At 35.9% G+C, this 72,089-nt stretch overlaps 1 protein-coding gene across 1 annotated transcript; it reads right to left on the reverse strand.

Moving 5' to 3' along the window:
- Positions 1–17,470: 17,470 nt before the first annotated feature.
- On the reverse strand, positions 17,471–59,660 carry LOC138324149 (ras-related protein Rab-26-like). Its single transcript, XM_069269235.1, has 3 exons — positions 59,294–59,660; positions 34,560–34,670; positions 17,471–17,764 (listed from the first exon to the last, which is right to left on the reverse strand). The coding sequence occupies exons 1-3, from the start codon at positions 59,396–59,398 to the stop codon at positions 17,669–17,671; spliced, it is 312 nt and encodes a 103-aa protein (XP_069125336.1). The 5' UTR covers positions 59,399–59,660; the 3' UTR covers positions 17,471–17,668.
- Positions 59,661–72,089: the final 12,429 nt, after the last annotated feature.

Raw genomic sequence — 72,089 nt, forward strand, 5'->3', positions numbered from 1 at the left:
GACGTGGTTTTACCTCCGAAGTCGGGAACTACATGAAAATGCATCTATTTTTGTAGTAAAAACGTAGCAAAACAAGTCATGTGCTTATACCTTATTCATACCATTGGCCGAAATATAGATTTGTATTATGGGTAACTAGCTTATAGTGATCACGTGATGGTGTGTTTATTTCCAAATATAGTGATAATTTGCTTGCCATCCCGATGTTGCCTGACAGCCCCGGCCGCCAGCGGGCTATGTCTGGTGTCCGGCTGAGGACCAGGTCAAAATGGCTAAAAACCATGGCGGGAGTACATCCTAAGCCTAATCGGAATGGGTTGTGAACATTAATGATCAACTGTACTCGCTAATGAAATTCTGCTCACATCGTTTTTTTCCTTAATCAAATTCATTGCATCAGGAGACGTTAAGTGTTGTGATTGTAATATTCTCTTTCTGTTTTCTCAGAATAAATGAGTTCCTGAATCGGCCTCCATCCACTAACGAGTTTACGTGACTGGAAAGACACCAAAGGTTTCTGTAATACAATCCTTATTGACTCTAGTTACATTGGCGATGTCTATATCAATTCACAAATGATGACATTGGCAGATTCCGGAAGTCAATGCGTGGAAGTTATTGGAATTGTTTGCAAGATTAACACAAGACTAGTCTTAGCATATTCTCAATAATGGCTCAGGATTTGGGAAAGGGAATATATTTTGAACATCTTAATCAATAACTTATTTCCAATATTACCACAACAAGTATATGAAGAAAGATATTACGATCAAAAAGATTTTCATATTCATCTGAAACGTAACACATTGAAAAAATCATCAATTATTTCCATTTATTGATTTCAATATTCGTAAAAAAGTTTGGATATTTTGTTCAGTGTCTCTCTCACCCCAAGGCAGGTTACATCTCGATTACACTCGCTGTCAACATTTTCTCTAATTAGAAAACGGCACTACATGACACCAGTTCAAAGGCAACACGAACCTAGCATTAATGATAATATTACCATAGAAATAAAGAATACATGGTTAGTATCTTACAATACAAGGTTTATTTTGGTGTGAGACTTAGGAAAGTCGAGATGACGAGGCTTTGCCGAGTCATCTCGGCTTTCCGTGTCGAGCACCAAAACAAAACTTGTATTGTAAGATACTAACCGTGTATTCTGTTTATCCTCCAACTATTATGACATTCAAAACGCTGAAATTTGCCATTTATTTACTTGGTTTCGCCCGAAGCGAGACGCATCTTTGATGCAGAGGTAAAGATTCATTTACTAAACCGAATGAGTGCACACGTACTCCTTTTTACTGTCGTGGGAAATATATTGTATAAGCGCATTCGTAAACAGTACCAGTAATTCTATTTAGTGTGTAATATTACTGAAACAATATGAAAATACTAAAAAAACCACAATTACCCATCAAAGAATAACTTTATAATACATACCTTTGCCATGCGAAATTTTCAATATCGTAAAAATGACGTCATCCTGGTGGATGAATACGAATACGAAAACCCTTTATTGACCGTATAACACACAATGTTACATAGGTAAAACGAATAAAGGAAACACAATTGTAACATGATAAATAACATAATAATAAGATATTATATAATTTAGTAAAATATAAAATGGGGTAATGGGGAATCGCAAGTTGTATGCAGAATTCACAAAATTTACAACATTTGACGTCACTTTTTAGTGGGAATGAATGACGTTGCATTCATCAAAAGGTTAAAGTTCATGGTCAAGTTAGAAAATATTTCGTCATAACAAATTCAAGTGATCGTATTGACAGATAAAGCATACCGTATTGACGGATGAATCACAAGTTTATCCGGTGTAACGTTGAAAATGGACCCCCGTTGAAAACTGACCTCGGGTCCTTTTTCAACGTTGAAAAATGACCCCGGAAGCCGTTGAAAACTGAACTTTCAGCGCACTTTTTACACCGACCCGATGAAAATAGACCCTGTTGAAAAGTGACCCCATAAGAACTCGTTTTTACACAACATCAAACAACACAACATCACACAACATAACATCACACAACACAACAACGCATCACACTAAACACAACATCACACAACACACAACCACATATCATAAGAAAATATTACACAACAACACGACACAACATCATAACAAAACAGCACACAACACACAACACAACCACACCACAATACACAACCACGCAACAACAATACAACAACATCCAACAACAACACAGCAACACTCAACAACACAGCACAGCATCACACAACACAACATCACACAACACAACATCACACAACACAACATCACACAACATAACACAAATCCACATCACACAAACACGCAACAACAACACAACACCACCCAACAACAACACATCTCACAACACAACATAACATAACAACAAAACATCACACAACAACACCTAACACAACACACAACTACGCAACAACAATACAACACCACCCAAAAACAACACAATATCACACAACAACACAACACAAGACACACATCTCACAACACAACATCACACGACATAACACAACGCAAAATCACACAACAAAACATCACACAACAACACACAACACAACCACACCACAACACACAACACAACAACAATTCAACACTACCCAACAACACAACAATACACAGCATCCGACAACAACACAACATCACACAACATAACGCAACAACTCATCACAAAAACATCACGTAACAACACATTACACAAACACTGAACAACAACACAACACACAACAACACAACACAAAACAGAGCCACACAGCACACAACAACACACCAATGAAACACAACACAATAACATGACACAACCACACATAACAACACAACACAACACACAACAACACCACACAACATAACAACACAACATCACACAACAACAAAACAACACACAACAACACCACACAACAAACAACACAAAAACACAAAACAACACAACACAACAACACAACACAACCATACGCAGAACACAACATAACTGATCCATACGCATATATATAATACATGCATTCTTGTATTACAGGGAATAAATATAAATTAACAATTACTGAATATCTGGCAAACGTAAAATCGTCGAACATATAATCATAAAAATCCCATAATTATAGTTTTGTAACACTATCCACTGGTACTCAGAAGTGAACACCACATAGTACAAACTTTGCATGCAGTTGATAACAACAATTCCTTTTTATTTACTAAGTTACCTCAGTGGTATATAGCACTTCCTTAGTTTGAGAACAATTAAATTAACATTATCTACACGGACGAACAAAATGACTACAGAAAAAAATGAAAGTTTTGTAGTGCCATATTCTCCATAATAAACATACAAGCACCTAAAATATTTAAATGAGGTATTTGTTACGATGATAACAATACCAAATTTCAATTCAAATCGAGGTGATTACGTAATTTAAATATCAGCACAGAAGGGTCGCTTATATTAGGAATGGTGATAACAGAATTCGAGAATTATGTTTGTGCAACAGTTATATATGTGAATGTACTTGGGTCATATTTCAACAGACCATCCGTTGATAGTTTGCCAAGGTCATCTTTAACGGTCAGTTTTCAACAGACCTACCGTTGAGAATTGACCCTACATACTGTCAATTTTCAACGGCATGTTCAATTTTCAACGGCATTCGGGGTCCATTTTCAACGTTGAAAACTGACCCGAGGTCAATTTTCAACGGAGGTCCATTTTCAACGTTACACCGGCAATAGTTATCCATCAGTATGTGGGACATTTAGAGGATATTGAATTTCAATTATAATTTCTTTTATATTGCAACATGAAGAACTCCGACAAGGTGCATTTATTTTCCTATTAGTGCGTTGGATCCAACAATGGATATGTGACCCGTTTAAAGTACACCGTACCCGGTGAGACGGATGGAAACCTGGGACTTGCGTCTCATCTATCTGACGGTCACACGCACGTGAAATTTGACGTGCATGAACGTGTACACAACCAAACAGTTGGTGGGCGTTTACACAACCAAACAGTTGGTGTGCGTGTACACAAATAAACAGTTGGTGTACGTGTACACAAACAAACAGTTGGTGGGCGTGTACATAAACAAACAGTTGGTGGGCGTGTGCACAAACAATTGGTGGGCTTTTACATAAACAGTTGGTGGGCATGTACACAAACAATTGGTGGGCGTGTACACAAACAAAAAGTTGGTGGGCGTGTACACAAACAAAAAGTTGGTGGGCGTGTACACAAACAGTTGGTGGGCGTGTACACAAAAAGTTGGTGGGCGTGTACATAAACAAACATTTGATGAGCGTGTACAGAAACAGTTGGTGGGCGTGTATTTAAACAAACAGTTGGTGGGCGTGTATATAAACAAACAGTTGATGAGCGTCTACACAAATAGTTGGTGGGCGTGTACATAAACAAACAGTTGGTGGGCGTGTACATAAACAGTTGGTGGGCGTGTACACAAATAGTTGTTGGGCGTGTCCACAAACAGTTGATGAGCGTGTACACAAACAGTTGGTGGGCGTGTACACAAACAAATAGTTGATGAACGTGTACACAAATAGTTGGTGGGCGTGTACACAAATAGTTGGTGGGCGTGTACACAAATAATTGGTGGGCGTGCTCACAAACAAACAGTTGGTGGGCGTGTACATAAACAAATAGTTGGTGGGCGTGTACACAAACAAACAGTTGTTGGGCGTGTACGGAAACAAAAAGTTGGTGGGCGTGTACACAAACAAATAGTTGGTGGGCGTGTACACAAACAAACAGTTGTTGGGCGTGTACAGAAACAAAAAGTTGGAGGGCGTGAACACAATCAAACAGTTGGTGGGCGTGTACACAAACAAACAGTTGGTGTGCATGTACACGAAATGTTGTTGGGCGTGTACACAAACAAATAGTTGGCGGTCGTGTACACAAACAGTTGGTGGGCGTGTACACAAACAAACATTTGGTGGGCGTGTACATAAACAAACAGTTGGTGGGGTTGTACATAAACAAACAGTTGGTGGGCGTGTACACAAATAGTTTGTGGGCGTGTACACAAACAAATAGTTGGTGGGCGTGTACAGAAACAGTTGGTGGGCGTGTATATAAACAAACAGTTGTTGGGCATGTACAGAAACAAACAGTTGGTGGGCGTGTACACAAATAGTTGGTGGGTGTGTACACAAACAAACAGTTGATGAGCGTTTACACAAACAGTTGGTGGGCGTGTACACAAACAAACAGTTGGTGGGCGTGTACACAAATAGTTGGTGGGCATGTACACAAATAGTTGGTGGGCGTGTATACAAACAAACAGTTGGTGGGCGTGTACAGAAACAGTTGGTGGGCGTGTACATAAACAAACATTTGGTGGGCGTGTACACAAATAGTTGGTGGGCGTGTACACAAACAGTTGGTGGGCGTGTACACAAACACACAGTTGTCAGGCGTGTACACAAACAGTTCGTGTACGTGTACACAAATAGTTGGTGGGCGTGTACACAAATAGTTGGTGGGTGTGTACACAAACAGTTTGCCGTAAAAGTTTATATGAATTGTGGCTTTTTTGTTTGACGCTTCGGCCCAAATAAGGGGGACTACTCTAATAAGCTTCATCACATGTGTTTGGGCAACCAACACTACCTGGAAGTAGCATATCGATGCGGATCGATCAAACAAAAATAATGAAAAAAATGAATACTAACATGAATGTGCCACTTGTTTTTACATTTGCATGAATTGTCTGTTTCAGTATTCTGATATGAAGCTTGGTCGTGTGCTACTATTGTGTGTACAGGTTGTATGTCCATGGGTGTTACAAGATTGTAGTATAACAGTCGAAGGGAGATAATTTGGTTTTTAATGTTAAAAGAGTTATTCACCTTCATGATATTATCTTGTAACACTGTGTGAGTTGAGATAAAGATTTTGAACTGAACAGACGTGTTGTTTTGTCACTACTAGTTCCCCCAAGCCATTTCACTACCAGGGATTGTGAGTTTTTTAATGTAACTTTTGGAGCTGTATAGCTGCACTGGCCGGTGTAACGTTGAAAATGGACCCCCGTTGAAAACTGACCTCGGGCCATTTTTCAACGTTGAAAAATGACCCTGAAAACCGTTGAAAACTGAACTTTCAGCGCACTTTTTACACCGACCCGTTGAAAATAGACCCCGTTGAAAAGTGACCCCATAAGAACTCGTTTTTACAAAACAACACAACACGACACCACAGCACCACGAAACCACACAGCATCACACAGCACAGCAACACACCAACAACACAACAACAAAACACAGCCACACAGCACACAACAACTCACAACACAACAACACACAAAACAACAACACACCAATGACATGCAACACAATAACATGACACAAGCACACATAACAACACAACACAACACAACACCACACAACATAACAACACAACATCACATCACACAACAACAAAACAACACACAACAACACCACACAACAAACAACACACAACACAAAACACACAACCACAAAACAACACAACAACACAGCCATACGCAGAACACAACATAACTGATCCAAACGCAGATATATAATACATGCATTCTTGTATTGCAGGGAATAAATATATATTAACAATTACTGAATATCTGACAAACGTTAAATCGTCGAAAACATAATCATAAAAAATCATTAGTATCTAATCTCTAGTATTTCGGATGAGTTCCAATCAAAGTTTAAAGTTTGTTTCTAGTAGTTATAGTTAGTTAAAGTAGTTAGTGTGTTTAAAAGGTCCTAAAGACTTGTTTGAACAGGACATTTTATACTGCCAGTGCTACCTTAGATAGTCTTTTCTTAAAGAAAAAGGGATGTTGAACATTATCTAATTTCGTTCGGTAAAATAGCCAATTACCTCGGAATATCATTTCTATGATTCGCTATTCCTAAATTTATATGTAACCAAGCCTCTCTTTAAATAAAGATGTGGACGGCATGGCAGCTAAGAAAACTTCTGTCTACTTGTATTTTGTTTGATATGACAACTCCACATCAACAGAACTTGAACCCAATCACTTCAGTTGAGATATGATCCTATTAGTCCAGAACTACTCAAATCACTGTTGTTGTTACTTCAAAAGAGACAAATTTCATTACGATAGGAAATAATATGTAATACCAGAGTTTGAAGTAATTTAAAGAGTTTAGTTTATTTGACCCCTGAGACCTTGAATGAAGGTCAAGGTCATTCCATTGATTAGCCATGGTAGTCATTTATCCCATTATTACTGGGAATTTACCTGAAAGATAAATTTTGATTGCTTTTTTCTGTAAAAAAACTACTGACATTGTGATGTAATAATCACATGATATGAAAGATTCGGAAATGTAATGACATCACAAATTTTGTATTCTTAAAATTGAAATATGTATTTCATTGAACAACATGTAAAAGTCTCCGATAACCCCATTTTATCAAAAAGAAACTGTTTTTTCTCATATTAATTGAAAACAGGAATTGGAAATACTCGACAATATTGGCCTCAGGCCGAACACTCAATCTCTTACAAACACATACATTTTAGAGAACAAGAAAAATTATCTGTTCAAATCATTTAACATTAAGCTTGATTACATATACTATGAAAATGAGCAAATAAGCCAATTACCTCCCCTTACTCATCTCAAAACCATACCAAAAATTGCCGATAATTGTACATAATACATTTTTAAAAAATCCTTTAAATTGGTCAGTCGTGAAGGAATATGTATTTGTTTTTTTTCTATGGAATTTGTCAGTAGGTGGAGATAACTCCAAATTGCATGAAATTTTGAGCACCAACCATCACATGAACTAACAAACTTGGACCAATGGTGTTAAAAGTTTTGGTTTGTAAGTAAAAACAGAATGAACAGAAAAGGATGGATGTAGTGAGACCATTGGTCTTCTAATGAAGCAACTCGCCCCCCCCCCCTTCCCTCCACCACCACCACCCTCAGATATAAATAAAGATGAATGCGGTTTTATCATAATTTAAAAGTCATACATCTAAAATCAATATTACATGAATATTAATAACAATATTACATGAATATTAATAACAATATTATATTATCATACCATTTAGCGTGGCACTATAAACATGGTATAACAAGAGACATGTTGGTTTTTATTTTGAAAAATAAGCCCCAACCTAACACACACAGGGTTTACATTGTATGTACATGAGTGCCATGATGATGAGTATACGTACATGTACATAGTGCACATTATATAGACCGTCTGGAGCCCAGACGGTTTACACATAGATTTGCTGATTCATTAACCCCATTGTATCAAAAATTAGCTGTTTCCATAGCTATTATCTCTTAATCATTTTAGCATTATGCTATTAAGTAATTTTGAAAACTAACAAATGTCGGCGACTCGCTTGGCTGCTGTGAGGGTTTATTCGGACGGGAAAATGACGAGAAACTCCTCCATCTATTATGCGTCACATTTATTCTCCATTCCATTACAAAACTATCTCCTTCTGGAGAGTTCACATAAAGGGAGGTAATAACAAACTTTTTTATATGCTCATACGAGTTATCTCCCCTCTCATGACACCCGTATATACTAATACAGAACATCCGCCCCCCAAAATATTAAAATTTTATCAAAATTTTAAGCACGGGTTTATGAGAGTGGAAAACTCAAAATGAGGACTTACAAGATGTACAAAGTAGATATGCTCAATGAACATAACGAACAATAGTGAAGAAAAACAAGTAATAGAATGAAATGGTTACACTATCCAATGGAGATAATTATATCATAAGCCACCTTAACTACAAATGTGAAAAAAAAACAAAATGTAAGGTACAGTATATGGCCCTATGCAAAACATTACCTATAGCAACATTGTGCAAGGTGTCATGATGTTACATATTAAAGTGAAAGTATAAATGACCTGTCATAATTACATTCGAATGACAAATTTAGAAATAAAATTCAAAGTATAGGTATTTCAATAATGGATTATATAAGTGATTTCAACTAGATGCTTAAATCTGAGAGAAGCATGTATTTCACAGAGTGGACATATATAAGAGGTGAAATTCTTTAACTCTGTGTAAATGGACAAGCAGCAGGTACCATTTATCAGTAAAATGTACTATTTTATATACACATTATGTGTCACAACGCTGTATCCATGAACTTGACAAATGTCACATAAGAAACACCTTCTAAACCAGGGTCATAGAGTGAGCATCTATAAAATCTGGCATATATGACCTGTTACAAGTCTGACAATTCTAAACAAATGGAAGAAATACCTTAATTAATCAAGATCTCATAATCCAGAACATGTAAATTACAGATATATAACCTTCATACAATGGAGTATCATAAACATATTGTATTACATGTCACATGATCAACTCTATGAACAATTGCTAACCTTGATAAGTGACCACATTTTGGCAAAAATCTATCAAAACCTTGAAACAATAAATGTTTTAACTTCAAACAGTAAACATAATAACAATCTTTTCAAGAAAATACATTATACAATTCAGACATTTTCACATACTGCATATTATCATAAGAGTATTTCAACCTTAATCTGGTTGTATGGAAAGTGAACAAAAATTGTTCAGAAATGATTCAAATATCATGAACAGTGTTAAACTCAACATCATGTAATCAAAGAAAATTGCTATGTATACAAAAGAATTATGGTTTGACATAAGCCTACATGAAGGTGACATTTTGATCCTGTGAATGGTTCATCGTCATCTGTTGCTCCATGATAGTCGTCAGGCGATGGACCTGTTTTTGGAGGGATTGTACATCACTAGATAAGTCATGCACATAAAGACTGCCGTTTTTCTGGATGTTATTAATCATAATGGGGTCTTTTCTCCATCCACAGGCCTCTCCGATTTTGGCTTGGGCCAAAGCTCCCATGATGTCAGTAGGGTTGGATGCTCGTACAAGAAATTGTAGCTGGTCAGGTAGGCCGGAGATGAAACGGCTCATGACCTCATTTTCTGGTTTTCTTAGGAGGGTTCCTTTTTCTAGTAGCTGCGAATGGAAGTCCTCTATAGGCTGACCTGGACTTAGTTTGGTATTGGAGAACTGTTCAATCTCCAGTAGATATGTCGGTCCACACTGTGTGTTACAGAAACGTGTCCTAAACTCATTTAGGATGGATTCCCATGATTTGTCTATCAGGCTATTAAACCACGCGACCGCTGGTCCCTTCATATGAAGATGAAACGCTGCTACTTTCCGGTCATCATCATGTATATTAAGAAATGTTGTGTATGATTCAAACTGACTGAGAAATTTTTGAGCGTTCTCGTGAGGATATCCTGAATAGGTGTCACATGTGACTTTCGCCATGTTTATATCACGAGTACTGTCCATGGGAATGTCGAAGATAGGCCTACCGGGATCACTGCCTCCGGGAGCGGAACATTTCACAAACGAATCTAATAATCTTTGAATTAATGGAGTTCTTTCAGTATTCAATGGTGATTTTGAAGCATGTTGTGATGAAATATCTGGGTTAACAACAGGTAAATAGTCTTTATCTAACAATGCTGGGGGTTCGTCATGTTGGAAACCATGTGGTTGTAATGGCGGGAACAGCGTGGGAGACGAGAAATCTGAGGGGAGTTTCAGATGATTTTCAAATAAAAAACTGTCACTTAAAACACTGTTATTGTTATGTATATTACTTGTGTGATCTGTTGACATCTTTCGTTTGGATTCTCCACCATGTCGGCGACTCGCTTGGCTGCTGTGAGGGTTTATTCGGACGGGAAAATGACGAGAAACTCCTCCATCTATTATGCGTCACATTTATTCTCCATTCCATTACAAAACTATCTCCTTCTGGAGAGTTCACATAAAGGGAGGTAATAACAAACTTTTTTATATGCTCATACGAGTTATCTCCCCTCTCATGACACCCGTATATACTAATACAGAACACAAAACAGCAAATTACCTGCCTTAACCAATTCTAATTCAAAACTTTTCAATGACATGTGGTTCAAGTATTACATATGTAATAAATGATATGAAGCTATAGTACAGCTAAATAAAGAATAACAAAGCATTCACAGAAAAATAAATTGCAAATCTTTTCAATAGTTAATTGTGTTAATTGATCATAAATAAATGGAATTTGTGTTTAGTGTTGTTTTTTCTTTCATGGGTGGGAGGGGTCTGTATACTCCACTTTTAGCTTGAAGCTTGAAAGTTTTTGTCTAACTTATTAACTGTTTGCCATGCATTAAAATGCAAACATAACATGTGTATATTGTACATGTACTACCAGAATACATGTATATCTGTAGACGTATATGTAGATCTACAATAATCTTTGTTGATGTTTTATTCAAAGTTTTAAAAAAAATCAAGTAAATGAACTTCTATTTCTCCAGTACTGTACATGTATGTTTGCCATTTTAAAAATTATGATGCATACATTTTGTATGTGCCAGGTTAAGAAGGCGGAGAAAAGCCGGAGTACCCAAACAGGGCATTGTCGGATTTTTTTATCTGAGCGTAACGTAGAGCATTGTAGTGGAGCGAAATTACAAGTCTAATTTTAATTAGATTGATTGACAGCTGGCGATCACTTAATTATGAGATAAAGCAGGGGTAAATATAAGGTCAGTGATAGTAACCGCTGGCTTATCCAGGATGATTAGGCTATTATTCAGCCATTTTTATTTTTTAATTAAAGTTAGATTTAAAATTTTAATGTGGCATTTTATAATTGTCCCTATGACATACAATTAAGAAAGAAGTTCATCATAATTGCTATGACATCATAAATACTCAATTTCAGCTAATCACTAATATCAGCACAAATTATACTTACACTGCTGTTTCTCTGCACATGTATATAAACTGATTTATATATAAATAGTGACATAATATCAAAGATTTGGAGATGTCATGGACATGTATATAAGACATCACAAGTTTGGTATTCTTACCCTGCAGCTGCCTGGGATATGCATTTTCATGAATAATCATGTATAAGTCTCTGCTACCCCAATTTTATTTTTTTAGAAAATTGATAATACACTAATATTGTAATTGTAATTGTGGCTGGACACTCAATCTCTTACAATTACATATATTTTAGAGAACAAGAAATGTTGAACTGTTTTTTTACAGAGAAAATAACAAAATCACACAACTGATATAAGTTTCCAAGGATATCGGGCAATCAATCAAGTTAAAAAAACCATGTGCTTATACATGTACGGTACATCACGACTTACGTAAAAGTCTCGATCTGCTACCCCTAGTTTATCAAAAAGACATATTTTTCCTCATGTAGATAAAAAAATGCCAAAATATAGACAATATAGGTCTGGCCGAACACTCAATCCATAAAAAAGATACATTTAGACTTTGTTTTCGCAATTCTTTAAGTGATATTGAACATTTTTCTCGAAAATATACCTTAAAAAATAAACAAATGAGTCAATTACCTCCCTTTATACAATCCGAATAAAAACTGTTTATGTGACCATGTAAAGAATATAAAGAGTGGTTAAGATGTCCCGACATATTACCACAAAACCTCCACCTCTTGGATGTGGTTCGAATCCCATGTGGGGTAGTTGCCAGGTACTGACCGATGTTTGGTGGTTTTTCTCCTGGAACTCCGACTTTCCTCTACCAACAAACCTGGCATGTTCTTACATGACCCTGGCTGTTATGAGGACGGTAAACTAATAATTTAACCGAATCAATTCAAAACACATACATGTACTCTTAACAGTCAGTTGTAATTTTTCAACCATTGATGGTATGCAATGGGTAATATTAGGTGTCAACCTCTTTAATTATCATAGCAATCATAGCATTTATGAGATCTTTTATTAGAACTCAATTCTACATCCAAAATGGAAACGCATATGGTACCAGGTAATCAAATTATTGTAAATCCTTAATTATCTATTTGTAGCTTTTATACATTAGCAGAAATGAATTATACCTTACAGATGACAATACAGATGAAAAAAGTTTCATGAGCAAATAACATTTAAAAGTATATACCTCTAATAAACGAAACGCTTTTCAATTTATCAATTTTATTTTTAAATGTTATTTTTTTTATTTAGAAAAAAATTGGTAAACATTTAAAATTTAAAATTTACCTGGTCTTTAAAACGCTGGAAACTGATGAGCCTGTTACAAGTTTGACATTCACTACTACATAGTAAGGGTTATAGCTAGGTCTCCTTTACCAAAATATGATATTTCAAAAAAAAAAAAAAAATTAAATAAAAAAATGTCCAAAAATCCTTAAAGGCTTGTGGTATATCAAATTATTTAACGACTTCAATAAATTTTAAATGATGTTTTGTAGCAACGAGTGTAATATTCTATTTATCACATAACTAATATTTATGGTGATAGAGTCAAAACTTAAGTGTTTCTAACAGGAAAAAAGGGTATCCATGGTGCTTTGTTTAATGCGCATCTTAAGCTTGACCTCAATTAATGACCATCATAGTCGAGGGGCACCAATTAAGATGATATCGATATTGACAACATCCTTTACAAGAGTTTTTTTTTTAATTTTCTTGTTGTTTATTTAATGTTAGATCTATTTAATCCTTGTGAGAATAGCCAGGGACTAAAGCTCCAGGTCAAAATTTGGATTACTTTGAATTTTGTTTTTATGTAAGAATGGCGAAATCAGGCTTGGATTCGATATGTCAACCGAGATAATTATACAACATCACAGATGTCATAAACATCTGCGACACCACAATATTGTAACAATAGGCCTAGTGATTGTCTTACAAAATGTATCATGTGGCCCTATATGACATTGCTGAATGGGTCAGTGTGATATTATACATGTATGCTAATTTTCATAACGCGGGTCAATCTGATGATTCCTGTCGGCATCCTAATTATTACGCAGTAGTTGACTATCACTATACACAACCCAGCAAAATTGTGAAATTGATCTTCATATTGTGAACATTTATATTGACCTCACCCACCCAGTCTGTACAGTAAATTAAATAAGCCTAAGCAATTATTATGTGTCATGTAAAACTGCAGTGCATACAAATGTATCTAATAATTTTGATCATATCCATTGTCAAACTACATTTTTACCATTTGTTCTTTAGTTGTCTAATATTCAGATTACTTAAAGTCGTTTCGGTACCTTCTGAAAGTCATTTCTCCATGTTCACTTTATGATACCGAAAAGACTTCTGCATGTACCGAAATGACATGTAACGAAGCTACGTTGTTACATGCGAGCCTAAAAAATGTACGCACTAGGCCTATGTGCATTACTTTATGGTTCAACTATTAGCAATATAATCATATGATCAAACAATATATTAGGAGATAGATATATTCAAACGGCATCTGCCTCAAAGGCAGCCTACAATTGTCAGTTTACGTGCTGTTAAGCCACGATTTAGACCGCATGTAGGCCTATATGGTTCTGTTGTCAGTCACTCGCGATGATGATCATAAAGCAGACTGTAAACAGAATATTTGCAGGCCTACAAAAACAATCAAATATATTTGATAATACTAATATCCATCGATAATGATATTGATGTATATAACAAGTAAAATGAACCATTACTTACTTGATAATGCCGGATTTAACTTGAACACCAAGGCGGCTTCAACGTTTTTACTCAACCGGATACAAACAATACACATTCTTCATAGGGGGCGCGATAATTTTGTGAATTTGAGACAGTACAAACAGATCCATTTCACTGTTGCACTTTTTGATGTTTAGTGCATAAATTATTTACTCATTTTATGATGTTTAGTCACTTCTACAGAAAATTTCAAAAATACCACTCATTTTTAAATAGTACATTTTCCGGTCCAAACGTTCAGAATAGTTCCGAAGGAAGGCGTGTCCGGGACCCAAAAATATCTCGTCTGTTGTGGAAATTTACCAAGAACCTGCGAAATACCACCCTTATTCAAGGCTGTATTGTGGCCGTTGTATATAACATTTCCAAAAGTCAGAAAAACCGTTTTGTTCAGAATTACAAGGCCTTTTTATATGTGGCGTTTTAGCTCCCCAGCTTTATTGATTCATTTACTAGGATAGATTAAACAGAAATCAGTGGTCAAAATGCCGATTTTGGGGGTTCTACACTAAAATATCTCGTCATTTTGAATTTTCACAGCTAAGGTGATTATTTCAATCGATAGATCACGCCGTGATTAGCTTACATTCAAAATTTCAGCAAAATGTATCGTTGGATTTCCTTATTACTCAAATCGCGGTTATAAGCGGGTTGATAGCTAAAAGTTATCGTGTTAATATTTCGTTCCGAAGGAACGATAACAGTTGTTATCGTACCTTACGTCTCTTCATTTCATACTAGTAGGCGACACCTGAAGGAATGTCGCAGATGAAATGAAGAGAATTGCAAACGGGATTTAAAGCCGCATAATCCTTATCTTGCAGGGTCCGTAAATCAACAAAGGAAAATTAGTGTACATATATTATAAAAAAGTTATCAACTTTCCCCTAATTACACACCAAAAAAGTCCCGAGTTCAAAAGAAATTAATAATTAAAAGTTCGATATCCAGAGTGTTTGAATATGCATACCGCGCCATTTTCAATGCTTAGTCGATCACGTGACTTTCCAGACCAAACGAAATGGCGTGCCCAGTCAAAAGTGTGTTGTTCCTGTTAACCCTAACCCTACGGAAGAACTTGTTACTTATCATGAACATGTGAATGTTTTGTTATGTTATGAAGTTAAAGAGTTCCCCCAAACATTATATATACATTATCGTTGTGTACACATTCTTCCATTCGTTCATTTTGAGTGTTTACAATACGGCGATCGGTTGACTATATATGCTTTGCTTAATTTCCAGGGGCCACCGGAGGGATTTTTGTTGGAATGCTATTTAAACTTCGTATAAAATACGTGTTGCCATACAATACATCATACAAGACTAGATAATAAATTGTTAAAAATGTACAAGGTATATAAATAATGGTATTGATAAATAATGAAATAGACAAAATACATCGTACCAGATTGAGACAAAAATGGTTATCTACATGTAAATCTCTGGTGACACTTTTTTAAAAATAAGTATCTTAGACGGGATTTAACTTGCCTTGGATAACCTTTTGATTATTAAGGTCCAAATGAAATACAATAATGAATCAAGTAAAATAAGCACTGAGAGCAAACTTGACATTATATGCATTTTTGTTCAATGTCATACGTGTATAAATATCAATGTGTGATAAGAAATCACCATGTACCGCCATAAACGAGTATAAAACTTTAAACATGTATGTGTATTCCTGATATTTATGTTGGAAAAGCTCCATGTTCGTTAAAACATGATGATACATTTCTGGTGAAACTATAAATATTTGGTTATATGATTTCAAGGATTACAGAAAATTAAAAAAATAAAAGAATGGGGTTGAGGTTGAAAGAAGGTGGTTTAGTGTGTGTTTAAAGTTCTGAATGTCTAACATGCAATTATGTTTATATTTCCTGTGTAGAAAATCAAGACAGCTCTCTTGGTTTAATTTGTAATGCACATGTACATGTACATATAACTTGCCAATGAACCATATAGCTATCATATTATATGATGTCCAGAATTTGCCTCTGAATCAAATGTATCTGAAACATGTATATGATGAAAGGCCTATTTGTTTCTTATACAATCATATTCATACACAAATAGCACATACATATACATTGTATAATGTACATGTACACTTATTATGCATTAAGTCAATAAAAAAATGAATGGAGTTCAAAATAGCATCCAGTAGAAAATAAGCTGACCATAGCATGTGATTCTCTTGTCATCAGAGTAATTGCAGTAAAAATTCATTTTTAGTATGTATATAGTCTAACCTGGTGGAAAATCTAACTTTATTTGATTATTTTGTTAGTTTATTTTTATATAATATTCAAGCAATCCTCATTCCTTTAGTGTGCTATTGCTCCAAACACTAAGTGGAGTTGCTAAGAGCTTTTCCCTGTAGACCTTGATTGACCTGGACTAATTAAAGTTATTGTCAGTCTATTCCTTTCTAATTCAATCAAAACTTTGCAACTTAAAAATAGTCAATACTGAATAATGCAATTTAACAACGGACACCACAGACTATTGTCTCTACATATATATGGATATTCTTATATATGTGCAATATGTATACACAACAAGATTTTTTTTATTACATATAGGGATATCTGTATATCTATAGAGCCAAAATCTTGAGATTTGACACTGACTTTTGACCCAGATAACCTTTGATCTAGCCCCAGACTTGTTTGCTATTTATTTTCTGTATTTGAACATTTCTAAAATGAACACTATATAATTAAACAACTCAGACAAATTTCATATATTATTTTAATTGGTTTATTGATCATAAGTTATTCAAAAGTTATACATACTAGGTATGTAAACATGCAATAATCATTATCATTCCTTTTTTCATTTGTGTGAAGAAGAAATAAATTATTTAAAGATATTCTGGTGATAATAGTAAAGGATTATGCTAGGTTTGTACTACAAGTCTGAATCCGTCCTTCCTTCTTGAAAATCATTTCTTTCTGGTTCATAATGGGTACATTACAAACAGAGTTTATTTTTTTACTGTCAGTTTTGATCTCAGAGACACATGTAGTTGTTTTTCCCTTTTATTTTTGGGCGAGCTGCCATCACATCTTGCACTTCTGTCTTGTGGTTGAAGGTCCCATACACATTCTATAAAGAAAATATGGAGTAAAAGTCAGTTGATGTACAGAGATAAATACTGCATATACAAATGTACATGAACATGTATGAACATAATCTTCCAGTGTAAGCCTACATGTGAAACAAACAAGTTCCATTTTTTCTGTCAAACACAAATTTATAACAATTACACATCTTTTGAACACAGTTTTATAAAAATCAAACCTCACTAGATACTACATGTGTATCTACTGAGTCATTTCTTAAATTACAGAGATCTAGCCATTTTCATGTGAAGAATAATGGTACTAATAGTACTAGTGCCAGAATTTATGTAGCCTAAATGTATTGGACATAATATATATAACATATTGTAAAAAGTAAATTACTATTCCTTACTTACACCACTTTTGATGTATTGGTGTGGATTTTATATAATCAAGACCAGCAGATAGGATAACGAGTACGTGACTAAGCAGAGGATTTTGACGTTCTGTCAATAATATATAGTATACATATATGAAAAATAACCTATATATTACATGTATATAAAAACACCAGGTGACCAGGTGTTTTTATATAGTATATATGGGTGTTTTTATATAGTATATATGGGTATCTTTTTTATATATGTATACTATATATTATTGACAGAACGTCAAACTGATGTGGACTAAGTGACTGTACGTCAAAAAAAAAAAAAAGATTTCTAATCTTTAATTTACTATGGTACAATTCCAAAATGCGACCAAACACTTATAGAATAGGCCTATAACTGTTATCCCTTCGGGGCGCCACTCACCTTACAGAGACGAAGAGATGTCAGTTTATGTGGTTTTGGTAGATAATTCACAAATCATAGTTGTTGTCATAGCTCGAATTCGTTTCCATATAATATTCTCAGCAATTCACAACTTTTAGTTTAAATAATCTCCTTATTCACTTTGAATCAGCAGTTGATTCTAAGCCGAAGAGCTTTCACTGCAAAGCTCGCTCCATTGCGGTAAACAACTTTTATTTCCGGACATGCGCAAAGTAGCATTTCTAAGCTTTGGAGGCGGTAACTTTTGACTTTCTGTCGGACCGCTCATAAGTCTAAAATAACATTTTGCATATTTATATCTTTGGACCTCTTAACTTTCTAGACTTGTAATTTGGGAAAAGTTCATAGCATTTTAAGGCTATTACACCATATTTTGTCATTGTTTGTTTTACGGACCCTGAAAGATACGGATTATGCGGCTTTAACTCTAGCTAAAGGAGCGATTTCACTAGCCCATGAAATAATGTCCCACAGTTTAAAGTCATTTTTCGATTTCAGTCTATTTGACCCTTGTGGCTGTGACCTTGAAAGAAAGTCAATGTCATTCCTTTGATCAAACTTGGTAGCCCGTCATCTCAGCATACTACAAACGTAATACCATGGCTACAGGCTGTCAGATATTGATAGAGGAGTCATTTAAAGATTTTAGCCAATTGGACACTGACCTTGAATGAAGGTAATTAGGGCATTTATTTGAACAAATTTGGTAGCCTTCCATTTCAGCATGTTACAGGCCCAACATCAGGTCTGTCATCCTCGATATTCCAGGGGTTCCGATCACTTACGATCTCTACACCCCTGGACTATCTCATAGTAAAACTGGAGGCAACAGAGTAGAACAGGTAATTTAGTCATTTGATGTACATCAAAGGAGCCGTATAACTGTAAACTGTGGTTGACTTTGTGGCTTTGATGTTAGGCGTCGCTCTCTCCGTAGTCTTCAAAGGAAATCTTTGCTAGCCTGTGGTTGGTCAAATGTTTTCCGCTGAGCTGCCTTCAATTTCACTATGAGATAGTCCAGGGGTGTAGGGATCGTAAGTGATCGGAACCCCTGGAATATCGAGGATACAGGTCTGTTGACAATAACTCATTGCAGTTGGAATAAAACTTGCACTCCCAATTCAAAACTAGTAGTCGATTCTTTTATGACTTATCCTGATCCTCGGGAGTATGTTTTAATTCCTTAACAAAAATGAAGAGAATGTAAAGAATGTACACATTTAACTCACCTTTTTGTTGAATAAAATATGTTACAAATTTGTAAATAAACATGTGTTTTAAGCTTATCCAATGAAATAAAGTTAAAAAAAAACCCAAAAAACCCAATGATTACATAGTATCTAATCACTTAAAAGTGACAATTCTCAATATGCATTAAATGTTAATTTATATTGGAATAAACCAGTTCTTCTGAAAGGTGAAGTTGTAATTGGTATCACTGTGATCTGCCTACAGGCATGTACTGTGGAGTGATCCATGTTTGTAGTGCAAAGAAATAAAGAATAAGCTGGACATTAATTAATCAAACAAACAAGCTCGCCAGCCGAACTTGAACACAACCACATCAGTAGAGAAATGTTCAGAACTACTCAAATCACTCTTACAATAGTGTATTTACCTTTTAAGATGCATTATTTTGTCTTAAAAGTAACTTTCCCTAATAAAAGTAGCACCAAAATGGCTATCTAATGATTTTATGTATCCTTTGTGAAAATCTGCCTTGGTCTGCGAAATTATTTTTTCATTAATTCTATGCATTTTTGGCCCCTGGGGACATGCATTGTTTATTATACCGAAAATCTGCTAATCTATTTAATTAATAATGTTACTTAAATCTGTGGTGATCGAGTAAATATTTCCGTGTTAAGTATATACGCTTCGTCCGTCATCGTTGTGCAATTGGAAGGGGAGATAACTCTTTTACAGTACTGATCCATGAAGAATGTTTGTTTTCGCAATGTTACAGCACTGTAAGTATAGGGCGACGGTGGCCGACATATTACCACAAGCCCTCCACCTCTGGGATGCGAGTTCGAATTCCATGTGGGGCAGTTGCCAGGTACTGACCACTGGTTGGTAGCTTTTCTCCGAGTACTCCGGCTTTCCTCCACCAACAAACCTGGCATGTCCTTACATGACCCGGGCTGTTAATATGACGTTAAACTAATAAAACCGAAACCATAAATACTTCATGTATATGACATCACAAATTTTGTATTCTTACTGAAAACATGTATTTTTACAAATAATTATGTAAAAGTTTCCGCTAACCCCATTTTATCAAATAGAGACCGTTTTTCCTCATAAAAAAATTAAAAAAAGAAATTGGTAACAGTCGACATACATTTATCATCCTGGCCGAACACTTGATCTCTTACAAATACATACATTTTAGGGAATAAGAAAAGTTAAATAGTGTTTTTACAAGAATAACAAAATAACACTATAGATTCCATGGATATGAATTGTATGACACTCAATAAGTTATTATATATTGAGTTAGTTTTTCAAACAAAAACAATAATTTTAGCGGAATCATTTAACATTAACCTTGATTACATACCATGAAAATGAGAAAATAAGCCAATTACCTCCCCTTACCCATCCCAGGTTAAAATCTTGTTTTGGACCAACCAGGACGACATCGGGCATTACACATACACCCTGAACGACAAATCGGGCATTACACATAATACATGTGATTTATCTCCCATCGGTTGCTCCGGTTGGGTTCGGACAAGATTTGGTCAATTTATAGAATATCAAAGGCACATGTCAGACTTAGAAATCTAAATTCATTCATTAAACTGTTAAACATACTTGTACAAAAGTATATACATGTATAATTAATCTGCACAACATATGCAATTGCATTATGATATCCAGATAGTATTTCTCCATTACCTGTGCTTATTCATGCAAATTAATATCATGAAAATCTGCCAAATATCATGACCTTTGACCAAAAATTGCAGAACACAATACATTGCAAAGAATCCTTCAAAAATGTTCAGTCTGTGAAGGAATATGTATCTGTTTGTATTTTCTATGGAATTTGTCAGCAGGGGGAGATAATTCGATATTGCAGGAAATTTTGAGCACCAGCCATCCCATAAACTTACAGACCTGGTGCTATGTGCTTTTGTATGTAAGTTGTTGTGCATTAAATACATACTGTTTCCTTAAACTAGATAAAAAACCACAATGAACAGAAAAGGATGGATGTAGCATCGGGTAATGGATATGTCCAGACCATTGGAAGCAACCAGGCCCCCCTCCACCACCACCCTCGGATATTATATATTCATACCATTTATATTAACGAGGCGCTATAAACACAAGAGAAGAGACATGTTGATTTCAATTCTGAAAAATACAGCACCCCCACCTAACACACACTATACATGATAGTGTGTACATATATGTATATGTGCACCCTATGTACATGTGTGCCAGTTGTGTACATGATGCATATGTACACATGGATTTGCTCATTGCCTAATCCCATTTTATCAAAAATAATAAAGAATAATAAAACAGTTAATTTGTGCATGCCCTTTCAAAGTCAGTTTTCAACATTTTAAATGGCAAATCATGATCAATTTTTGAAAATAAGGTTTTGATTTGGTTTTGACTTATATTTATACCATGCAGTGTCATTAAGGGATGTGTCAGACATAATGATAATAAAATATCGACAACTTCCTTTACAAGGAAAAATCTTTAATATTTTCTTATTATTAATTTAATTCAATATTTATTGAATCCTTGAGAGAAATTCTCAGAGAATAGCCAGGGCCTAAGCACTTGGTCAAAATTTGGATTACTTTCAATTTTATTTTATGTAAGAGTGGCAAAATCAGGCTTGGATTTGACGAGTCAACCAAGATAATCATACAACATTACTGAAGTCATTAATATTTGCGACGCCACAATAGTGTTCGTCTTACAAAATTTATGACATGACTGTATATGACATGGCTAAATGGGTCAGTGTTATATTATACATGTATGCTCTTTTTCATAACGCGGGTCAATCTGATGATTCCTGTCGGCATCCTAATTAACACATACATGTAGTAGTTGACAACACAGCAAAATTGTGAAATGAATCTTCATTGTTTAATAACATTTATATTGACCTCATCCACCCAGTCTGTACAGTAACTTAAGCCTAAGCAATTACTGTGTGATGTAAAACTGCAGTGCATACAAATGTATCTAACAATGTTGATCACACATTTTTACCATTTTTTTCTTGTTTGTTTTCTTTAGTTGTCTAATATGCAGATTACTAGAAGTCGTTTCGGTACCTTCTGAAAGTCATTTCGCCATGTTCACTTTATGATACCGAAACGACTTCCGCATGTACCGAAATGACATTGTAACGAAACTACGGTACAGGTGAGCCTACGCACTAAACGACCTGCATTACTTTATGGTTTAACTACTAGCAAATAGCAATTTAATCATACATTTATAATCACACACTATATTAGGGGATACATATATTCAAACGGCATCTACCTCAAAGGCAGTACAATTGTCAGTTTACGTGCTGTTAAGCCACGATTTAAATAGAACGCATGCATGGTTATGTTGTCAGTCACTCGCCATGATGATCAGCAGAGTGTAAACAGTATATTTGCTGGCCTACAAAAACAATCAAATATATCGAATAATACTAATATCCACCGATAATGATATTGATGTCTATAACAAGTAAAATGAAAAATTACTTACCTGATATTACTGAATTTAACTTGAACATCAAGGCGGCTTCAACGTTTGTACTCAACCGGATACAAACAATACACATTCCTCATATAGGGGGCGTGATAGTATGCGCCGTGATTTTGTGCAGACGAGACAGTACAAACAGATCCATTTCACTGTTGCACTTGTCGGGCGCATATTGTAACATAAATGTGATGATTAGTAAATATTTTTTTACGCATTTTATGATGTTTAGTCACTTCTACAGAAAATTTCATAAATATCACTCATTTTTACATAGTACATTTGCCGGTCCAATCGGTCAAAATAGCTCCGAAGGAAGGCGTCTGGGACCCCGAAATAGCTCCTCTGTTGTGGAAATTTACCGAGAACCTGCGAAATACCACCATTATTCAAGGCTGTATTGTGGTCGTTGTATGTAACATTTCCATAAATCAGAAATACCGCTTTGTTCAGAAATGCAAGGACCTTTTATATGTAAAGTTCTAGCATGTCAGCTTTATTAGTTAATTCACTAGGACGAATTAAACAGAAACCAGTGGTCAAAATGTCGATTTTGAAGGTTTTACACCAAAATATCTCGTCATTTTGAATTTTCACAGCTAAGGTGATTTCTTCAATTGATAGATCACGCCGAGTTTAGCTTACATTCAAAATTTCAGCAAAAAAATCGTTGGGTTTCCTTATGACTCAAATCGCGAAAATAAGCAGGTTGATATGTTTATTTAGCCGTGTTAACATTTCGTTATAGAACGAAAACTCTGTTATAACAGAGTTGTCGTTCTTTCTCTTCATTTCATATGTATAACGGCCTACGTTATAGTAGTACATGCATGTATAATGGTCTAAGTTATAGTAGTATGTATAATGACCTACGTTATAGTAGTATGTATAATGACCTACGTTATAGTAGTATGTATAATGACCTACCTTATAGTAGTATGTATAATGGTCTACGTTATAGTAGTATGTATAATGACATACGTTATAGTAGTATGTATAATGACCTACATTATAGTAGTATGTATAATGACCTACATTATAGTAGTATGTATAATGACCTACATTATAGTAGTATTTATAATGACCTACATTATAGTAGTATGTATAATGACCTACGTTATAGTAGTATGTATAATGACCTACGTTATAGTAGTATGTATAATGACCTACGTTATAGTTGTATGTATAATGACCTATGTTATAGTAGTATGTATAATGGTCTACGTTATAGTAGTATGTATAATGACCTACATTATAGTAGTATGTATAATGACCTACGTTATAGTAGTTGTTATGTATGACACTAAATACATGTAGTTATGAGATAAGGGAGATAACTCCTATAGTTTTTTTATCAATACATCCTATGAAGGTCATATCATTGATTTAGGTTATAGAACTTTCTAGAATATAATCATGTATAAACAAATATGTCTGTAAACATGTTGATTTTAAGTAGAGATCTAGAATGATCTATTTCCAGAAAGTTATGTGTGTTTACTTGTTTACTGTTTTCAGTTAGATATTTCTAGAAGTAGGAGGTTCTCCAATATTCTTGAATTACGGTTTAGCTATATATACTCCAGCTGCCCAAGGCTAATCAGAACTGTAATGAGACCTGTAATAAGACATATCAAGAATTGTACAGCGCCATATAAGATTCTATTGGGAGAGCTATTGTGACTTTATCTGTGGATTATTACAACACTTTATGTGGATTTATTCATATTGCCTGGAACTTTACAAATCATCGGTGGACATTCAATTTCCTTGTGGATTTGTGATTATTGTTAATTTGAAACCTGGGAGGATCAAGGATTATACCAGGACATTCGCATACAGATAAGTAACACTTTAAATCATCGTACTAGTCTTGTACCACCACCAATTACTTTAGATATTGTAAACCATCCCTGTATAATATTGTATATATAATTAAATTGTGTTTTGAATTTAGCTGCTGGTTTCTCATTTCTGTTATTCGTTCATGTAACAGGAATTGGGGGCTCGTGTCCGAGATCGATATTTAATTTGTGAAATCTAACTTTGAAAAATTAATTAAGAAATTTTCAAAATTTGTGTATAAACTTTGAGTTTACATTTGAAACCAACAGCTAGATAAATATGACTACTATGCAGGTAGAACAGTTTGTTAAAGCGCCATCCCTGGAAGTTCTTTTGCAAGTTAGTAAGAAGGATTTACTGTTATTGGGTAAACATTTAGGCCTTACTATCAAAACTAATTTGAGGAAAGCTGAAATTAGGAATGTAATTATAAGATATTTTGTTGACAATGGCAAATTTGACTCTAGTGCATTAGATAGTATAGAGGAAACAGTCACTTCAGAAATCCAAATTAGACAAATGGAACTTCAACATGAAATGAAAATGAAACAAATAGAGAAAGAAATGAGAGAAAGAGAAATAGAAAAGGAGTTAAGAGAAAAAGAAATTGAGAAAGAATTAAAAGAAAAAGAGAGAGATCAGATGTTAGAGCTAGAGAAGCAAAAAATTCAAGCTGAAACAGAACTTAGAATTAAAGAATTAGAACTAGCTTCTCAAGACAGTTCAAGTAATCCAACTTTTAGGGGTTTACAAGGAAACAGAGGTTTTGATGTCAGTAGAAACATTAGGTTAGTTCCTCCTTTTCAAGAGAAAGAAGTTGACAAGTATTTTCTGCATTTTGAGAAAATAGCTGACAGTATGAAATGGCCTGAAGATAAGCTTACAATGCTTCTTCAGAGTGTCTTGATTGGTAAAGCTAGAGACATTTATTCTTCTTTATCTGTTGATGATATTTCAAATTACCAAGTAGTCAAGAAAGCTATTTTGAAAGCTTATGAGTTAGTTCCTGAGGCTTACCGCCAGAAATTTCGAAACTCGAGAAAGAGAGATGAACAAACTCATGTAGAATTTGCCAGAGAAAAAGAACAATTATTTAATAGGTGGTGTGATTCTAAAGAAATTGATGACGATTTTGGTAAATTGAGGCAATTATTGTTGATAGAGGAGTTTAAACGTTGTGTCCACACAAACATAAAAACTCATTTAGATGAGAGAAAAGTTGAAACACTTAGTGAAGCAGCTACAATGGCTGATGATTACGCTCTCACCCACAAAGGCTCATTTGTTAAAAACAGTTCTCAAGACAAAAACAGTACCACAGGTACTAGTAAATTTGGTCAGCCTAGTAACCCAACCTTTAGTGGCCCTTCTAACGACAAACCTAAATTAGGTGATAAGACTAAGTCTGATTCTGAAACAGATCATAGGGCAGGTGTGGGGTCTCCTTCTGGTCCTGTTTGTAATTACTGCAAGAAAGTAGGACATATTATGTCTGAATGTTATTCTCTCAAGCGTAAGGAGCAAAGGCGTAAACAGTCAGTTCCTTCTGTGTTAGCTATGTCAAAGCCTAGTCAGAAACTTAGTGATATTGTGGAAGATTCTAAAGTGTCTGTTGAGATTAAGAGCTCAGAGTCTGATAGTGTCTTGGAGAAGTACTCTCCCTTCATTTCTGAAGGTTTTGTTTCACTTACTAGTGATATTACCAACTTGAAACCTGTGAAGATTTTGCGAGATACTGGGGCTTCTCATTCTTTGATATTAGATGGCGTAGTGCCTTTGTCTGAGGAGACCTCATGTGGTAGTAGTGTTTTGCTTCAAGGTGTAGAGTTAGGTTTTGTTAATGTGCCTCTCCATTCTGTTTATTTAAAGTCAGACTTGGTTACTGGGCCTGTCACCATTGGTGTTAGACCGGAACTTCCCATAGAGGGCGTGTCGCTCATTTTAGGCAATGACTTGGCCGGAGAGAAAGTTAGGGTAGATCCCTTAGTGTCCAGTATTCCAGATAAAACAGATGATGCTGAGACTATTCAACAGGAATTTCCTGGTATTTTCCCTTCTTGTGCTGTAACTCGTTCAATGAGTAAGAAGGTTTCTGATGTTGCAGTAGTTGAGGATCATTATAGTCCAGGGTTAGGTGACACTTTCTTGGCTCATGATATAGAGGATGTCGGGGGCAAGTGTGATCTTTTGAGCAATCCTGTAGACTTTGATAGTGATAGAGTTGTTCCTAACAAGGGTACTTCTTTGTCTGACATGATGAGTAAATCATCTTTGTCTAGAGAGGAGCTTATAGTAGAACAGGCGAAAGATCCTGAAATCTCCTTATTGTGTAATCGGGCTTTGAGTGAGGAAGAGGCTGAGAAAGTCCCGGTTTGTTACTTCCGTCAGTCAGGTGTGTTGATGCGCAAGTGGCGCCCCCCTGATGTGTCTCCCGAGGAAGACTGGAAGGTTGTCAATCAAATAGTTGTCCCACCGAGGTATAGGCAAGATATTCTAAGGTTGTCTCATGATGTACCTATGGCAGGGCATTTAGGTGTGACAAAGACTTATAACAGGATCTTAGATCACTTCTTTTGGCCCAAGTTGAAACGGGATGTGGCTGATTTTTGTAGGTCTTGTCATACTTGTCAGGTGGTAGGGAAACCTAATCAGAAAATCCCTGTTGCACCTTTGCACCCCATTCCAGCATTTGAGGAACCATTTAGTAGAGTCATTATAGACTGTGTAGGTCCTCTACCCAAAACTAAGTCTGGGAATGAGTATCTTTTAACTATTATGTGTGCTTCCACACGCTTTCCTGAAGCCATTCCACTCAGGAATATTAAAGCCCCTAACATAGTCAAGGCTTTGGTTAAATTCTTTACAATGGTTGGTCTTCCAAAAGCTGTCCAATCGGACCAAGGTTCGAATTTCATGTCTGGTATTTTTCAACAAGTCATGTACCAGCTCCAGATCAAGCAGTATAAGTCTATTGCTTATCATCCAGAGTCTCAGGGTGCTTTAGAACGTTTTCATCAGACATTGAAGAATATGATGAGATCTTATTGTTTTGAAAACAAAAGAGATTGGGACGAAGGTATACACATGTTGTTTGGCGTTAGAGAATCTGTACAAGAATCTCTTGGCTTCAGTCCCTTTGAACTTGTGTTTGGACACACTGTACGTGGTCCTTTGAAAATTTTGAAAGACAAAATTTTGGACGAAGATTCTAAAGTGAATCTCTTAGATTATGTGTGTAACTTTAAGCAAAGGTTGACAAGGGCATGTGAATTGGCAAAAGAAAATTTGGCCCTTACTCAAACCAAAATGAAAACATGGTATGATAAAGATGCCCGTGCAAGAAGTTTTGATCCAGGTGACAAAATTTTGGCTCTATTACCAATACCGAGTCAGCATTTGCAAGCTAGATATTTTGGACCTTATGTTGTTGAGAAAAAGGTCGATGATGTTAACTACATTGTACAAACTCCAGGGAGGCGCAAGAAAACTCAATTATGTCATGTTAATATGCTTAAAAAATATGTAGATAGAGAAGAGAGCAAGACCTCTCAACCTATTGCTACTTTGGCCTCTGTACCATCACAAAGTGAAAGTACAGCTGATATTTGTAAATTAGACTTAGATGGTGGTGCACAAGATGTAGGTTTAGACTGTGGTCTTAAGTTACGGAACTCAGATGTGCTCGCGAACTTGGACAAGAAACTATGTCATCTATCGGAAAAGGAACGCAATGAACTTAAAGATTTGATACTTGAGTATAAACATTTGTTTCCGGATACACCAGGCAAAACAGATGCTATCTATCACGACGTGGATGTAGGCGATGCGCCACCTGTCAAGCAACATCCTTACCGTGTCAATCCTTTGAAAGAAGAACACTTAAAGAAAGAAATTCAATACATGATGGACAATGATATTATTGAACCAAGCAAAAGTGAATGGAGCTCTCCATGTGTTCTGGTACCAAAGCCAGACAAGACATACCGGTTCTGTACTGACTTCAGAAAAGTAAAATGTGTCAGTAAAACAGACTCTTATCCAATTCCAAGGATTGACTCTTGCATTGACAAAGTTGGCAAAGCCAAGTATGTTAGCAAGTTTGACCTGTTGAAAGGATATTGGCAGGTGCCATTAACAGAAAGAGCTAAAGAAGTGTCGGCATTTGTAACCTCGCAAGGTTTGTACCAGTACAAAGTAATGCCATTTGGTATGAAGAATGCCCCGGCAACATTTCAACGTCTTCTTAACAGCGTGATATCAGACCTGGAAGGCTGTGATGGATACATTGATGACGTCATCAACTACCACGACACCTGGGAAGACCATCTACGCGGGATTCGTGAATTCTTCGAAAGACTCACTCCCATGAAATTGACTGTAAACTTATTGAAATGTGAATTTTGTCATGCAACTGTTGAATTTTTAGGCCATGTCGTAGGACAGGGGCAGGTTAAACCTGTTCAGGCCAAAGTAGAATCAATTATAGATTTTCCATCTCCTGGAAGCAAGAGAGAGCTGATGAGATTTCTTGGTATGGCTGGATACTAAAGGAAATTTTGTCAAAATTTTTCTGTTATAGCAGCTCCACTTACTGCTTTGTTAAAGAAAAATGTAAAATTTGTTTGGTCAGACGAATGTAAGTCTGCCTTTGAGAAAATGAAAGCCATACTATCAAACTCACCAGTTCTGACTGCTCCAGATTTTAATAAACAGTTTAAACTGTTTGTTGACGCCAGCGATGTAGGTGTTGGTGCTGTTTTGATGCAAGAAGGTACTGAACAAATTGACCATCCAATTTGTTATTTCTCGAAAAAGTTTGACAAACACCAGAGAAATCATTCCACCATTGAGAAAGAATGTTTAGCGTTGATTTTGGCCTTGAACCAATTTGATGTGTATCTCTGCACTACAGTTGTGCCTGTATTGGTCTTCACCGACCACAACCTTTTGACATTCATTGGGAAAATGAAAAACAAAAACCAAAGAATTCTCAGGTGGAGTTTGACTTTGCAAGAATACAATCTTGACATCAAACATATCAAAGGGAAAGACAATATTCTAGCAGATGCTTTATCAAGGATTTAAATATTACTTGACATGTCAAGAAAGTTTCCTTTTCAAGAAAACTTTCTTTCTTTAAGGAGGGGTGTGTTATGTATGACACTAAATACATGTAGTTATGAGATAAGGGAGATAACTCCTATAGTTTTTTTTTATCAATACATCCTATGAAGGTCATATCATTGATTTAGGTTATAGAACTTTCTAGAATATAATCATGTATAAACAAATATGTCTGTAAACATGTTGATTTTAAGTAGAGATCTAGAATGATCTATTTCCAGAAAGTTATGTGTGTTTACTTGTTTACTGTTTTTAGTTAGATATTTCTAGAAGTAGGAGGTTCTCCAATATTCTTGAATTACGGTTTAGCTATATATACTCCAGCTGCCCAAGGCTAATCAGAACTGTAATGAGACCTGTAATAAGACATATCAAGAATTGTACAGCGCCATATAAGATTCTATTGGGAGAGCTATTGTGACTTTATCTGTGGATTATTACAACACTTTGTGTGGATTTATTCATATTGCCTGGAACTTTACAAATCATCGGTGGACATTCAATTTCCTTGTGGATTTGTGATTATTGTTAATTTGAAACCTGGAAGGATCAAGGATTATACCAGGACATTCGCATACAGATAAGTAACACTTTAAATCATCGTACTAGTCTTGTACCACCACCAATTACTTTAGATATTGTAAACCATCTCTGTATAATATTGTATATATAATTAAATTGTGTTTTGAATTTAGCTGCTGGTTTCTCATTTCTGTTATTCTGGGTCATAACATAGTATGTATTACGGCCTACGATATAGTAGTACATTATTAGTTATATAGTCAGTTACTGACCCCCTATTATTAGTTATAGTCAGTTACTGACCCCCTATAAAGGCATAGAGGGTCAGTAAGATTTATAGGGGGCGAGGGCGTAGCCCGAGCCTCCTATACTTCTTATTGACCCTCTATGCCTTTATAGGGGGTCAGTAACTGACTATATAACGAATTTATCGCATCGAGGACCATTTATTTGTTTTATTAATTCTTGTTTCCTATTTGTTTGGTCAAGAATCTGAAATCAAACTTATTACTTAAATCATACTTGTGCGAATGATAACAAACAATCGACACTTTTAAAATAATTTGCCTAGGCTACATATTTTTCTATGTATTTCTTTCAAGAATTTTCATGTACTATATAAGGAACATGCAGAATAATAAGGAATAATTAATAAATCAACAATAATTTCGACATTCCTATGTGCACAGTAGGCCTACCTATTGAAAACATCACAAACAAGAGTGACACAAACATCCATCTAACATTTTAAGCACAATCTCCTTGATCATCTGTCCATTCTCGCTGAGATAATCATTTAAAAGTTATGCCGATAAATTGATTGTAGAGTGAAGATTGATCTGTAGGTAAGAACACCTCCATTTGTTTATAATTACAGTCTAGAAAACGCTTGAATTGTTACGTTTGACTTTCACCGCGTAATAAACTTTCAAACTGGCGTAGGGGAAGCAACTCGTATTTAAAAAAATGCATTTCATGTAATTTGAAGAATTAAAACGATTAAAGTTATTTTTACACAAAAATTAACAATAAATATATAGTTTTACGGTAATGAAGTGGTATATTTAGTTGAAGATAATGTGTTTAAATTTTGAAGCGAGGGCGAGAGCCGCCATATTGCACCATAATAAAATTTACTGACCCCCTATAAAGTGATAGGGGGTCACCACGTGACGGTTCTCCGCCAATCATTTGGGGACATTTCTGTCCGAGGTGCGATAAAAAGGCATAGAGGGTCAGTAAGATTTATAGGGGGCGAGGGCGTAGCTCGAGCCTCCTATACTTCTTACTGACCCTCTATGCCTTTATAGGGGGTCAGTAACTGACTATATAACGAATTTATCGCATCGAGGACCATTTATTTGTTTCATTAGATCTTTTCTTCCTATTTATTTTCTCAAGAATCCGTTGTATCAAACCTGAACCATGCTGGCGAAGTATACAACAATCGCCGCTTTTTAAATATTTGGTATACAGTAGACCTACATATTTATTTATGTATTTCTTTCCGGAATCTGCAAATAACTGTATAAGGAACATGAAGAACAATACTGAGTTACTCATAAATCATCAATAATTCGACATTCCAGGTGCACAATAGGTCACCTCAATGCGACATCAGACTGGTTGTATATTGAAAGCATCACAAGCAAAAGTGACACAAACATCCATCCAACATTTATAGCGCAGACTCATGATCATCTCTGCATTCTCGCTAAGATAATCACTGAAAGTAATGCCGATAAATTAGCTGTAGAGTGAGGGTTGATAGATCTAAAGATACGAACCCCTCCATTTGTTTATGGTCGCAGTCAAGAAAACGCTTGAATTCTTACGTTTGACTTTCAGCGCGTCATCAACTTTCGAACTGGCGTAGTAGAAGCAACTCGTATTTAAAAAATGCGTTTAATTTAATTTGAAGTATTAAAACGATTTTAAATGAATTTTACAAAATAAATAAATAAGTAAAATATGAAATGGTATATTTAGTTGAAGAGAAAGTGTTAAAATTTTGAAGCGACGGCGACAGCCGCCATATTGCACCATAATAAAATTTACTGACCCCCTATAAAGTATTAGGGGGTCACCACGTGACGGCTCTCCGCAAATCATTTGGGGACATTTCTGTCCGAGGTGCAATAAGTATGTATAATGGTCTACGTTATAGTAGTATTAATAATGACCTATATTATAGTAGTATGCATAAAAGTCTACGTATAATATACAGTTATTGCATGGGTATGAGGGAAATAGCACTTTTATTGTCCCCCGAGACATAAACTATTTCCCGAGGCGATGCCGAGGAAAATAGTTGTGTCAAGGGGGACAATAAAAGTGATATTTCCCGAATAAAGCCATTCAATAAATGTTTTATTATACCGCTGAGAAAAATGCTATAACATATAACCCGTTGATATTTTCACTTGTTCCACATTCCATGTCATCGATAGTGCCCAGTGAATTTTCTCGTACGTAGTCCTTTAAAATATGAACTGCTGTGTATTTCAACTGTCCTTATCGGTCAACAATTTTTCGAAAGATTCCTCGTATAGGTTATCGAATCTGGAGGCCGTGTTGTAAACAAGTTGTCGTCTGCAGCGTCAAATCTAGATCCCCTAAGCGCTTTGTGATTTTTTATTTGGGAATGAGATACAGTCAGAGAGGTTCCGAATTAAGTACTTCCAATGCGTTATCCAATCAAATTCATGATTAAGCAAAAGTCCGCTAAAATTTGAATGCAGGTAAATAGCTCATTTTCAGGTAAATAGTTCGAATGACTATTTACCCGGTAAATAGTTGTTTTAAAAGACTGAATTTGAATAGCACTTATATTCTCTACTCTTTATATAGTGAAAAAGAAGCAAAGGTATAATAATAAAATGTATAATGGCCTACTTTATAGTAGTATGTATAATGACATATGTTATAGTTGTATGTATAATGACCTACGTTATAGTAGTATGTATAGTGGCCTAAAATAGATTTAGTACGTCACATGACATTCATTACGACGTCATATATTTGGTCGCGTGCTCAATCCCGGGGGAATATAATTTGATATAGTTCCGTACTCAGGTAAAGTCTCCCGAAGTCAAGAAGGACAGGGAACTGTCGCAAAATAGACCATGTCTGTTATCCAATCGCCTTCCTAGTAATTATCATGTGATGTACTAATAGATACTTGAGTAATATTTTTGTGTCACAAATGGCGTCAAAAACACAACTATCTCTGAATGGCAGATCTCTGAAGGGGAGTGGTATTCAAACAGACGATCGTTTCGTTTAGCCCTAGCTTTCCCACTCCGCAAAATAGACATTATTTTAATACATTTTCTATTCAAAAAATGGCCATTCTCTTATCAATCTAATTAAAGGTAAATATTATATGTCATTCCGGACGAAGCGGACGGTTTACGGGAATCGACATAGAAAATTTGATCTTAATTAGATTGCTCTTTAATGACTTTTTCTATTCACAAAAGGATATTTTTTGAAACCACGATCACATTAGATCCTCTACATCAGAGCTGATGCTGGCATTTTGTTCTTTTGAAAAACAGATCACTTAACATACTCAGTAATCATCAGAATGATGTAAAGATTGGCTTCTTTCTTGCAATTCATATGAGCCAACGGAAAGGTTTGTTTTAAAAATAATTCCGGAATAATCAACACAATGAAAATGTCCGGAATGTAACGTTCTGATGTCCAAATGAATATGGCTGTGATAAATTGATTAAATGAAGGCGATTACATAAGAGAAAGACTTACCGTGAATCCTATCCCAACAGTGGCGGAGAAAGAGCCCTGCTGGAACTTGCCCTGGTCAAACTGTACTAGTAGTGATGTTTTACCCACTCCACTGTCCCCCACCAGTATCGTCTGAAACACATTGACAGTGAAAATAAAACCTCTCTCCATCACACTTTTTGTATGTTTTATAAGTGACATGAATCACAGAATGCTTCTTGATGGTATTGACCTGTATACAATCTATCCCAGAGTTCATAGCGCCCCTCCCCCTCCTTAACGTGAGGACCACAGATGATCCATGGGAGAGCAATCGTTAAAGATTCAGGATTCCAGAAATTTTATTTTACGTCGCATATCAGAACAAAATACAACATTAGCACTGTAGTGCTATTCATGCGACAAACATGTATATGTAATGAAAAAAAATATCACACACGTAATTATACACTGAATTTACAATGCCACTGAAATATTATAACATTTTTAGGGAAACATCATCACTTGGAGTAAAACAGTAAGTTAATATTGAACACTCAGTATATCACACTGGTGTTACTATAGAGTATTAAAACACTGCAAGATTGTAATATACATATATGCCAATATGGCAAAAAAGTAAAAATGAACAGAATGAACACTAACATAGTGTATATTAAAAGTAATATCAATCAAAGAGAGATGTAAAAAGTTTAGCTAAAGATAAGAGATAAGTTAATGTGTTGAAAAACCATATTTCAATCGTACAATGAATAGTGACTATTACTAGAAGGGACACTACTCAACTGGTAAGGTTAGAACAATTAGTACATGAACAGTTTCGGCCATACCAGGTGCGAAGCAATCGTAGAAACGATCCGTAGTTATCAACTAGTCTAAGGTCGTTCTGCAGATTGTTCCACACCTGAGAAGCCACAAACTTAAAAGATCATTTCCCATATATGTTGAGATGTTCACCTTTGGAATCTTAACAGTATCATCTTTCCTGAGGTTGTAAATTATACTTCTTTCTATGGAGAGATACCATTTAAAATCTTTAAAACTTCAGCAGCCATATATTTGTAAAAAAACAAGTTTGTATTTAATGAAAATGTCTCTTACAGGGGAAATATAATCATTTTCAATAAAACGAGCAGCTCTCTCTTTCATCTTTTCCATTCCTCTGGTGTTAGAGCGATTCCAAAAATGCCAAGTTAGTAGAAAGTAGTTAAAATTTGACATTATAAAAGAAAATGGTTATTTTATCTTTCTTAGTTAGATTATTCCCCGGTTACTTTAAAACTGCAACTTGCTTAAATGCATTTCTGCATACTCGTGTAATATGTTAATTAAAGTTTAAAAGAAATTCAAAATCATCACCCAGCAGCTTCACACTTAAAAATATAAAATTTCCATTTTTACAACATTAAAATATTTTAAAGCTCTACTGCTCTTGTTACCAAAACAAATGGCCTGAACCTTGTCTGGGTTTCCGTTCGTGCCGTTGGATTTAAACCAATCAAAAAGTGTGTTGCTCTCTCTTTCCATTCTAAACATTCGTTCATATATAAAAAAAATATCACAGATCATTGAGAGAGTATTGTCATCAGCATGGTTTTACAGGCTACACTTATCTACAAAGGTTAAACTGTTTTTAAGAAAAATGTTAAAAATAAGGGTCCCACAGTTGACCCTTGGGGGACTTCTTTCCTGCCTTCTGCCCATTTGCGGGTGTTGGGTTGTAGTCTGACCTGCTCCATCCTGCCACTCGGGTAGCTGCTAATAGAATTGATGGCCGGCTCTATGAGGCCGTACGCTTTCAATTTCCCAAGTAGCAGGTAATGAGGAATGCAGTCTAAGGCCTTGGACAGATCCGTGAGTATCGCACCAACATATTGGTGGTTGTCCAAGGTCTGTCTCCAGTCCTCAAGTGCCCGCAACAGGACAGACTGACACCCAAAATCACTCCTAAAGGCTGCCAGGAAAGGGCTAATAATAGGCACAAAAATTCATTTAGCTGACCATGCATGATTCTTTCAAAGCTTTTCGATATGGTAGGTAAGATACTGACAGGTCTAAAATTATTCTTGTCGAGCCATGCGACTGTTCTTCTTAAAAGTAGGTAGAACTTGTGCCTTCTTTAGATCAGCTGGAAAGTGAGCAACAGAGGAACAGTGGTTAAAACATGATCTAAAATAGGTCAGTAAGATAAATCAGTACAGTCTACTTTTAAAATCCTTGATGAGATGCCATCACAACTTGTTGCTTTCCTAAGTTTAATAGATGTGATCAGTTTCCTTACATAATTCTCATTGACAGGTTTAAAATAAAAACCTTCCATACTGTTTTCATTACAGATCTCATCACTAATTTTAACAATACTGGGATGGCTATGGAAGCTTGGGACATTTTCTAGTTTTTTGTCAATGTCATCTGCGACAGTACAGAAAAAAATCTTTGAAAATGTTACAGACTTCATTCTGTTTTGAAATAATGTCGTTATTGTTTTCTTCTAAAATAATTTTCTGGTCATTAAAACATTTATTGGATAAAAGAGTTTAACTGTGGTTCACAAATCTTTGGAATCTTATTAACACGGTAATTAACATTTTATCAGTAGGAAATCATCATGACATACTGTTATTGTCAGATCGCACCTTTTTTATATTCAGGATTGTATTAGAAATCATGTAAATTTGCGTTAAGATTTTTCCTTTATCCCATATACGCAAATGACCATTTAAAAATCGTCGACCATAAATTACAGATGATTTCTGATTTCCTGGTCGCTATCGTGTTCACTTATGCTTGGTCACAGAAAAAGTCACGGTCCTTTCTAAATGATTACCGATCGATATGGACGATAAATAAATGTCTTATTCTCATGATGAAATGTAATTACAAAAGAAACCGTCCTCATCTATGTATGCCCATGTAACTTCCGGTAATCACGGACTCGATTATTGAGCTGTAACCTCATTGGTGGAAATTATGTCGGTGTTCTACCAGACAGGCAAATAACGGAAGTGCTCCTACTCTCTCTCAATATCCGGTCTAAGGATAAAAACCTAATGTAATTTATTTATGTTTCTTTATTCAATAGCGGCCAGAATTTGTACCATCTGCGATTAAAATGATAGAAATTAGATATAAATTATAATTGGACTAGAAGTTAGTGTGTCAGATTGGTATTGGTCTTTCTTCTGTCAAGCATTTGCTTTTACGTTATAAATAATAACTAGATGTTCTAATTTCGTTCCATTCGGTATCTTGAAAGAGAATTACTTTTAAAAGGACTATACCATATGCATGGTTTGTACCCTTGTTGACCCCCCAATCCGTCAAATTTTCAGACTTGTTAGTTATGTAGTGATTAAATTGTTGAATTTCAAATATAGACAGCATCTTGCATACAATAGGTATGCTACTTTTGCATCATTGTAGCTGCATTTACTTTGGTAAGTTTTCATCTAAAAACCATAAATATCCTTTAACAAACTTTATAATTCTCCTTCCTAAATATGTATCTGAAGTGAGTAATACTCTCGTTAAATATAAAGTTTGCTCAAGATTGCCCTCCTTTGTTTCCTCCGCAAAAAATACTAAATTGAAACGCAAATAAGGACCAAATGTTCAAATTTCGGATGGTTAATATGCAACTAAGGCTGAACAATAAGAAAAGTTCCATAAAATTGTATCAAGCATGTTCTTATTTTTTCAAATACAACGTAATTTCTCAATATTTAATCGACGGATTTGGAGGCCAAAAAGGACCAAAACCATACAAAATAAATTAATTATTTTACATAATTAGCAGAAAAGAAGAACATCAAGTATCATATCCGGTTCGAATCCAAATGGTGGCATAAAATACAGGGATATAATGGAAAGATATTTGTTATATTATGCTATATCTATATAGTATAACTAATACGTAAAATTGAGGGAAGAAAAGAAACGGATTCATCATTATACATTTATGTATCTGATTTGATTTTAATTTTACATAAATCCGGCTTCCGTTATTCTGTAGGCGGTTTAAAACGAACCGTTTCAGAAACTTTGTGGAAGCAACCGCCGCTAATATGATGAAAACAGAACACTTCTCACAGTTTAAATGTAATTTTTCACAACTTATAAAAAATGCAAATAGAAATTATATGCACACATTGTTTTCCTCCTACTAATGAACATTCTGTAACCCAATTTTCTCAATTTGAAAACACAGGGAGCGCAAGTTACTATAGCAACAGCCATACCGTGTAACAGATGCCATCGTTTTCTCGTCCGTATTCAGTTTCGTATTTAATACGGTTAGCTGATGAACGATTGTCGCTCCTGCTCGGATAGTTGTGGAACATTAAATTATAGAGACTTGACAGGGTCATTCTCTGTATCGAAGCCATGTCTGATTTTACCATGATCTGATAAAGTCATCACACACGTCATGTTCAGATCGAACTCTGGCGTGTCGTAAACTCAGACAACATGGTGGGCGTGAAATATAACGGTGTTCGTTAGAGCCCGAGTTCCATTCTATCATATCTTGTATTAATCAATGTATGAAGGGATCGTATGTAACTGATTCCAGTACCCTGTACCCTCTACCCTGTACCCTGTACCCTCTACCCTGTACCCTCTACCCTGTACCCCCTACCCACTACATGAGTTGCTATTACGGACTATCGGCTTGCGCATGAGCGGGTTATGACGCCTTAGATGTTCGAGTGAATTACAATAGATTATGAAGGAATCGTTTCAAGGAACATCTTATTACTTGATATAAAAGCAATTTTTCAATTACTATTATACCAATGGCAGTCGGTAATTTTATTCCGAGTCATACTTGCATACCTTGTACCCTGTACCCTATACCCTGTATCCTGTACCTTTTACCCTGTACCCTGTACCCTCTACCCTGTACCCCCTACCCACTACATGAGTTGCTATTACGGACTATCGGCTTGCGCATGCGCGGGTTATGACGCCTTAGATGTTCGAGTGAATGAATTACAATAAATTATGAAGGAATCGTTTCAAGGAACATATTATTACTTGATATAAAAGCAATTTGTCAGTTACTTTCATACCAATGGCAGTCGGTAATTTTATTCCGAGTCATACATGCATACCTTGTACCCTGTACCATGTACCCATGTACCCTGTACCCTGTACCCTGTACCCTGTACCCTGTACTCTGTACCCTCTACCCTGTACTCTCTACCCTGTACCCTCTATCCTGAACCCTGTACCCTGTACCCTGTACCCCCTACCAACTACATGAGTTGCTATTACGGACTATCGGCTTGCGCATGCGCGGGTTATGACGCCTTAGATGTTCGAGTGAATTACAATAGATTATGAAGGAATCGTTTCAAGGAACATCATATTACTTGATATAAAAGCAATTTTTCAATTACTTTCATACCAATGGCAGTCGGTAATTTTATTCCGAGTCATACTTGCATACCCTGTACCCTGTACCCTCTACCCTGTACCCTCTACCCTGTACCCCCTACCCACTACATGAGTTGCTATTACGGACTATCGGTTTGCGCATGCGCGGGTTATGACGCCTTAGATGTTCGAGTGAATTACAATAGATTATGAAGGAATCGTTTCAAGGAACATCATATTACTTGATATAAAAGCAATTTTTCAATTACTTTCATACCAATGGCAGTCGGTAATTTTATTCCGAGTCATACTTGCATACCCTGTACCCTGTACCCTGTACCCTGTACCCCGTACCCTCTACCCTCTACCCTGAACCCTGTCCTGTACCCTGTACCCTGTACCCTGTACATGAGTTGATATTACGGACTATCGGCTTAAGCATGCGCGGGTAATGGCTCCTTAGATGTTCGCGTGAATTACAAAAGGTTTATAAAGGAATCATCTTATTGCTCGATTTTACACCATGCACACATTTTTAGGAATCCAAATTATCACATCCAATACCCATACACTATAACCTTAAAGACATATATAATTTGAATATATAATATAATAAAATGTTGAATCAAATACATTGTACAATTTTTATTGTATGTGATTCAGCGGTTATTTGTGTCCTCGTCAAATACAGCTGTTCAGACAGATTCTGATCTTGCAGTAAAGTTTGGTTTTTTTAACAAGAGGCCCATATACATTAGCTGGATTATGAGATGATTTTAGTTTCCCCTGGGCGTCAGTCATGGTCGATATACATATAATGTCAAGCTGCGATCACATACTGATAATTTCAATCAAATATTCACTAATTCTTTATACAGTTAAAACAAATTCAAAAGCGTACATGTATTTTACCTATCCTTTAAAAATAGTAAACTTTTCATTTGGAGTTTTTATTTAATAGACCGTTTAAAAGGCAATACGAGTGTGTAGGTCCAGAAAAGATTCCGAAATTAACCAAATTAGCTGTGTATATTGATAAAGAAACAAAAATGTGTACAAAGCTTACTAAAGACAGACATTTCTTGGAATAACTTGAATTGATCGGTAATTTAAACTAATCACAGGGGGATACCCCCGGACCCCCAAACTCGCACGCTAATTTGCGTATTCATTAATTTCCTGTTAGCGACGCCACTGTCTATAGATGTGTACAAGGATTATATGTAATGATATATGAAAAAATTATATAAAGTATCTCCCGTGATGCGGGGCGCGCGGGAGGGGGGGGGGGGGTGTTACGAAATATTGAGGACCTTTCAGCCCCCCAATTACGTGGTGAGCCAAGAGGTAACTAGCGTAAGCGCACATGTGTTTGTTTACGTTTTCCTTCTGGCTAATATGAGCAAATCATGCTGGTATATATCCACAGAATGAGTATTTAAACACCCAATTCACACATTGCCGTAAAATATTGTGTATATCAAATATGTATACTTTTATAATTAAAAATACTTCCAGTGCTGCAACTTTATAAAATGTGGTAAGATTAGAAAGTTAAAAACTCAGACAGACGGAGAAAAATATGTATAACACTTAAACAGTCTTCACTATGACAAAAAGAGCGAAAGTTATAGACCATACAACTTTAAGGTTGCCTGAAATCCTGACCTTGTCAAGGCAAAGTGGTGTTATTTTTTCGGTCGATCTGAAATCCAGGATAGCCATTATACTGAAAACGTATTTTGAATTTGTTCTCAGGTTCTGACAATGCGATGTAGCTGAAACTTGCATGAATGATGCTAATTTGGTCCAGACCCACAAGTGTTATTATTTTAAAGTACGATCCAAAATTCAAGATAAGCATCATGGTGCCATCTTAAAAGAACATCTAAAGTTCTTCTATTTGAAGAGGCATATAATGGACCCTCCCACTTTTTTGTTGGAAGTAGCCAGAAGCTTGTATAAGAATATGTTCTACTATATATAACATTATGTACTTCTATCATTCATATTTTTTATTCGTCAAATGATATATAAAGGGAAATTTATATGTAAATCTGTACACATCTATACATACACAATTAAGGATACATAATAATAAATGTATTTCATAAACTATCAATGACCATTTAAGATACATGAAGAATAATGCTACATCTGATACTTGTTCATTAAACGTTAATACATGTAATCTCAATGTACGTAGCTTACATAAAAAGCGCATTCCAAGCAGTAAAATATTAGTATAATTCGATCTGATAGATCCAACTGGTCATATATTGGGAGATGTTTTCCCAAAAGCACATATATAGCATGTCTATCAGAAAGACCTGTGAAATACCCATGTAATAAAGGGTAATTGTAGCTCACCCTACATCTAATCTCAATGTACGTAGCTTACATAAAAAGCGCATTCCAAGCAGTAAAATATTAGTATAATTCGATCTGATAGATCCAACTGGTCATATATTGGGAGATGTTTTCCCAAAAGCACATATATAGCATGTCTAACAGAAAGACCTGTGAAATACCCATGTAATAAAGGGTAATTGTAGCTCACCCTACACACCGTAGTTAATTGGCAACGACAAAGCTCACCGCAATATTCGCAAGAGTGAACACTCGCACACAGAATTCGCACAAGAATTTTCAATGTTTGGTTTTTTTTTGCATATTGTCACGTGGTAGTAATTTTAGCCATTTGAATGGTGTCTCATACGAATTGTGTATACATTTAAATCTTACAAAGTCCTTATCGTTAATTAAAAGGTTTTCAAATTCATTGTTCTCATTAGATCAGACGTTTCTTTTGACTAGCGTTTTCCACTTTGTCTTCGAAAGAAAATATCAAAATTTCACATAGTTTTGAATATAATCCATTAAGTTGTATTTACTTAGAATAGAAATAATATCAGATACGAAGTCATTGTGAACAAATCGATGTTCAACATCACAAGTATAATAGTTCAAGCGTCTTACGAAGATGTGTTTCGCCTGCGAATGAGAAGGAAGTGCTACGAGATGTTGCGAGAAAGTTAGTTTTCGAGTTTCAACTGAGACTCTTAGAATTCCAAGAAGACTTCCAACCCTATAATCTGATCGTGTTGGTTTTTGAATCCAAGGATACGTTTTGAAACGTAATGTTGGAACTGAATAGACTTAATGTTTCAGTGGCGTAGGAAGATGAAACGTAATTGGGGGGCTGAAAGGTCCTCAATATTTCGTAACACCCTCCCCCCCTCCCGCGCGCCCCGCACCCACGGGAGATACTTTATATAATTTTTTCATATATCATTACATATAATCCTTGAACACATCTATAGACAGTGGCGTCGCTAACAGGAAATTAATGAATACGCAAGTTAGCGTGCGAGTTTGGGGGTCCGGGGGTATCCCCCTGTGATTAGTTTAAATTACCGATCAATTCAAGTTATTCCAAGAAATGTCTGTCTTTAGTAAGCTTTGTACACATTTTTGTTTCTTTATCAATATACACAGCTAATTGGTTAATTTCGGAATCTTTTCTGGACCTACACACTCGTATTGCCTTTTAAACGGTCTATTAAATCAAAAATCCAAATGATAAGTTTACTATTTTTAAAGGATAGGTAAAATACGTGTAAGCTTTTGAATTTGTTTTAACTGTATAAAGAATTAGTGAATATTTGATTGAAATTATCAGTATGTGATCGCAGCTTGACATTATATGTATATCGACCATGACTGACCCCCAGGAGAAACTAAAATCATCTCATATTCCAACTAATGTCTATGGGCCTCTTGTTAAAAAAACCAAACTTTACTGCAAGATCAGAATCTGTCTGAACAGCTGTATTTGACGAGGACACAAATAACCGCTGAATCACATACAATAAAAATTGTACAATGGATTTGATTCAACATTTTATTATATTATATATTCAAATTATATATGCCTTTAAGGTTATAGTGTATGGGTATTGGATGTGATGATTTGGATTCCTCAAAATGTGTGCATGGTGTAAAATCGAGCAATTAGACTTCATTAAAATGATTCCTTTATAAACCTTTTGTAATTCACGCGAACATCTAAGGAGCCATTACCCGCGCATGCTTAAGCCGATAGTCCGTAATAGCAACTCATGTACAGGGTACAGGGTACAGGATACAGGGTAGAGGGTAGAGGGTACGGGGTACAGGGTAGAGGGTAGAGGGTACAGGGTACAGGGTACAGGGTAGAGGGTACAGGGTACATGGTACAGGGTACAGGGTACAGGGTACGTACAGGGTACAGGGTACGGGGTACAAGGTATGCAAGTATGACTCGGAATAAAATTACCGACTGCCATTAGTATGAAAGTAATTGAAAAAATGCTTTTATATCAAGTAATAAGATGTTCCTTGAAACGATTCCTTCATAATATATTGTAATCACTCGAACATCTAAGGCGTCGTAACCCGCGCATGCGCAAGCCGATAGTCCGTAATAGCAACTCATGTAGTGGGTAGGGGGTACAGGGTAGAGGGTACAGGGTAGAGGGTACAGGGTACAGGGTACAGGGTATGCAAGTATGACTCGGAATAAAATTACCGACTGCCATTGGTATGAAAGTAATTGAAAAATTGCTTTTATATCAAGTAATAAGATGTTCCTTGAAACGATTCCTTCATAATATATTGTAATCACTCGAACATCTAAGGCGTCGTAACCCGCGCATGCGCAAGCCGATAGTCCGTAATAGCAACTCATGTAGTTGGTAGGGAGTACAGGGGTAGAGGGTAGAAGGAGTACAGGGTACAGGGTTCAGGATAGAGGGTACAGGGTAGAGAGTACAGGGTAGAGGGTACAGGGTACAGGGTACATGGTACAGGGTACAAGGTATGCAAGTATGACTCGGAATAAAATTACCGACTGCCATTGGTATGAAAGTAACTGACAAATTGCTTTTATATCAAGTAATAAGATGTTCCTTGAAACGATTCCTTCATAATTTATTGTAATTCATTCACTCGAACATCTAAGGCGTCATAACCCGCGCATGCGCAAGCCGATAGTCCGTAATGCTAGGTTTACACTATGTTCCCGGCGGCCACGGCAGCCCCGTTTCGGGCCACCGTGGACAAAACGTGGTGACCGCGAGACAACTTGAGACAATGCAGAAGGACGTGATAGACAAACGTGAGCGGTCGTGATTACCGTGGATGCCGTGCCAGATTTTTAAACTGTCAAAAAATTTGCCACGGCAGTCACGGTACAGATGGTAAACGCCACAGGACGTCATAAAACGGGATTGACGTAACAAAACGTAACAATGCGTGCGAGGCCGTAACAAAACTTCCAGACGGTCCGTGGTGGAACGGGCAGCAAGCACGTTTCCCGGAATCTAACGGTGATTTCAAGTTTTGTGACGTTCTGTTGCGTTTTTTCCACGTTTTATCACGGTTGATGCAGATTGGCTGCACGTTTTGTGCCGTTTTGTTAAGGTTTGTCAAGGTTTTGACGGCAAGCCAAGGTGGATGATAACCGTTTCGATATGTTCTGTCAAGGCACATCACGGCTTTTAGCGATTGAAAGGCCGACGTGATACGGCGTGTTACGTCTTATTATGGTCTTACGTTGAAACCAATATCTGATGAAGTATCATTGCCTGGCCTGGTACATATTTGCTACTTCATGGATTATTTGTATTATTAAATAGAAAAAGTCATTATCAAACACATTAAAACCATCAAATTATACAAAAGCTATTATTGCAAAAGACAATTAAGTGATTAACCATTACAGAAAAAAAATGGCGTAAAAACACTTGGCTATAATAATTATATATATTTATACCAAATATAATTTGTAATTAAAATGTGTTTGAAATGATATTTTCGGCAATAAATATTGTTTCATTTGCTTCAAAAAAATCCCGGTATCAGACTTTCATCCCTAGTAAGCCTTGGCGGACCGTGAAAAACGTATCGGAGCTTGATCGAAACGTGTGTAAAACGTAGCAGACCTCATCAGATCGTAACAGGCCTAATGAGAACGTAGTGGTATCCTTGATAGACCGTGCTAAAGCCGTAGTGTACCTTTAACCTCCTGGAACAGCACTTTCCCGTATATCCACGGTCCATGACGTAATCCGTAAAAGACCGTGGCAAAACTTCACAAGACCTAGCTCAACTTGAATACAGAGACAAAAATAGCCAAAATTCCACGGCGCACCACGTTTCGGGCAAACGGGGCTACCGTGATCGCCGGGAACATAGTGTAAACCTAGCATAATAGCAACTCATGTAGTGGGTAGGGGGTACAGGGTAGAGGGTACAGGGTACAGGGTACAGGGTACAGGGTACAGGGTGCAGGGTAATAAGATGTTCCTTGAAACGATTCCTTCATAATCTATTGTAATTCACGCGAACATCTAAGGCGTCATAACCCGCGCATGCGCAAGCCGATAGTCCGTAATAGCAACTCATGTAGTGGGTAGGGGGTACAGGGTAGAGGGTACAGGGTAGAAGGTACAGGGTACAGGGTACAAGGTATGCAAGTATGACTCGGAATAAAATAACCGACTGCCATTGGTATGATAGTAATTGAAAAATTGCTTTTATATCAAGTAATAAGATGTTCCTTGAAACGATTCCTTCATAATCTATTGTAATTCACTCGAACATCTAAGGCGTCATAACCCGCGCATGCGCAAGCCGATAGTCCGTTATAGCAACTCATGTAGTGGGTAGGGGATACAGGGTAGAGGGTACAGGGTAGAGGGTATAGGGTACAGGGTACAGGGTACAGGGTACTAGAATCAGTTGCTTAGGGATCGTGTATTGTCTACACACTTATTATCTAATTAAGGAAATGTTGGAACACAAAAAGTCCAGGTATATATATTCTGTACCTTTTAAGGGGTTATAGGGCTGTTGACCGTCTTGACATAAAACCATACTGCTTGTTCGTAAAAAGTGAATTGATTAACATGTGTTTTTTGTGATATGCGATCGAAAGACCTTTTTCCATAGTTGTACATATTATTGATGGGTCTGTAAATTCCTGCAAGGAAGACTTTTTTGTGTATAGCACTAATGTTTGCCGTAAATGACCGTTCCAATTAGCCAAGGATGTATAATGTTTCTAATCTTTTAAGCAACTTGTTGACGTATTATTTCTATACTGCTGAGTGGTGTTAGAACCTTTCATGGTACAAGACATAGTGTCTCGTCTTCGTATTGTAAACACGCTAATGAGGCACTCCTGGAGAATGTAAGCCTTTTCTGTGTTTGGGGTCTGCATCAATCCCAGACTTGCTTTTCGAGTTGACATACTGCCATATTGCTTTAGGATTAGATTTGTTTTTAAAATATTCCATTCAAAGATTTTCGTAGCTGTTTATGTGGCTGTAGCAACCTTGTTGTTCACCCTGTTATACTCCTCCCTTGCATTGTCGTGTTTTGTTCGAATAAACTTCCTATTAAGGGTAGTTTTCATTTCTATTTTCTGTATGACTGCTTTGTCAAGTGTTCCGTTGGGGATTCCTGGAGTCACCTTATTGTACTTTCTTCACTGGCACATATTTGTCTTCACGTTTCTTGGTTTTTTATTCAATGTCTTCAGCTTAATTAATCTTCTTATTCCTTAATTGATTAAGACATGGATGCCATCAATCATATTTCCGGCAATCTTCGAATATAATTTCCGAAGATTGTCGGAAAATTTATCCGAAATGTTACGATTGGGATGCATTGGTGAGCGTTATTAAACATGCAAGATAGAAAAAGAAACATCTATATTAGTTGTCTTTCTTTTGTATTTGTGTAATCTAACCTTTAATTATCATGTTTGATAATCAAACTGATGTTTAAGTTTAATATTCTGCAACCTGATTAGTAATATTTGATTTCCGTTAGTTTCATATCAATTGAAGAGGGAATCCTGCATGGAGGGACACAGACAGGAAACACAGAGGACAGGCAGCTTGACTGTCCATGGCAGCTCCCACGACAGAACTGTTGTTTTATTTGTTAATTCTGTCTTCACTCCTGATTAGTACTACGATATCCCGTGAGATGCGCATTGTTAGCAGTCATAGCGTGATTGGTTAGCAGAGTGGTCAGAAGGACACTGTGACCTCTGACTTTATTATTTTATAATTAGCAGTAGTTAGACATTTTTTATACCCAAGAGTCGCTCGAGGATGTAGTTTATAATTATTGTACTGATGTGATCATACACTTATTGATCATTCATTGGCCGACTCGGCGAAATTCGTAGTGAAATATTCAAAGGACTCCCTCGCACTGCTGTCCTTGGCGGGAGCATATGGCCGCCATCATGAATCGGCAGAAAATCGTCAGAGAATTCGATTTTGTAGGGGAAATTCTTAATAATATGGAGCCCCATTACGTCGAAAAACCGAATAAAAAGATGGAAAAACATCAAACAAATCTAATAGACAGTCAAACTGCAGCAGTAAGACCGTTTCAGTCAATAATGCTGACAAATCTGCTCTCTTAATTCATGTTGAACGGGAGTCGCCCAAGGCCCCAGAAACAAACAAACCGTTTCAAAATCGGCCAAGGGCCTATTGTTGATAACAATGACGAATATCCTCAGTGTATGATGATAATAGCACAAGACTTGTCAAAATTCTGATGCGACAGGGCCAGATTTGAACAACGAGAAGCTCACTAAACTTTTGAATGACAAGCTGTCAAAATGCATGACCGAGGGGAAAAAAGGCAAAAATGGACGAATATTGACATGTAACAGACCTTAAAAATAGCCACAACACAAAGAGCCGAGATTTGCGTCTTCAAAGAGCACAGGGCCCAATTTCATGAGCATTCCTTAACTTTAAAGAATCTCTTCTCTAAACATTTTTTCATAGGAAAGCATTATGGAAGTTAAAGAGAAATCTTAAGTTAATGAGCCTTCCTTAAAATCTGTAATGCTTCCCTAAGGAGAATTTTAAGTTAAGGGAATCCTTAAATTTAAGGAATGTTCATGAAACTGGGTCCAGGACAAGATGTTGAAAGGGTTTGTTCCCTTAGCTAGAACTCTCGAGAAAATAACGTCGGACAGGAAAGAGATCATGGACGATAAAACGAAAGATATACTGGATGAGATCATGAAAGCTACTCTCGACAGTTTGATGTTGATAAGTACAGCTTCGCAGGACATAAGTCAACGAAGACGTGAGCTTATTAAGCCTGACTTAAACAACCAATTTTCATCATTGTGTTCCACGAACAATCCTGTGACAACACAACTGTTCGGTGATTATCTCCACAGGTCAATGAAAGACACCAGTGAAACAAATCGGGTCGCGTCTCAAGTTTCCTATGGAAACTATCAGTACGGGAAAATGAAGGGACAGACCAAATACTCAAATAGAGGAAATTGTGGTGGACAACGTGGGCGTTTCCAGCCATATGATGGCCGAACCCCCAGAAATTTCCAGGCTTTCCAATACCAGGGAAAAGAGCCACAGTATAGAAACCACCAAGAAAATTACAAAGCCATTGTTTCGGAATTGAGAAAAATGGGTCACATGAATACGTCATATATTGACGATTCTTTATTATTAGTTACTTCTCTTGACGAATGTCGGCAAAATGTGATAACTTTCAGAACAGGTTGGTTTCATAGTGCATCCTACTAAATCAGTGGTTGAACCAACACATACCATTGAATATCTAAGGTTTATATTGATCTCGATAGCCATGACTGTAACTTTACCAAGCAGAAAATCAGAAAACATTCAAAGTGTTTGTAAACAGTTGTTGGTTTGTAGAACACCGACTATTCAGGAAATTGCGCAATGTATTGGTTTTCTAGTATCAAGTTTTCCTGCAGTTCAGTATGACCCGTTACATTATAGATATCTTGAAGAAAACAAAATAACTGCACTGAAGCAGAACAAAGGAAATTTCAATGTAAAGACACAGTTATCAGCTCAAAGCAAAATAGATTTACATTGGTTAATTAACAATATTATATCTGCCAAAAATGGCATATCACATGGTCCACCCTCTGTCACTCTAACCTCTGATGCATCCAAAACAGAGTGGGGGAGTGTTATATATGACTAACTGTCAGATGCAGAAAGCAGGTGGTACATTTGTAATTGGTCAAAAATCATTTGATCATATCAACTATCTTGAACTTAGAGCAGCATGGTTTGTTTTACTGACACTATGTACGAATTTTAAAAATGTCCACATTAGAATGAACTTAGATAACACCACATCTATAGCTTACATAAATCACATAGGTAGGAAAAACTCCCTGTGTAACTTGTTAGCCAGGGAAATCTGGCATTGGTGTAGTGAGAGAGATATATGGCTGTCAGCTGTTTATATCCCAAGTAGTAAAAACATTGAGGCAGACACAGAGAGCAGTCTTGACCTTGATAATACTGAGTGGACAATACGTATATTCACAATGATTGTAAATATTTGGGGAATGCCTGATTTAGACATATTTGCATCTAGACCAACCTGCCGGGGAGAAAGATATGTTTCTTGGAAGCCTGATCCATATGCTGAGGCAGTTGATGTGTTTTCTATGATATGGAACAAGTTTGTATACATTTTCACACCATTTTCATTAATTGGGAAATCACTTAAAAAAGTAAGGGAAGATGAGGCCAAGGTAATAATGATTTTTTTTGGTCTACACAAACATGGTTTCCTTTTTTGCTAAGATTACTCATTGATTGCGTGTTTTTTTACCAAGGAAGAAAAACATTTTGTCACACTCCAGTAGAACAGTGGAAACTCTTCCGAAGATGCAGTTAATGGTTTGTCCCCTTTCCGGCAAACAATCACAAATCATGGTATTTCAAAAGAAGCTGAGGAAATATTGTGGTCGTCATGGAGATCATGGACACAAAAACAGTATGACACTTACTCCAGAAAATGGTTTTCATATGCAGCTTCAAGGGAAATTAATCCATTTTTACCATTTGTGACAAACATTATTGAATTCCTAACTGAACTGTTTAATTCAGGATTATGATATAGTGCCATTAAAACTGCCAGATAATCTTTATCTACATTTATTGTTATATGTGTATATATGTGGAACTTTGCGATTTTTGAAAGGCGAGTTTAAAATAAGATCAGCTTTACTTCAATATAGTTCTTGACTATTTAAATACGGTCGATTGCGTTTCGTTAAAAATGTTGACATTGAAAGTGGTAACTTTGCTGGCATTAGTGACAGGGAAGTGTGCCCAATCAATTCATGTGATCGACACCATGAACATCTACTTTAGACAAAACAGTGTGTTTATCGGTTTTGGAGAAGTGTTAAAGTTATCACGACCAAATTTCCATCAACGTGGACTCTTCACGGGCAATCCATCTCTCTGCATCGTCCTATAACTGCAGGGATTCCTGAAATGTACGGCAGAAATTAGAGGAGAACATACTAAGCTGTTTATTAGCTACCAAAAAACACATTTGCCCGTTTGAAAAAGTACTATTTCCAGATGGATAAAAACTGTACCTGAAAAAGCTGGAATCGACATTAACATGTTACACACCACAAGAGCTGCATCCATGTCGGCTGTTTATCGGGCCAATTGCCCAGTCGCAACAATAATGAAAACTGCAGTCTGGAACAACATATCAACTTTCTCCAAATTTTATAAGAAAGCATTACTGAAGTAGATCTGGAAGTTTAATCCATTTCATGAACACAATCAAATATATCCTTGGTGACTTCGCGCGTGTTTACTGTAACTTACACTGTATGTGTATTTTTTTGTTTATCGTGACTTTTTAAAGTGAAAATATGTGTGTATATATGAAGCTTTCATGTTTATGAACTTTGTTTCGAGATAGTAAGACAATTGCGTTTTGTTAGTAACTTTTGTTTGAATACATAGTGAGTTATCTGTTTATTATGGTTTTAGTGTTTTTGCTCGTGAACGCTGTCTTTGAACATCTCACGGGATCTCGTAGTACGAATTAGGAGTGAAGATAGCTGCAATATTGTAGCTCAAAAGACTTTTAGACAGAAAATGGTGTCGTCTTTAGAGCTACAATTGGTGCCTATTACTGCTAATGGAGCAAAGTAATGATTATGCAAACAATTATAAAACGTTTGTTCGCATTTTATAGTACTTGTTCAATATCGCTTATCTACTATAGGCAATAAAACTGAAACACATAAGTTATCAAATTATCATCGAGGCATTATTTTTTACATAATACATATTAACGTTTTTCGGAAGGGAATTTATACGGCAAGTTCAGAAATTATGAATTTGACGTCGTGTGAGCGGCACGGTAGATATTAAGAGTGAAGACAGAATTGGAAAATGAAATGAAATTTGCCTTAAAATTTGCTTGAAATTCTGTCGTCACTCCTGGCGGTATGTAGAGATCAGATCACGTGCCCACCCCTTTTTAGGGGATTGAATATACAATGTTATTATGATTTTGGTTGTGGGGTTTTCCCTTCCTGTTTCACATGGGCTTTATATGTATTCTATTTTTCTATTAGTCTAAATTTGATTATATTACTTGTATTTATGCCAAGTGTTCACTCACTGGTTAAAGTATGACTACGACGATGCGCACGCAACTCACGTGATCTCTACGTACCATCAGGAGTGAAGATAGAATTCCAATCAAATTTCAACTTACAGGTAAGCTTCATTTAATTTTCCAATTATCTGTCGTGTAAGTTCCAGCAAGTATGCAGCTACAATGCGAGGGCGTTCAACTAATCTAATCACATCACACAGTAACAAGCTATCTTGTTTACTGAAACGCCGGTATTTACGATGGAAAATAAAAATGGCGATATAACGTCACTGAAGGACCGAGTCTACTTCCTGTTATAACGACAAGATGTTTATTTACGATATTCATTAAAAATCAACCAGATTGCTATCACATCCAAGCTTCTATAATAGAACGGATTACGTGTGGGTAATGGGTAGTGATTGGTAGTTGTTAGTATGACGCATATTACCCATTATTTGTGGATTTCAATTCTACAAATGTTTCACAAATGTTTCTTGCAGTCCGAGGCACACTGAGAATTCTGTAATCCTTTCACACTTGTTTCCTGAACCATTCCTGGAATAACAGAGTTTCCGAAGTGGTAAAGCAATATCCAGATTACATGGAATCTAAAGGATGATAAAAGATTGCATCACAATGGTAACTGTTTAAGAGTCCCTTTCAAAAATGTGATTCGATATCTAAACACTTTTTAATGGTTCACCTCATAACAGACGAGTTGAAGCTTGTTATTTGTTGGTTGAACAAGGTCGATCAGTAGCTCCCGTCCAGAAGAAACTACCAAGAAATGAACCCGACAAAAGTCAAATGTAGGTCCGATCTTGTTTGACATACTAGGTACATTTGATTGTTTCCTTTGATATCTACACAATACATGTACATATATCGCAGTTTGCTTTTCAGTTGAAATACAACGCCCTCATCGGCATTATATACTATAGAGCAGCTTTCGTTCGCTGCTCCGAAATTCCCCTTCTAAGAAGTTATTTCACTCAAAGTTGAGAATACTAAATTTCAATGTGAGCATGTTTTTTTGCTTTACTTTTTTCATAAAAAATACCGATACATGCAATGTAAATAAGTTTATAAGCATGCATACATATTTACAAATACACCCATGTGCATACATACCACATGCATGCAGACATACCTATACAATGTATATGCACATACATACTTACATACATACATACACACACACACATCACACACACACACACCCACCCACCCACCCTCACACATACACACCCTTACATACACACACACACACACTTACACACACAACATCACATATTGTACACACTTAATATATACATCTACATACTCTGTAACATTTGATGATAACCACCATTTCATCAAACAAACATCCATTGTATAAATATATTTGATTTGTTTCATCATAGTACTAGGTGAATGATTATTATTTTAGAATAAAGAAATCTTTACAGTTTATTCCATAGGCCTAATCACGGATGCTAATATTATAAGCATGAAGTTTCGAAGATTTAAATTTTGAATGGAAATATCTGATTTGTGCCAGAATTGTAAATATTTTTCATACCGAATGTTGAATATCACTGCGTCAGACGGCAAAACAGCGAAATGACTCTCCGCTGTTTTCATATTTTACGCAGGAAATACCTGCTAATGTTTGGTGTTGTAACCTCATCTTAGGCCATCGGTATGTAAGAAACCTTTATGTTTTGCTCCGGAAAGGTAGGGGGCCTTTAGGTACACGTTGCATTTTATTTCTACACGTATGTATATGTATTATCGAAATGAATTATCAAAAAGCATCATATTGGAAACTGTTATATAAACATGAACATAAATAAACAAGCATAAAATTCACGAATGGTTGATAGTTAACTTGATTTTGGCATACGAACGATCAAAGGGTCAGGCACAGATTTATATGCATTGATGATACGGTCATCTCTTTCAAGTACTCAACACGCTGTAATCACCTAATGCATAATGTGATATCAAGATGTCGATATTCATTAAAAAAGGTTAATGTATAAGGTGATCGTCGTTCCCATGGCATTCATTAAACTGCTTTCGTGACATATCACGAACTTCTAAAATAATGATAATGATTTAAACATGGATGTAGCCTTGCCTTTTAAGAATTAATTGTTAACATTAGACATAAATTTTGGACTATGATTGAATCTTTTTATCAAAACCGTTCTCAATATTTATAAATTGAACGTTTGACCATGCAAATTTTTCTCGTCAGAAAACGGCACTATAACTTAAGGTTGTTTTCATAATTCCTCCCGAACACATGTTATTAACTCAGTAATGCTTTGCCCGAGATGTCGCAAACCAAAATTATATAACAGAAAATCAAGCAACGCAATCAAATTACTGGAAGGAAGATCTCGGGGTTCTCAGACGGACTCGAGTTCTAAGAATATCAATGGATTATGTGATGTGTCAACCAGAATCCTAGAAACATAACTTTGTTTGGTTATTTAGATTTAATGTCATATTAACAGTTAGAGTCATTTAGGGAGAGACGTCCTGTATGTGTGTGTTGTGATATGTGTGTCATGTTTGCATGCGTGTGTTATGTTGTGTGTGTCATGTCTGCATGTGTGTGTTGTGTTGTGTGTGTCATGTCTGTATGTTTTGGGAGGCTACACTATATTCATGTTGTGTCTCCTTGTATATAGTGGAACTCTTGACCTTATTATAGCGCTATATCACTGAAGCATGCCACGGAAGATACCAAGAAACACATCACACCCGGTCACATTATACTAACAACGGGTAACAGACGATGAGATTTATATCGAAATATTTAGACACAGATATATCTCTTCTGTGTATTCTTCCGTTTTTGTATATGATACGTTAATGTAATGACGTGATATTGTGGGTATGATACGTTAATATAATGACGTGATATTGTGGGTATGACCCGTTAATATAATGACGTGATATTGTGTGTATGATACGTAAATATAATGCCATGATGTTATGGGTATGATACGTTAATACAATGACGTGATATTGTGGGTATGATACTTTAATATAATAACGTGATATAGTGGGTATGATACGTAAATACAATGACGTGATATCGTGGGTATGATACGTTAATGCAATGACGTGATATTGTAGGTATGATACGTTAATATAATGACGTGATATTGTGGGTATGATACGTTAATATAATGACGTGATATCGTGGGTATGATATGTTAATATAATGACGTGATATTATGGGTATGATACGTTAATATATCGACGTGATACCGTGGGTATGATACGTTAATGCAATGACGTGATATTGTGGGTATGATACGTTAATATAATGACGTGATATCGTGGGTATGATATGTTAATATAATGACGTGATATTATGGGTATGATACGTTAATATATCGACGTGATACCGTGGGTATGATACGTTAATGCAATGACGTGATATTGTGGGTATGATACGTTAATATAATGACGTGATATTATGGGTATGATACGTTAATATAATGACGTGATATCGTGGGTATGATATGTTAATATAATGACGTGATATTATGGGTATGATACCTTAATATATCGACGTGATACCGTGGGTGTGATACGTTAATGTAATGACTTGATATTGTGGGTATGAAAGTTAGCATAATGACGTGATGTTGTGGGTATGATACGTTAATATAATGACGTGATATTGTGGGTATGATACGTTAATATAATGACGTGATATCGTGGGTATAATACGTTAATGTAATGACGTGATATCGTGGGTATGACACGTTAATATAATGACGTGATATTGTGGGTATGATACGTTAATATAATGACGTGATATCGTGGGTATAATACGTTAATGTAATGACGTGATATCGTGGGTATGATACGTTAATATAATGACGTGATATTGTGGGTATGATACGTTAATATAATGACGTGATGTCGTGGGTATGATACGTTAATGTAATGACGTGATATTGTGGGTATGATACGTTAATACAATGACGTGATATCGTGGGTATGATACGTTAATATAATGATGTGATAATATGGGTAGGATTTAGTGTGCCTGATTTCGCTTTTTAAACTCTGTAGATAGGCCTAACATAGATCTGTTTTATAAGTCTGTCAGACATCAATCGATAACTCCAACTTATGTTAATAAAACAGTTATTGTGATAAAGTTGGTTCTCATTAGCACTGTCGTCTTTTTCCTCGGTCAACCTTCGCCGAGCGTCTCCGCCATGTCGTTCGCAGTGATGTAGAATCGAAGGGTTATTCTCCTTTAATCATCAATTCACAACACTACTGTACGATTCAGTTTCTGTTCCAGGAAGATACATATATGATATGTATTACAGTCGCACCGGAATCTATATTGCTGAGTGAGTACATGTTTATGCTGTATAAAGCTCAAACGATGTGATTGTTCTTACATTAAGCTGAACATTCCATTAGTTTAAGCTGAGTTTATCTCAAATTACAGGGCGAAATTCTACTTCAAAAGCCTACTAGGTACCTTGAAAAACTTGTAAGCCCCATGCTATATTTTCCCTTGTGTTGTCTGACTGCCTCCAATTAAAGTGGTTTTAATATCCTTCTGTGATCCAGACACAGTAGCAGACGACGTTCTAAGACGCCGGACGACGTTTTTATGACGTTAAATTTTAACGGAAAATTGGAAAGCGTCCACATATTACTGTTAATATACAGCAATATTATGTGTTCTCGTCTTGATTTTCATTTCATTTTCATTAATGCCAACATTTTAAATTTAAAGTTCAATACGCCGATTCCGGGATACAAGGGTAGGAGGTAGAAAACGTTGATTTGGTCATGTGACCGCGAAAAATTAAGGGCACATTTTTCCGTCATGGCGGTGACATTGTGGGTATGATACGTTAATACAATGACGTGATATCGTGGGAATGTTACGTTAATATAATGACGTGATGTCGTGGGTATGATACGTTAATGTAATGACGTGATATTGTGGGTATGATACGTTAATACAATGACGTGATATTGTGGGTATGATACGTTAATATAATGGCGTGATATCGTGGGTATGATACGTTAATATTATGATGTGATATCATGGGTAGGATACGTTACTGTCATGACGTGATAATGTGGGTATGATACGTCAATATAATGACGTGATATCGTGGGAATGATACGATAATATAATGACGTGACATCGTGGGTACGATACGTTAATGTAATGACGTGATATCGTGGGTATGATACGTTAATAAAATGACATGATATTGTGGGTATGATACGTTAATACAATGACGTGATATTGTGTTTGTGATACGTTAATATAATGACGTGATATTATGGGTATGATACGTTAATATAATGACGTGATATTGTGGGTATGATACGTTAATATAATGACGTGATATCGTGGGAATGATACGATAATATAATGACGTAATGACGTGATATCGTGGGTATGATACGTTAATAAAATGACATGATATTGTGGGTATGATACGTTAATACAATGATATGATATCGTGGGTATGATACGTTAATATAATGACGTGATATTGTGGGTATGATACGTTAATATAATGACGTGATATCGTGGGTATCATACGTTAATATAATGACGTGATATCGTGGGTTTGATATGTTAATGTAATGACGTGATATCGTGGGTGTGATATGTTAATATAATGACGTGATATCGTGGGTATGATATGTTAATGTAATGACGTGATATCGTGTTTATGATATGTTTATATAATGACGTGATATCGTTGGTATGATATGTTAATATAATGACGTGACTTCGTGGGTTTGATACATTAATATAATGACGTGATATCGTGGGCATGATATGTTAATATAGTGACGTGACATCGTTTGTTTGGTACGTTAATACAATGACGTGATATCGTGGGTATGATATGTTAATATAATGACGTGATATCGTGGGTATAATATTTTAATATAATGTCGTGATATCGTAGGTTTGATAAGTTAATACAATGACGTGATATCGTGGGTATGATATGTTAATATAATGACGTTATATCGTGGGTATGACATGTTAATATAATGACATGACATCGTGGGTTTGATACGTTAATACAATGACGTGATATCGTGGGTATGATATGTTAATATAATGACGTGATATCGTGGCTATGATATGTTAATGTAATGACGTGATATCGTGGGTATGATACGTTAATATAATGATGTGATATCGTGGGTATGATACGTTAATAATGAATCCCATGTGTTGATATTGCGTTTAGTATACAAGCAATGGACATATAAGAGGACCACTAGAGATGTTTATTGACGGGCCAACAAATCATGTAAAATATTTGATGAGTTGGATGAGTAAGTGATCAATACCAGGTATGTATGGCTGTGGTGTGTACAGGTTGATGAGTAAGCTCGAACAGACGTTAATACTAACATCACAATGAATGGACTATTAAGAATCTCGGCCTGTGGTGGATTTTACTGTCCATATGATCGGACAGGTCATTAAGGTTTTCGCCCTCTGTTGTGCTATCGATTGTTTCCTGTCCCTGAGTGACATCACGATGCTCGGATCTATAAACTAGTAGACACAAGCAGTGTGGATCAAATTTGATTCCAACTGCTAGACATAACCTCACATGTAACTAAAACAACAATTGTCCTTAGATTTCTGTTTATCACTTCCACCATCTCTCTCCATTTTGGAATAAAAACCGCTCGTGCTGTTTCTCTTAGACCGTCAAATTTGTCACCTGACCAATTCTTGTCGATACACTTAGAACAACACATACAATTGAGCATTACGCTGTCATAATATTATAAAATTTTACATTTTACAAAAACGTGTTGAGTTGGAATAAACTTGTACTGACCTTATGGATTGAGGTCTCGTCGTAGACGTTGTTTCCCCCCTTCCCTGGCGCCACACCATTCTGGGTCATCCTTATACCTATCTTAGGTGAATCTGGCACCGCCATACTGGGTCTGAAGATTAAACGTAGAATTACTGAAGGTTTCGGCTAATTCCTGGCAAGTCTGCTACACATATTAAACATGGCTCTCCAGTATTTACATGAAGGCAACCACAATCCATGATATCTGTAGCGCCTACGACACTCACTCTAACGACACAGAATTCCACAAACAGTTCCAATTACAAATATCAGTCGCTAATGACGGACACTCCGGCCACTGACAGACGGACACGGAGTCAGTAGACTGACCACAAGGTGTCCACAATAACACACGGGTGCATATAGGGTTAGATACAAGTCATAGGCTACTATTGATAAAGAAGAATGACTTAGTCGATGTGATGGAGAACGGACGGATCAATACCGAAGCCCCATTCACTAACGCGTTGTGAGTGAGTGGATCTCCCACGATACATACAAAACTCCACTACGGGATTCGTTTCATTCTAACAGCAGATACTCCCGACATATTCTAGACGTATTTACGGCAGTTTATTTTCTGTACCAAAAATAAGAGTGCTGATATTGAGAAATATCCAGAGTAGGCTATTGAAGAAATAAATCGTATTGTATACCCACCATACATTGATAAGGATGTAGTGCTGTATTGCTGGAGCTTGAATAAACCATACATTGATAAAGATGTAGTGCTGTATTACTAGAGCTTGAATGTAAACCATTCATCGCAACCTATGTAGTGCTGTATTACTAGAGCTTGTATACACACCATATATTGATAAAGATGTAGTGCTGTTTTACTGGAGCTTAAATACAAACCATACATCGATAAGGATGTAGTGCTGTATTACTAGAGCTTGTATACACACCATACATTGATAAAGATGTAGTGCTGTATTACTGGAGCTTATATATAAACCATACATTGATAAGGATGTAGTGCTTTATAACTAGAGCTTGTATATTAACCATACATCGATAAGGATGTAGTGCTGTATAACTAGAGCTTGTATACACACCATACATTGATAAGAATGAGGTGCTGTATTACTGGAGTTTATATACAAAACCATACATTGATAAGGATGTAGTGCTGTTTAACCAGAGCTTGCATATAGACCATAAATTGATAAGGATGTTGGGCTGTAATATTAGAGCTAATATAAAACCATACATTGATAAGGATGTAGTGCTGAATTACTAGAGATTGTATAGAAACCATACATTGATAAGGATGTAGTGCTGAATAACTAGGGTTGGTATACAAATCATACATTGATAACTATGTAGTGCTGTATAACTAGAGCATGTATACACACCATACATTGATATGGATGTTGTACTGTATTACTAGAGCTTGTATACAAACCATACATTGATAAGGATGAAATGCTGTATTACTAGAGCTTATATACACACCGTACATTGATAAGGATGTAGTGCTGTATTCCTGGAGTTTATATACAAAACCATACATTGATAAGGATGTAGTGCTGTTTAACCAGAGCTTGCATATAGACCATAAATTGATAAGGATGTTGTGCTGTAATATTAGAGCTAATATACAAACCATACATTGATAAGGATGTAGTGCTGTATTACTAGAGCTTGTATACACACCATACATTGATAAGGATGTAGTGCTGTATTACTAGAGCTTGTATACACACCATACATTGATAAGGATGTAATGCTGTATTACTGGAGCTTGTATACACACCATACATTGATAAGGATGTAGTGCTGTATTACTAGAGCTTGTATACACACCATACATTGATAAGGATGTAGTGCTGTATTACTAGAGCTTGTATATAAACCATACATCGATAAGGATGTAGTGCTGTATTACTGGAGCTTGTATACATTAACCGTACATTGATAAGGATGTAGTACTGTATTACTAGAACTTGTATACAAACCATACATTGATAAGGATGTAGTGCTGTATTACTGGAGCTTGTATACACACCATACATTGATAAGGATGTAGTGCTGTATTACTAGAGCTTGTATATAAACCATACATCGATAAGGATGTAGTGCTGTATTACTGGAGCTTGTATACACACCATACATTGAAAAGGATGAAATGCTGTATTACTAGAGATTGTATATAAAACAAACATCGATAAGGATGTAGTGCTGTATTAATGGATTTTGTATACACACCATACATTGAAAAGGATGAAATGATGTATTACTCGAGCTTGTATATAAACAATACATTGATAAGGATGTAGTACTGTATTACTAGAGCTTGTATACAAACCATACATTGATAAGGATGAAACGCTGTATTACTGGAACTTGTTTATACACCATACATTGATAAGGATGTAGTGCTGTATTACTAAAGCTTGTATACACACCATACATTGATAAGGATGTAGTGCTGTATTACTAGAGCTTGTATACACACCATACATTGATAAGGATGTAGTGCTGTATTACTAGAGCTTGTATACACACCATACATTGATAAGGATGTAATGCTGTATTACTAGAGCTTGTATATAAACCATACATTGATAAGGATGTAGTACTGTATTACTAGAGCTTGTATACAAACCATACATTGATAAGGATGAAATGCTGTATTACTGGAGCTTGTATATACACCATACATTGAAAAGGATGTAGTGCTGTATTACTAGAGCTTGTATACACACCATACATTGATAAGGATGTAGTGCTGTATTACTGGAGCTTGTATACACACCATACATTGATAAGGATGTAGTGCTGTATTACTAGAGCTTGTATACACACCATACATTGATAAGGATGTAGTGCTGTATTACTAGAGCTTGTATACAAACCATACATTGATAAGGATGTAGTGCTGTATTACTAGAGCTTGTATATAAACCATACATTGATAAGGATGTAGTGCTGTATTACTAGAGCTTGTATTATACAACCATATATTGATAAGGATGTAGTGTTGTATTACTAGAGCTTGTATAACACCATACATTGATAAGGATGTAGTGCTGTATTACTAGAGCTTGTATAAAACCATACATTGATAAGGATGTAGTGCTGTATTACTAGAGCTTGTAAACACACCATACATTGATAAGGATATAATTCTGTATTACTAGAGCTTGTATATAAACCATACATTGATAAGGATGTAGTGCTGTATTACTAGAGCTTGTATATAAACCATACATTGATAAGGATGTAGTGCTGTATTACTAGAGCTTGTATACAAACCATACATTGATAAGGATGTAGTGCTGTATTACTAGAGCTTGTATATAAACCATACATTGATAAGGATGTAGTGCTGTATTACTAGAGCTTGTATATAAACCATACATTGATAAGGATGTAGTGCTGTATTACTAGAGCTTGTATACACACCATACATTGATAAGGATGTAGTGCTGTATTACTAGAGCTTGTATACAAACCATACATTGATAAGGATGTAGTGCTGTATTACTAGAGCTTGTATATAAACCATACATTGATAAGGAGGTAGCGCTGTATAACTAGAGCTTGTATATAAACCATACATCGATAAGGATGTAGTGCTGTATTACTGGAGCTTGTATATTAACCGTACATTGATAAGGATGTAGTGCTGTATTACTAGAGCTTGTATACAAACCATACATTGATAAGGATGTAGTGCTGTATTACTAGAGCTTGTATATAAACCATACATTGATAAGGATGTAGTGCTGTATTACTAGAGCTTGTATACACACCATACATTGATAAGGATGTAGTGCTGTATTACTAGAGCTTGTATACAAACCATACATTGATAAGGATGTAATGCTGTATTACTAGAGCTTGTATACAACCATACATTGATAAGGATGTAGTGCTGTATTACTAGAGCTTGTATACACACCATACATTGATAAGGATGTAATGCTGTATTACTAGAGCTTGTATATAAACCATACATTGATAAGGATGTAGTGCTGTTTTACTAGAGCTTGTATACCTAGAGCTTGTATATAAACCATACATTGATAAGGATGTAGTGCTGTATTACTAGAGCTTGTATACAAACCATACATTGATAAGGATATAATGCTGTATTACTAGAGCTTGTATATACACCATACATTGATAAGGATGTAGTGCTGTATTACTAGAGCTTGTATATAAACCATACATTGATAAGGATGTAGTGCTGCATTACTAGAGCTTGTATACACACCATACATTGATAAGGATGTAGTGCTGTATTACTGGAGCTTGTATACACACCATACATCGATAAGGATGTAGTGCTGTATTACTAGAGCTTGTATACACACCATACATTGATAAGGATGTAGTGCTGTATTACTAGAGCTTGTATATAAACCATACATTGATAAGGATGTAGTGCTGTATTACTAGAGCTTGTATATACAAACCATACATTGATAAGGATGTAGTGCTGTATTACTAGAGCTTGTATACACACCATACATTGATAAGGATGTAGTGCTGTATTACTAGAGCTTGTATATAAACCATACATTGATAAGGATGTAGTGCTGTATTACTAGAGCTTGTATATACACCATACATTGATAAGGATGTAGTGCTGTATTACTAAAGCTTGTATATAAACCATACATTGATAAGGATGTAGTGCTGTATTACTAGAGCTTGTATATAAACCATACATTGATAAGGATGTAGTGCTGTATTACTAGAGCTTGTATACACACCATACATTGATAAGGATGTAGTGCTGTATTACTAGAGCTTGTATACACACCATACATCGATAAGGATGTAGTGCTGTATTACTGGAGCTTGTATACACACCATACATTGATAAGGATGTAGTGCTGTATTACTAGAGCTTGTATACACACCATACATTGATAAGAATGTAGTGCTGTATTACTAGAGCTTGTATATAAACCATACATTGATAAGGATGTAGTGCTGTATTACTAGAGCTTGTATATAAACCATACATTGATAAGGATGTAGTGCTGTATTACTAGAGCTTGTATACACACCATACATTGATAAGGATGTAGTGCTGTATTACTAGAGCTTGTATATACACACCATACATTGATAAGGATGTAGTGCTGTATTACTAGAGCTTGTATACAAACCATACATTGATAAGGATGTAGTGCTGTATTACTAGAGCTTGTATACACACCATACATTGATAAGGATGTAGTGCTGTATTACTAGAGCTTGTATACACACCATACATTGATAAGGATATAATTCTGTATTACTAGAGCTTGTATATAAACCATACATTGATAAGGATGTAGTGCTGTTTTACTAGGGTTTGTATACAAATCATACATTGATAACTATGTAGTGCTGTATTACTAGAGCATGTATACACACCATACATTGATATGGATGTAGTGCTGTATTACTAGAGCTTGTATACAAACCATACATTGATAAGGATGTAATGCTGTATTACTAGAGCTTGTATATAAACCATACATTGATAAGGATGTAGTGCTGTATTACTAGAGCTTGTATACACACCATACATCGATAAGGATGTAGTGCTGTATTACTAGAGCTTGTATACACACCATACATTGATAAGGATGTAGTGCTGTATTACTAGAGCTTGTATACACACCATACATTGATAAGGATGTAGTGCTGTATTACTAGAGCTTGTATACAAACCATACATTGATAAGGATGTAGTGCTGTATTACTAGAGCTTGTATATACACCATACATTGATAAGGATGTAGTGCTGTATTACTAGAGCTTGTATACACACCATACATTGATAAGGATGTAGTGCTGTATTACTAGAGCTTGTATATAAACCATACATTGATAAGGATGTAGTGCTGTATTACTAGAGCTTGTATACACACCATACATTGATAAGGATGTAGTGCTGTATTACTAGAGCTTGTATACACACCATACATTGATAAGGATGTAGTGCTGTATTACTAGAGCTTGTATACAAACCATACATCGATAAGGATGTAGTGCTGTATTACTAGAGCTTGTATACACACCATACATTGAAAAGGATGTAGTGCTGTATTACTAGAGCTTGTATACACACCATACATTGATAAGGATGTAGTGCTGTATTACTGGAGCTTGTATACAAACCATACATTGATAAGGATGTAGTGCTGTATTACTAGAGCTTGTATACACACCATACATTGATAAGGATGTAGTGCTGTATTACTAGAGCTTGTATACACACCATACATTGATAAGGATGTAGTGCTGTATTACTAGAGCTTGTATACACACCATACATTGATAAGGATGTAGTGCTGTATTACTAGAGCTTGTATATAAACCATACATTGATAAGGATGTAGTGCTGTATTACTAGAGCTTGTATACACACCATACATTGATAAGGATGTAGTGCTGTATTACTAGAGCTTGTATACACACCATACATTGATAAGGATGTCATGCTGTATTACTAGAGCTTGTATATAAACCATACATTGATAAGGATGTAGTGCTGTATTACTAGAGCTTGTATACAAACCATACATTGATAAGGATGTAGTGCTGTATTACTAGAGCTTGTATACAAACCATACATTGATAAGGATGTAGTGCTGTATTACTAGAGCTTGTATACACACCATACATTGATAAGGATGTAGTGCTGTATTACTAGAGCTTGTATACACACCATACATTGATAAGGATGTAGTGCTGTATTACTAGAGCTTGTATACAAACCATACATTGATAAGGATGTAGTGCTGTATTACTAGAGCTTGTATACACACCATACATTGATAAGGATGTAGTGCTGTATTACTAGAGCTTATATACACACCATACATTGATAAGGATGTAGTGCTGTATTACTAGAGCTTGTATACACACCATACATTGATAAGGATGTAGTGCTTTATTACTAGAGCTTGTATACAAACCATACATCGATAAGGATGTAGTGCTGTATTACTAGAGCTTGTATATAAACCATACATTGATAAGGATGTAGTGCTGTATTACTAGAGCTTGTATACAAACCATACATTGATAAGGATGTAGTGCTGTATTACTAGAGCTTGTATACACACCATACATTGATAAGGATGTAGTGCTGTATTACTAGAGCTTGTATAAACCATACATTGATAAGGATGTAGTGCTGTATTACTAGAGCTTGTATACACACCATACATTGATAAGGATGTAGTGCTGTATTACTGGAGCTTGTATACAAACCATACATTGATAAGGATGTAGTGCTGTATTACTAGAGCTTGTATATAAAACCATACATTGATAAGGATGTAGTGCTGTATTACTAGCTTGTATAAACCATACATTCGATAAGGATGTAGTGCTGTATTACTAGAGCTTGTAAACACACCATACATTGATAAGGATATAATTATGTATTACTAGAGCTTATATATAAACCATACATTGATAAGGATGTAGTTCTGTATTATGTAGTGCTGTATTACTAGAGCTTGTATATACACCATACATTGATAAGGATGTAGTGCTGTATTACTAGAGCTTGTATATAAACCATACATCGATAAGGATGTAGTGCTGTATTACTAGAGCTTGTATACACACCATACATTGATAAGGATGTAGTGCTGTATTACTAGAGCTTGTATACAAACCATACATTGATAAGGATGTAGTGCTGTATTACTAGAGCTTGTATATAACACCATACATTGATAAGGATGTAGTGCTGTATTACTAGAGCTTGTATACACACCATACATTGATAAGGATGTAGTGCTGTATTACTAGAGCTTGTATACACACCATACATGATAAGGATGTAGTGCTGTATTACTAGAGCTTGTATACACACCAATACATTGATAAGGATGTAGTGCTGTATTATTAGAGCTTGTATACAAACCATACATCGATAAGGATGTAGTGGTGTATTACTAGAGCTTGTATAAACACACCATACATTGATAAGGATGTAGTGCTGTATTACTAGAGCTTGTATATAAACACCATACATTGATAAGGATGTAGTGCTGTATTACTAGAGCTTGTATACACACCATACATTGATAAAGGATGTAGTGCTGTATTACTAGAGCTTGTATACACACCATACATTGATAAGGATGTAGTGCTGTATTACTAGAGCTTGTATACAAACCATACATTGATAAGGATGTAGTGCTGTATTACTAGAGCTTGTATAAACCATACATTGATAAGGATGTAGTGCTGTATTACTAGAGCTTGTATACACACCATACATTGATAAGGATGTAGTGCTGTATTACTAGAGCTTGTATACACACCATTCATCGATAAGGATGTAGTGCTGTATTACTAGAGCTTGTATACAACCATACATTGATAAGGATGTAGTGCTGTATTACTAGAGCTTGTATACACACCATACATTGATAAGGATGTAGTACTGTTTATTACTAGAGCTTGTATACACACCATACATTGATAAGGATGTAGTGCTGTATTACTAGAGCTTGTATATAAACCATACATTGATAAGGATGTAGTGCTGTATTACTAGAGCTTGTATACACACCATACATTGATAAGGATGTAGTGCTGTATTACTAGAGCTTGTATACACACCATACATTGATAAGGATGTAGTGCTGTATTACTAGAGCTTGTATACAAACCATACATTGATAAGGATGTAGTGCTGTATTACTAGAGCTTGTATACAAACCATACATTGATAAGGATGTAGTGCTGTATTACTAGAGCTTGTATATAAAACCATACATCGATAAGGATGTAGTGCTGTATTACTAGAGCTTGTATATAAACCATACATTGATAAGGATGTAGTGCTGTATTACTAGAGCTTGTATATACAAACCATACATTGATAAGAATGTAGTGCTGTATTACTAGAGCTTGTATACACACCATACATTGATAAGGATGTAGTGCTGTATTACTGGAGCTTGTATACACACCATACATTGATAAGGATGTAGTGCTGTATTACTAGAGCTTGTATACACACCATACATTGATAAGGATGTAGTGCTGTATTACTAGAGCTTGTATACACACCATACATCGATAAGGATGTAGTGCTGTATTACTAGAGCTTGTATACAAACCATACATTGATAAGGAGGTAGCGCTGTATAACTAGAGCTTGTATATAAACCATACATTGATAAGGATGTAGTGCTGTATTACTAGAGCTTGTATACACACCATACATTGATAAGGATGTAATGCTGTATTACTAGAGCTTGTATATAAACCATACATTGATAAGGATGTAGTGCTGTATTACTAGAGCTTGTAAACACACCATACATTGATAAGGATATAATTATGTATTACTAGAGCTTATATATAAACCATACATTGATAAGGATGTAGTGCTGCATTACTAGAGCTTGTATACACACCATACATTGATAAGGATGTAGTGCTGTATTACTAGAGCTTGTATACACACCATACATTGATAAGGATGTAGTGCTGTATTACTAGAGCTTGTATATAAACCATACATTGATAAGGATGTAGTGCTGTATTACTAGAGCTTGTATACACACCATACATTGATAAGGATGTAGTGCTGTATTACTGGAGCTTGTATACACACCATACATTGATAAGGATGTAGTGCTGTATTACTAGAGCTTGTATAAACACCATACATTGATAAGGATGTAGTGCTGTATTACTAGAGCTTGTATACACACCATACATTGATAAGGATGTAGTGCTGTATTACTAGAGCTTGTATATACACACCATACATTGATAAGGATGTAGTGCTGTATTACTAGAGCTTGTATATAAACCATACATTGATAAGGATGTAGTGCTGTATTACTAGAGCTTGTATATAAACCATACATTGATAAGGATGTAGTGCTGTATTACTAGAGCTTGTATACACACCATACATTGATAAGATGTAGTGCTGTATTACTAGAGCTTGTATACAAACCATACATTGATAAGGATGTAGTGCTGTATTACTAGAGCTTGTAAACACACCATACATTGATAAGGATATAATTCTGTATTACTAGAGCTTGTATATAAACCATACATTGATAAGGATGTAGTGCTGTATTACTAGAGCTTGTATACACACCATACATTGATAAGGATGTAGTGCTGTATTACTAGAGCTTGTATACACACCATACATTGATAAGGATGTAGTGCTGTATTACTAGAGCTTGTATACACACCATACATTGATAAGGATGTAGTGCTGTATTACTAGAGCTTGTATAAACCATACATTGATAAGGATGTAGTGCTGTATTACTAGAGCTTGTATACACACCATACATTGATAAGGATATGTAGTGCTGTATTACTAGAGCTTGTATAAAAACCATACATTGATAAGGATGTAGTGCTGTATTACTAGAGCTTGTATACAAACCATACATTGATAAGGATGTAGTGCTGTATTACTAGAGCTTGTATATAAACCATACATTGATAAGGATGTAGTGCTGTATTACTAGAGCTTGTATATACACACCATACATTGATAAGGATGTAGTGCTGTATTACTAGAGCTTGTATATACACACCATACATTGATAAGGATGTAGTGCTGTATTACTAGAGCTTGTATACAACCATACATTGATAAGGATGTAGTGCTGCATTACTAGAGCTTGTATACACACCATACATTGATAAGGATGTAGTGCTATATTACTAGAGCTTGTATACAAACCATACATTGATAAGGATGTAGTGCTGTATTACTAGAGCTTGTATACAAACCATACATCGATAAGGATGTAGTGCTGTATTACTAGAGCTTGTATATACACACCATACATTGATAAGGATGTAGTGCTGTATTACTAGAGCTTGTATACACACACCATACATTGATAAGGATGTAGTGCTGTATTACTAGAGCTTGTATACACACCATACATTGATAAGGATGTAGTGCTGTATTACTAGAGCTTGTATACACACCATACATTGATAAGGATGTAGTGCTGTATTACTAGAGCTTGTATATAAACCATACATTGATAAGGATGTAGTGCTGTATTACTAGAGCTTGTATATAACACCATACATTTATAAAGAATGTAGTGCTGTATTACTAGAGCTTGTATATAAACCATACATTGATAAGGATGTAGTGCTGTATTACTAGAGCTTGTATACACACCATACATTGATAAGGATGTAGTGCTGTATTACTAGAGCTTGTATACACACCATACATTGATAAGGATGTAGTGCTGTATTACTAGAGCTTGTATATAAACCATACATTGATAAGGATGTAGTGCTGTATTACTAGAGCTTGTATATAAACCATACATTGATAAGGATGTAGTGCTGTATTACTAGAGCTTGTATATAAACCATACATTGATAAGGATGTAGTGCTGTATTACTAGAGCTTGTATATAAACCATACATTGATAAGGATGTAGTGCTGTATTACTAGAGCTTGTATATAAACCATACATTGATAAGTATGTAGTGCTGTATTACTAGAGCTTGTATACACACCATACATTGATAAGGATGTAGTGCTGTATTACTGGAGCTTGTATACATACCATACATTGAAAAACATCGATAAGGATGTAGTGCTGTTTTACTAGAGCTTGTATACACACCATACATTGAAAAGGATGTCCTGCTATATTACAGGAGCTTGTATACACACCATACATTGATAAGGATGTAGTGCTGTATTACTAGAGCTTGTATACAAACCATACATTGATTAGGATGTAGTGCTGTATAACTAGAGCTTGTATATAAACCATACATTGATAAGGATGTAGTGCTGTATTACTAGAGCTTGTATATAAACCATACATTGATAAGGATGTAGTGCTGTATTACTAGAGCTTGTAAACACACCATACATTGATAAGGATATAATGCTGTATTACTAGAGCTTGTATATAAACCATACATTGATAAGGATGTAGTGCTGCATTACTAGAGCTTGTATACACACCATACATTCATAAGAATGTAGGTGCTGTATTACTAGAGCTTGTATAGGGTTAAACCATACATTGGGTTAGGATGTTTGCTGTATTACTAGAGTTTGTATACAAACCATACATTGATAAGGGTTATAGGGTTAGGGTGCTGTTATTACTAGGGAGGGTTGTATAGGGTTAAACCATACATTGAGGGTTAGGGTTAGGGTGTTAGGGTCTAGGGTTAGGGTTAGGGTTTAGGGTTAGGGTTAGGGTTAGGGTTAGGGTTAGGGTTAGGGTTAGGGTTAGGGGTTTAGGGTTAGGGTTAGGGTTAGGGTTAGGGTTGGGTTAGGGTTTGGGTTAGGGTTTTAGGGTTAGGGTTAGGGTTTAGGGTTAGGGTTAGGGTTAGGGTTTAGGGTTAGGGTTAGGGTTAGGGTTAGGGTTAGGGGTTAGGGTTAGGGTTAGGGTTAGGGTTAGGGTTAGGGTTAGGGTAGGGTTAGGGTTAGGGTTAGGGTTAGGGTTAGGTTAGGGTTAGGGTTAGGGTTAGGGGTTAGGGTTAGGGTTAGGGTTAGGGTTAGGGTTAGGGTTAGGGTTAGTGGTTAGGGGTATCGTGGGTATCATGTGGTTCGTGGTTATGGGTTTAGGTTTAGGGTGGTTAACTGGGATCGGGTATAGGGTATCGGGTATAGGTGAAAGTGATAGGGATAGGGATAAGGGATATGGTTATAGGGATAAGGGTTCGAGGAAACTGATAGTGGTTAGGTTCGTGAACAGGGTTTCTGGTGTACGGGTTATAGGGTAAGGGTTAATGGATAGGGATAGGGTACGGGATACGGGAT

This window comes from Argopecten irradians, chromosome 5 (assembly GCF_041381155.1).
Source record: "Argopecten irradians isolate NY chromosome 5, Ai_NY, whole genome shotgun sequence".
NCBI lineage: Eukaryota > Metazoa > Mollusca > Bivalvia > Pectinida > Pectinidae > Argopecten > Argopecten irradians.

Coding starts and splice junctions, on each gene's coding strand:
- LOC138324149 (XM_069269235.1), bottom strand. CDS start 59,398: ATGGCGGTGCCAGATTCACCTAAGATAGGTATAAGGATGACCCAGAAT. Junction 34,671..59,293: donor ACGAGACCTCAATCCATAAG/GTCAGTACAAGT, acceptor AATGTGTTTCAG/ACGATACTGGTGGGGGACAG. Junction 17,765..34,559: donor CTGTTGGGATAGGATTCACG/GTAAGTCTTTCT, acceptor TTTTCTTTATAG/AATGTGTATGGGACCTTCAA.